The sequence below is a fragment of the Salarias fasciatus genome, chromosome 11 (assembly GCF_902148845.1).
Source record: "Salarias fasciatus chromosome 11, fSalaFa1.1, whole genome shotgun sequence".
Lineage (NCBI taxonomy): Eukaryota > Metazoa > Chordata > Actinopteri > Blenniiformes > Blenniidae > Salarias > Salarias fasciatus.
The window spans coordinates 11611089-11683177 of record NC_043755.1 but is presented as its reverse complement, the minus strand read 5'-3'; the positions used below and the strand labels follow the sequence as shown (position 1 = coordinate 11683177).

Here is a 72089-nt window from a genome sequence, read left to right as displayed (position 1 = left end):
ACATTGGATCTAAACTTTCTTAATGATCAAAAGAGATGTAAAATCCACTTTTGTGGAAAAATGGGTCTTTAGTTAATGCCTGAAGCCAGAATAAAACTGAACTCATGATATTCTTTAAAATCCACAAAGTCTGGTTATTTTTAACACGTTGTAGATACAGTGTGTGTCTTTGTCTGTGTCTATGTGTGCGTGCGTGCGTGCGTGCATGTGTGTGTGTACGTGTGTATGTGTGTGTGTGTGTGTGTGTGTGTGTGTGTGTGTGTGTGTACGTGTACGTGTACGTGCACGTGCGTGCCATGTTATGATCCCGATGAGTCATACAATTGACCAGTCCTCACACACACCTGTCAGTACTGCTGACGTCACCGTGGCACTCAAACACACTGACCTTAAGCTGGTGAAATCACAAACAGATGAGATGGCCAGTGTCAATCGTGTGTGCGTGTGCGTGTGCGTATGTAGACTTTAAACAGGAGCTATCAAGACATTTAAATTGTAAACCTGGGGTATCAAGACATTCCCAAGTGGCTGTTCATGGGTCACAGCTTTAGTGTGTAAGATGGCTATTTGGGAGCAATGTCTTTAACGTTTGAGGTATAAAAATCTAATTTTCATCATCTGGGCTATCATAAATACTGAAGGTTTAATATGTGTGTTTATGTGGGTCTCCTGGCTCCTTTCAGGTTATCAGATTACAAACTGTCAGGTTTTTACTGACATCAGTCTCAGATTGTGTGTGTGTGTGTGTGTGTGTGTGTGTGTGTGTGTGTGTGTGTGTGTGTGTGTGTGTGTGTGTGTGTGTGTGTGTGTGTGTGTGTGTCCTGCAGTTTTTCTATCCTCAATCATGTTTATTGTCATCACCGGAAAGTCAGAATGAGGCAATAGCCAGACATCAGGAGCTGCAGCGCCCCCTACCGACACACAGTTGGAAATGACGCCAAGGGCTTTAATCAGGATTTTGAATAACTCAAATGATAGAAATTAATCTGTGAGACAATGACTATATGGCTGCATCCTTTGTTTATTTGTTTCTTTGTTTTTTGAGCATAAAAACCACACAGTTAACTCTTAAGACACTACATCTAAACACTGAATCCAGCCCACAAAAACACGAAACTGCTGTTTTCAATTAATTTAAAAGGTACTGTAGTGCTTTAGCAAGAATTACACAGCAATAAGACCTGAGATGAGCATATTGAAATGTATTTTTTAACTTCAAAGTCTTAATCTGAGAGTGAATTAATGAAAACCTGCATGCTGCAAACTGCAAAAAGCTCAAAATGAGAGACAGATTTATATTATTCTCTGTTTTTTTGCACAGGGAAGCATTGTGGAAAAAAAGGCAACCGAAACTGTTTTTTCTTTAATAATTTCAGATTGTTCAGTTTTTGTGAAAAGATTTCACAGTAAATGCAAACTTTCTCATTAGGCATAGTTCCTTACACTCAAATAATTACAAACACTTGACATTGGACAAAATTTAGTTATTAATGGTTAATTTTCCAGTTTTACACCCCTGATCTACACTGTTAGTACTGAAAAAGGAAAGGAGAATAAATCATCTTTTACATGGATGATTACATCATTTCGATAAGAGAAGCATTTAAGTATTAAATTTTAAACAACACAAGATTACCATCTCCTTGCCGACTGTTTGTTGACTCCAGCTCGGTCAACAACACGGATAAGTTGATCTACAAGTTTCTTTCTCTGACCCCTGACAGGTCGCCTGTCTACCAGAGAGGAAACACACAGAGAAATACAACCACAACTGCCTAGTCACTGAAGAACTAACACAGATCGCTTCAAACATGGAAAGTTGGGGAAAAAAAAGTTTTTTTCAGACGTGGGTGTTTTATAAAGAATATCTCACACACACATAGTGGACTGACAATCCTTCCTTTCAAAACTGCAGTCGTAGACAAAAACAACAAAAACCATACAGATGTAAGATGACACATCCACACAGAGACATGAAAAAAAAAGTGGTTCCACTTGAGCACACCCACCCATACAGTGCGTATCCACACAGGCGTCACCTAAAGCCAGATGTTTGAAGAATCTGTGTGTGATGGGACGAGACAGACGGCTCACACAGACACACACTCATGTGATGCAGCCACATGGACACACATCACATATCCCACCCTTACACATATTTGTCACATCAGGCGTCGGAGCTACACGCATGGTCGCCTAACTGAGTGTGGATGAACCCCAATGTGACACGCTCAAGCAGAAGCAGCCCAATCCAAAAGAAATCTGTTAAATCAGCTGTGGGTCTGCTCCTGTATGACTGTTTTTATGTGGGATTATTGTTTATTAGCATGACATTTTTCTCCCAGAAGTTCATTATTCTGTTATTTTATTTTACAGTTTTCTATTGTCTGCAAAAAGCAGAGATGAAATCCTGTGGCTACCAAACCGGACCTCCTCCGGCCCCCGGCTGTGCCTAGAAATTCTGTCAATAAAAATGATGAACAGAACCGGTGACAAAGGGCAGCCCTGCCGGAGTCCAACATGCACAGGGAACAGGTCCGACTTACTTCCAGCAATGTGGTCTAGGCTCCTGCTTCGGTTATACAGAGACTGGTCGGCCCTTAACAAGGGGTCCCGGACTTCGTACTCCCAAAGGACCCCTCCCAAAAGATACCACAAAGGACGTGGTCGAATGCCTTCTCCAAATCCACAAAACACATGTGGACTGGTTGGGCGAACTCCCACGAGCCCTTGAGCATCCTATGGAGGGTATAGAGCTGGTCGAGTGCTCCACAACCAGGACAAAAACCGCATTGCTCCTCCTGGATCCGAGGTGCGACTATTTGTTGAATCCTCCTCTCCAGTACCCTGGAATAGACTTTCCAGGGGAGGTTGAGGAGTGTGATCTCCCTATAATTGGAGCACACCCTCCAGGCCCCCTTTTTAAAAAGGGGAACCACCACCCCGGTCTTCCAATCCAGAGGCACCGTCCTCAACTGCCACACGATGTTACAGAGACGTATTAACCAAGACAGGCCCTGTACAGTCAGAGACTTAAGGTACTCAGAGCAAATCTCGTCCACTCCCGGTGAATTGCCACTGAGGAACTTAACAACCACCTTGGTGACTTCAGCTTGGGTGATGGACAAGTCCACCTCTGTTACCTCAGCCTCTGCTTCCTCCATGAAAGACATGGCTACAGGATTGAAGAGGTCCTCGAAGTATTCCTTTCACCGTCCAATAATATCCCCAGTTAAGGTCAGCAGCTCACCATCTCGCTATAAACAGTGTTGGTGGAGACCTACTTTCCTCTCCTGAGGCACCAGATGGTTTGCCAGAATTTCTTCAAGGTTAACCAGCAATCCTCCTACATGGCCTCCCCGAACTCCTCTTAGACCTGAGATTTTGCCTCCACAACCACTCGGGCTGCAGTTCACTTGGCCTGTTGGTACCTGTCAGCTGCTTCGGGAGTCCCACAAACCAACAAAACTTGATAGGACTCTTTCCTCAGCTTGACAGCAGCCCTTACTTCCAGTGTCCAACACTGGGTTCGGGGGTTTGCCGCCACAGCAGGCACTGGACACCTTACAACCACAGCTCCGAGCAGCTGTTTCGACAATGGAGGTGGAGAACATGGTCCACTTGGCCTCAATGCCCCCTGCCTCCCTCGGGACATGAGAGAAGCTCTCCCGGAGGTGGGAGTTGAAAACCATGTTGACAGAAGGTTCTGCCAGACGTTCCCAGCAGAACCTCACAACATGTTTGGGTCTGCCAAGTCTGTCTGGTTTCCTCCTCCACCAGTGAATCCAACTCACCACTAGGTGGTGATCGGTCAACAGTTCTGCTCCTCTATTCACCTGAGTGTACAAGACACACGGCCAGAGGTCATATGACACGACAACAAAGTTGATTATCCACCTTCAACCTAGGGTGTCCTGATGCCAAGTGCACTTGTGGACACCACTGTGCTTGAACATGATGTTTGTTATGGACAAACTATGGCGAGCACAGAAGTCCAATAATAGAACCCACTCGGGAACACATCAGGGAGGCCGTGCGACTCAATCATCCCTCTTCAGGTATCACTGCCGTTACCCATGTGGGCATTGAAGTCCCTCAGTAGAAAAATTGAGTCCCCGGTCAAAGCACCATCCAGCACCCCTCCCAGGGACTCCAAGAAGGCTGGGTAGTCTGCTCGGCTGTTAGGCCCGTAACTCGAAACAACAGTGAGGCACCTGTCCCCGACCCGAAGGCGCAGGGATGCGACCCTCTCGTTCACTGTGGTGAACTCCAACACATGGCGGGTGAGCTGTAGGGCTATAAGCAAACCCACGCCAGCCCGTTGCCTCTCATCACGGGCAACGCCAGAGAAGTGAAGAGTCCAGGATTCCTTGAGAAGTTGGGTTCCAGAGCCCAGTGTTGTGTGGAGGTGAGCCCGACTACATCTAGCCGGCACCTCTCAACCTCCCTCACAAGCTCAGCCTCCTTCCACCCCACCGAGGAAATATTTCATGTCCCTTGAGCTAGTCTCTGTGTCCAGGGACTGAATTGCCGGGTACCCTGCCGTCTGCTGCCACCCAATCCACACTGTACCCAACCCCTATGGTTCGGCCCACGTCGCCCCTTTGGGCTGAGCCCGGCCGGACCTTGTGGGCAGAGGCCCGGCCACCAGGTGCTCGCATACGAGCCCCAACCGCAGGCCTGGCCCCAGGGTGGGGCCCCAGCTGTGCCATATCGGGCGACATAACGACCTTTGTTTTTCTGTATCTCATATGGGCTTTTGACTCAATTTACCCAATATAGTTAAACTGAATATATAGATTATATGGAGTGTAAACAATGCAAGCAACAAAGAAAGCAACTATATAACTCACTTTGGGAGGCTGGAATACAAGGAATAACTTTGAGGCATCTACTCAACCCATAAAAATATCATAGAAAGATTATGGAGCAAATAATAGCTTTCATTGCATCAACTGGATTGTTGAACTACTGGACTGAACTACCATAAAAGACCTGCGAGAGGCAGCAATGTACCGAAAGGCATCCAGACTGCCAGAAAAGGAAGAAGGATAAGACATTACTTAACCATTTCATTTCCTGAAAGAGAGGCAGACATGCTTGTCAGTACCCGTTGCTATCACTCTTAGTGTACTATCTTCACCCACTTGAAATCACCATGGAAGCTGTTTCGTTAGTTCATGTATGTAATGTTGAAGATGTTAAAAAACAGTCATATTTTAAAAATATATTTGATAAATGGATAAAAAGAGTGTATTTACAGTTATTCACAAGAAGAAACGTGGCAGTTGACAAGTGTGATTGCTAATAAATGTGTTTATTATCTAGTCAAACTACATGTAATTTACACTAGCTAACTGATACGGGGCTTAGGTAGCAACACTAATGTTGGGGTCACCATCACTGCATCGTGTCATGTTCAGTTCAGAAGCCTTGTACAAGAAGATGCTGCACATACAAAACCGAGACACTACTACAATAAACACTACTGTGCATTTTAACTGAGTCAAACGTACCACAAACCTCTAATTTTGCAGAGTATTATGATTTCAGGACTGATACATGGTGGAAGGAGGCCAGTGAGTAAGTCTATATTTCCAAATGTGGTTTCGACATTGTCAAAAATGTATGATTTTACATCAAAATGGTTCAAAATGACATAAGTCTTTCCGATAAGGTTCATTAGGCCTTTTTTTGTATTCATGTTTGAATTCGTATATACAGGCCAGAGGTTATTTTGCCTACCTTGACATGTTTCGGCTGCAAAGCTGCAGCCTTCCTCAGAAGTGTCACGTGATGTTGTCTGGTCGGCTGATTTATACAGGTCTTTGTGATTTGAATTGTGAAGTGTAGTATTTCTGTATATTTAATAGTGGCCATCTTGAAAAATAGTCACCAGAAATTTTCAGGTGGCTAATGGGTTTTATCAATAGAGCAGTCCCCAAGGAGTAGTGTGCCAATTCGAGTGCTTATTTCTGGAAATGAATGATTCTCCTGAAGTTTGCAGTTATCTGCTCGACTAAAACAAGGAAGCAATGTTGCATCCTTGTGTATGTTGGGTGTGTGTGTGAGAGAGAGAAAGCAATGTGGACATGTGCTGCTTTTGAATATAGGTAATTGCCTTTGTGACTATGTGTATGCGTGAATTGTTTGTATGCGTTCCCCTGGGGGAAAATTACAAAGTGCATGAATCTGAGCATAAAGGTGTGTGTTGGTGTGTCTGTATATGTGTGCTGAAATACCGTCACATGGAACCCTTCGTTACCCATCAGCCCCATCACACGGCCGACCCAGCGATGGTTACACAGCTGAGCGAGCGGCTCGGCCTTGTTCAGCGCTGCTTTTGAAGATGATGCAACACGATGGACGAGCCAGCTTTTGCTTTTAAAAGTAGTGAATTCTTACAAAAAAAAAAAGGATAAAAGACTCACAGCTCATCTTGTAGCGTGAAAATAAAACCCAGTCAAAAGAGACAGGATGTGGAGAAGAAGAGGGGAGAGATCAGGAACATGAAACAAGTCAGGAGATAAAATCACTTGAACTCAGGCTGAGTGACAGAACAGTGGCTCATCCCTGAGCTTCAATACAGGAGAGAGACTTTACAAACATATCACTACCTATTCTGCCATTTTAAAGGGTTCAAGTTCATTTGATACAGAAATATTAAGGATATTATTTTCAAATTTGATTGTTGTGAGGTGCCAAAAAGTAATGATGCCAGCAGCCCAGGAGGCCATCAAGCTGAAAAATGAGTACAACAAAGTCATTTCGAGACACTTTTACAGAGAAAACCAAACAGATCCACATGAGCAAACATAAGTGACTGTGGAAAGGAAAAACTCCCTTTTAAAAGGAAGAAACCTTTGCAGAACTAGGCTCAGAGGTGGTGGCTCAGAACCAGGACTCTTATAAGTCTTATGTATCAAATATTTGAAAGAAGGGCCCTGTCGTGTCTTTGAGTCAAAGGCATCGATAATTTAGTAAGATTAATTAGTTAAAACGTTTTGGTTGAAAAAGTTTATCAGAGATATCTTTATTTCATCTCTAAAATAAACTGCTGTGTTTAAATTATCTTGGAAGCCTGAGAACGGCACTGGCTGCTACAACCACAACTTCACAAAACACACCTAAAATTACCATGACTTGTCCAGTTCAATTAATGAGCGCTTATTGAAGAAGTATTTTCAATTCACACATCTAAGGACAGATCTGAACAGATTTAAAGCATGCAAGCACTATCAGCATGTGTGTGTGTACCTTTGGAGGGAGGTTGCGTGTGTGTGTTCCGAGCAACCGGACTTGGGAGGAGGACTCTCTGGGCCTGTGTGTGTTCGTGCACATGCGTACGGATGTGGGGATCCGGGATAGGGGCGCTTCTAAAAACCTAAAAGTTAGTCAAAGAGACAGAGGGGAATCCAGATGGATCCAGTCCAGTCTCGAACTGTGAGGTGTTCTGGAAGCCTGGTGTTGCTCCGTGGGGAAGATACATGAAACGTATCTCCTCATGACTTCCCAATACTGTTTAGGCCTTTTTTATTTACATCTGTAGATAACAAATATATCACAATGTTCACATTTATTGGTGTAAAGGATGTTGATTTGCTTTATTGCTGAAGCATGTTGTTCACATAAAGTTGTCTTGGATCACTACAGAAAGGCCCATCAGCTCACATCATTGTTTCAAGTAATTTAAATCCTCTTGTGCCTGCAGATTTCCATCTATTCAGAAGCTACTAGATGTTTTTAAAAGAGGTAAAACACCACAACTAAAAGAAACACTGATACATGATATTACTATTATGATCAAATTGAAGACAACATATGTGAGAGATCATTGTGAAATCAGAGATCGTAAGATGACTGTTAAAAGCGTGTATTAGTTCATGCACTTCATCCAGATCTCCAGCAGAGGTCAGACAAACTTTGGCTTTTTGTGCCTCCTCACACCATGGCAAGGCAGGTTTGTAAAGACAATGCATTAAGGGAGAAAAGATTCTTTGAGCAAAGTCATTAAGAAATGCATAAAAAAAGAGGATACATTAAGTTGATGTTCTATTAAAATTAAGACAATATTATCAATGAAATCAATCAAATATTAGTGTTTCCCCCTGTTTGACTTTGGGAACACTCAGTAAACCTCTTCCTGAGGACATCAGGGGTCTGGACGTTTTATATTCTACAGGTAAATCTGAGATGTATTTTAGATCCGAGACCATTCAAAGCTTTATAGACCAGAAGTAAGATTTTGAAGTTGATCCTCTGACACCCGGGGAGCCCGAGCAGTGGCTGAAGCTCATGTGGAATGTGATGTGATGTGTTCCATCCTCTGTGTTGCCGAGGATTCTGGCTGCAGCTGTCTAAAATACTTTTTACTGAGACCTGAATAATCCAGCCTGCTGAAGAAAAAAAAAATGCATGAAAAAGTTTCTCTGAGTTTTGCCAAAATCCTATGATTTTCTATTGTACCTCTTTGTGGTTTGTATGAAAATAGAAGATTGTGCACATGTTGGTACAGAGGAATAACACCTTTCAAAAATGTGAAGAAAATGTATAAATAAAGAATTTAAAAAAAGTGTGCTGAAGAAAATGGTAAGGAAGGGAAGCTGGACTATAACTCTTGCGTTCATGGGGATAATGTTGTTTAAAAAATAAACATTTTAAAAAAAAGTCCCTCCCCTTGTCTGCCTGTCTTGCACGGGCACGTGCGCGCCCATGTTTGTTGTTTACTTATGCTGGAGGTGTGGCCTGTAAGCGAGTTTGCGCCAAAAATGGGTAAGCAGAAGTCGGGAGCCCAAAAAAGAAAAGATTTAGAGCCCATTTTGAACCCAAACAACTTCAGCACAGAAGACGCAGCCACAAAAATCCGGGATCATTTAGCCAATTTCTATGCTGGAGACGTGTCCACAGCTGAGCGCTTCTTAAATGAATTTAACTCTTTCCTTGCTGTGTGCAGCGAAATTGATACTCGGCTGAAGACGACAGATGCTGTTCTGCCATTCCTGGTCAGCAGTGACATGGAAAGGACTTTCCCCAACGTCAGGATTTACCAAACTTTATCAGTCACCACCGCAAATGCTGAGCGAAGTTTCAGCAGGCTGAAACTGGACCGACTGGTGGCACTTATTGTTTGTTGTGGTTTTCTGCCCACTACTGGATGAAACCATCATTGGTAAGTTGTCATAATATATTTTATTTCTGATAACATTGTCATAATGCTGAATATATCACGACAATCTGGCTGCAGACCTCCACTCTCAGGACCCACACCTCCACTCTCAGGACCCTCCCTTGCAGACAGCTCACCTCCACTCTCAGGACCGGAAGTTGATACGAAGCATTAAAAAAATGGAAAAGTGAACACCGGAAGCACGTATTTCTCATTGTGTGGAGACGGAAAGGTGAGTAAATATCAAGCGACACCTTTTCGTTATACAAAAACAAAAATTGCCTTTATTCAGTAGAACGTGACGTTGCACACTGTACATTGCCCCGTGAACTTATAGAGTTTCCACTTTACCGTAATTTGTAGCGTAATGGTAGTTAGGCTAACGGTGGCTAGCGCTAACCACGGTAATTTTATTAGCCTCTGAAAGCACAAAAGCACTGTGTATATTATTTATATTTGTCTATGTGATTATCTTTACATCAGAAGGCTTTCACTGCCGTTTGCAAATAGCATTTGGATAGAAATGATTCTGTCCGGGGCATATTAATAACATGTCGAAGTTGTCTTGTGTACGTGGTAGTGCTCACTTAATCATGCAGTCGTCCTGCTAGAAAGCCAAGAAAACTGAGTCACCATATATTTTTATTAAATTTTGTTTTACTGATCACGACATAATTTCTCTTACAGATACATATTTCAGTTATCAGAGTGGACTCAGAAATCGAACGCTGCAGGACCTGCTGCAAGCAGTTTCACTCTCCACTGTGCCTCAAGTTCAAACCTGAAAGTATTCAAGTTGCAGAACCACATAGAATCACATAAAAAAGGTGGCATTTCATTTAAAGGTAAGCATACTATATTTTTCAGTGTGTTTGTACACACTGTTCACCTGCTTATTCAGAAAAGTAACCTAATTGATTGTTTGATTTATTTGGAATAATATTTCTGAATTTTTTTGTAGGCAAACAAGCGAACCCTGTGAAAATGGCGGCGTGTCATGCTCATGGAACACTTTGATCTTGGAAGGTAGGATGTCATAATTTGATATAACTGATATGATTGATGATTTGCACATTGAAATGTCGTCATCTGTCCTGTTGTCTTCCCATTCTCTTACTTATTGCCAGAATTGATTAATTTCAGGGCAGCATGTGTAATTTTAATTGTTTCACCTACTGTTGTAGCCATGGCAAGATGTTTGCTCATTTTACATTCAAGTTGAAATCTCTTCTGGCAGGTGAGGTGCCACCAGTTTTTCGCCTGAAGGGAAAATTGGATGATATGACAGAGGTCAGTCTGCATTCCTTTTGTCTCAATATGTATTTGTTGTTTTTAGTCAATGTTATGTCAGGTTTCCCATCCCTGGACATGATTCATTAACTGATTTTGTGAGCTATGCTTTTATTTAATGCAGTACAGCCTTTTAAGGCTGAAGAAAGGAAGAAAAGTTGTCAACAAACAGCTGCTCCAGTTGTGCAGGGGATGGAGACAACTGAAGAAGAGGTGGGCCTGACCTCCACTTCCATGTTGTTACATTTTGTGAATTGACCTTTAATGTCTTGACAAAAACTTGACGCTTCTAATTTTCTTTAGACCAGTGTGGTGGCCCGAGTTGTGGAGCACTGCAAGAAAGCAGCAGGATGGGTGGAGATGAACCCACAGCTGTCAGCAGCCAGGGTGGAGGTGCCTGACGGTCTGAGCATGGACGACACATCATGCACTGAGGAGGCTGTGCAACAGCTGGAAAACCTCTTTCACGCCACCCTGGATTTTGGTGAAGAGGAAAGAGAAGTGATTCTGGAGCTTTTTAAGTTTTTGTTATACAACATTGGAGATATGTGTGTCTTTTGTGAAGAGATCATGGACAAAGGAGGGTACATAGCATACTGCGAGCGCAAAGAAAAATAAAACAACTTGGAAGTTTGTTTTGTGTCTGTTTTCTCCTGAACAGTGATTATAGGCAATCTAGATCATGCAACTAGATATTCAGTAATCCAGTGAATTGAATACACAACTTAATCAGTCCTCACATCCTCCAGTGGCAAATCCATGTGGTCCAACAACACAAGGTAAGAACAGCACCAACAATATGGAGGACTTATTAGATGAATTATGAGGTATAAGAATTGTAAACACTATACACAATATATATATACGTATAAACATATGCCTATATGAAATTAGTTGAATTAAAACAATGTTAAAAGCTGCAACACTGCAGGAAACTGTACATTTACAGTAATGTTATTGAAGCAAAGACAACTCAAATAGGTTTCAGTGTAGAAGAGTTTTTTTCATTTACACAGATGTATTGTTTCAAAAAGTATGCAATGCAGTCTAACAGCTGTCCATATAGTCAATTACATCAAAATACTATCTGCAGTAAACTAATGCAGCAAAGAACAATACTGTTTTAAGGGGATCATGACAGTAGTCATGATCATAGTCATGCCTTTTCATATTTCAATTAACTTCCGGTCCTGAGAGTGGAGGGGAGATGTTTGCAGGGAAGGGTCCTGAGAATGGAGGTCTGCAACCAGACTGTGTTGGCACATTCTTTTTAAATCATACTTACATTACATACATAAAATTAAAGCCACCAAAAATAAACCGTAATCTCATGGGGAATGAAAAATACGCGATTCCGATAGTCTCGCTTTTTTTTTTCTTTTTTTTTTTTTTTGAAAGATTTTCTATCAACTTCCGGTCCTAAGAATGGAGGTGAGCTGTCTGCGGAGAAGGGTCCTGAGAGTGGAGGTCTGCAACCAGACTGTTAGTTTACTTGCTTTTAAATCATATTTACATTACAAACATAAAAATAAAACCACAAGAAATAAACCGTATTTTCATGGGGAAGTACGAATACACGATTCCGATAATCTCGCTTTTATTTTGAAAGGCTTCGCATCAACTTCCGGTCCTGAGAGTGGAGGTGAGCTGTCTGCAGGGAAGGGTCCTGAGAGTGGAGCTCAGGGTTCTGAGAGTGGAGGTCTGCAGCTGGACCCCTCTCGAATATATGGCCTTTTCTGTGTTGTTTGTTGCTGTTTGACCGCCGTGTCTGCTGTGTCATTGTGTTAACTACATGTTGTACATTTTAAACTGTCCCGCAGGATGAACGTGTGTGTCTGAATTGTGCTACTCGGCTGTATTGAATCCGACATCACTGGATGTCATTTGATTTTTATCTCTAGTTTGATACCTATTATTAGCCTGCATTAGGCTTATAATTAGGTTTGACATAATGACCGGTAAAATCCTTGGTGCTGTCCATGGTGCTGAAACCTTTTTTGAATCGTTCTGACCGCGCCTGCTGGCTGTGGTTGTGTAGGAGGGGCTGATCTGCGGCATTTTTTTTAAGCGATTATGTTTTAATGGGGATGTTGAAAGTCCAAAGAGAAACAAGCTCTCCTTAACTTTTGTTTTCACAATGTACATTTAATTAAAAACTTACTTGTCTGTATCATACTCTCAGAACAAGATTTGCAAGAAGCCCTACATGTTCATCAAGCAGCATACATTCAATTCACTTTTAAAAAATGAAATGACGAATATATTGTGATCACTTTATCTTTACTTTTTTTTTTTTTTTTTTTTTAAATCTTATTAAAACACCTGTCAGACTTGTTGGTATGATTCGCTTCAGGTCTGTTTTCTGCGCTGCTGCTTCAAGACCTTGTAAATTCACTGTCCTTGAGAAAGCACCAGACAGGAAGTTAAACCGGAACTTTCAAAATAAAACACAATGCATGACCTCTTGGACATAATTTTTTTCCTATATGTTATTATTACGCCACCTCGGGAGGTATGGACATCAGGTCAACAGGGTCCCAGACAGTAGCAAATGTGGAAATTACCAATTTTATATAGAATAAACCATACAAAATTAACTATTGGATAAAGAGAAGCACTCATTTGAGATCAAAACATAAATCATGTACTCACCCATGCTACAAGTACTATAAATCACAGAGCAATGTGGCTGGGACGAGCAGAGCGACCTTGGTAGAAGCGAAATGAGGTGTGGTTTATTTATTTTCTATTTACTGTATATCATGTGCTGTTGTCCTGTGATATTGCTATTCACACAAGAGCCTCTCTGAGGAGCAGCTCTCCCCCTCTGGACGGTGTACCTCTGCGCAGCACCTCCAGTGTGCTTTGGCTTTAGGAACAGGATGGCCGGGCTTCGCTCCGCTGTGCGGCGCTTTCGCGTTATGTGGAAATTGGAGGCAACTTTCACGCAGCTCTTCAACTCTGCGCTCATTTTGTTGCATAGCAGAACACGTACTTTTATTTCTGAAAGGGTGATTAATGTGGACCTTGATGAAAGAATGTTTTACTATTTTTTGCTAAGTAAGATAAACTCTAGTCACCACCTTTCAGTTCAATTTTATTTGTGCAGACTTTGGTTCACAGAGCAAAACTACATAGGAAAGCTTATTGGTGAAGTGAGTCTTCATTGTGGTTTAAACCGGCTTTGCTGCTCAAGAAAAGTTACATTAGAGGGCAAGAATAGTTCATTGGTCTTAACAATCCATAGGCCACTGAAAAATTAAAGACATTTTATTTCATTAACATCCAGTAACTTTTCAAATCCACCTTCAGTTTTAAAAACAAAAACCATAAAGACGCACAAAAGATGCAAAAACTACACCAGCAACTGCGAAAGATGGCTGCAGATTCATTTACATACAAAAATATGTACATAAAGTACAAGTCACATTCACAGTCTTACTCACATACTGAACAACATTCACAGATGGCTGTTTGTGCCCAAGGCTCTCTAATTCTTGGCAAGTATGAAAGAAAACCCAAATTTTCATCAGATCCCAGAATATCACGCTTGAACTTGACTAAAGACATTCCAAACACAATGGTCACACATCTCAAATTGATTTCCACAGCGAAACACAGGTGCCCACATTACCTTAAACCTTTGTCACATTATATGTGAGATGAAATATTTTTCCAGGGAGATACAGAAAAAAATTATCATTTTGGATGAAACACGATTTCCTATTTTCTGTTGAACTTCATATTGTCAAATTTTGCATTCTGTCGTTCTGTTCTGACCTCTTTATGCTTGAATCTTTCGATGCCTCCGTTTTTCTCCTCGAAGCGCATCTCCATCTTTCGCTCCTCCTGGACCAAATTCATCTTTCTGAAATCTTTTGTCAGGTCTGACAGGCCTTTTGGGGCCAAATCCTGTATTCTGTAATATTTCTGTGCCCGGTTTGGGAAGGGAGGCGGGAGCGGCCCGGCAAGAGGACTGTGTTTCACTGCTGGTCTTGGTGTGCGCTCAAAATTCAGTGGTGACGGAGATTTATTGATTGGCGGTGTGGGTCTGTTCATTGGTGGATCATCTCTTCTGAATGGGGATGGACCTCTTCCACCTCTTGCACCTCTGTACCCTGGTGATGGAGATCTGTTTCTGACATGAATGTTGGGTGAAGGGGGCTTTCGGTGGTCCTTTTGATCCGCACTACTTTTGCCTCCAGCCACTCGGATTTCATCTATGATCCCTCCCATGGAGGCCCTGAGGGTTGGGTCTGGGTGCACCATTCTGCATACAGCCCTGCAGTATGGCTGATCTTTCAGGGTCTCTTTAATCGTGGTGGGACAGACGCTGGGAGTGACGAGTCGAACTTGAGCAAAAATCTCAGCAATGATCTTGCCCATGGCCCAGACGTCAGATCGTTGGTCCCGCTGGACGCGCCTCTGCAGCACCTCCGGAGCTGCATACGCCTCGTTGCCCATGTCCCACGCAGAGTTCAGACCACGTCTGAAGAACTTGGCCAGTCCCAAGTCAATGATCACTGCTCTGTTTGTGCCGTGTTCCACCTGCAGGTCAAGCATTGCACATAGCGGATGATTGATCAAAATACAATGACCCTCATTTATCAAACGGTAGTACGACGGTATATGGGCGTACGCCCGTCGTACGTCCATATGAAAGACGGGTTGGTTATTTATCAATTTGGTCGTGATCGTTCGGAAAGATGAAATCTCACGACAGCTCTGACATCGTGTACGCAAGTTTCAGTCAGTGCGGACTTGCGGTGCAGTGCAGCAGAACCTGGCGGAGCGTGAAAATAACTATAAAGCACATCTCAAACACGCCATAAAGCAGGAGCAGCACACATTCAGTACAGATTAAAAAATAAATAAATAAAAAATAAAATTTTGCCCTTACGGAATATATAATGAAATTCTTCCTCGTGGGATTAATAAAGGATTTTTAACTTTCAATAAGTCCGCTTGTTCATTCTGCCACGGAGAGGAGCAGTTTTAACAGTGCGCAAAAACGCACGGCTGCTGCTGCGGAGCTGCTTCAGACGCTCAGATCCAGCGGGGGAAACGCTGCTTTTCCTGTTCATCCCCGAAAAGGTGTGTGACTTTATTTAGGTAGTGTACACAATATTGCACTGGCGATAGAGTTACTTTGATGCGCTTGCGCCACAAGAGGAGGTGGGAACCAGCAGAGCCGCACTGGGTCTGGACGGAGGAGACAGGACCTGAAGAACCGCGACTGAAATGCAAAATACACTCTAAAGTATAGAAAATTATTTATTTAATCAGTGATGTGATGCCAGCAGCCTGTAAAATAACATATGAACTAAAGGGAGATTAAATACAGACAGAGGACGTTTAGTCAAACATTTTATGAAAACTTCTATAAATTGTTTTTAATTTAAGCAGCACCAGCAGCGGGTAGCACGCGCCGCCCTCGGTGGACTGAGTCCCGGGTCCTGTTCGGTCCTGTGCTGTGTCCCGTTCGGTCCGAGGTGTGTCTCGGTGGGACCGTCCCCGCTGTGTGAAGGAGACCAGGCCGCGGTGCCGCGCTGTCTGACTCTGAGACATCAAAACAATAAAACTCTGAGCTGTACAACATGAGTCGGCTTCATTATTTGTAATATCAGGATTAAATTAACGGATCTATAATCTGCTCAGACCTCAGCCGGTGTCCGTTCGTCCAGGTGACGCTGCTCACCGCTGCCGTGAACAGCGTCCATCAGACAGCGTTTTTCTATTCTCCTTTAATTTCAGTTTTTATTCTTCCAAAGAGCTCCTCCTGATTTCTCTCCACCTCAGACCTGAGAGGATCCATTTCCAGCTCCCAAAAGTTTCTTTTTTCGCCAAAATCGCTCCTTTTCCGTGTTTGACCTCACTGGGCGCGGCTTCGGAACTATGAATATTTCAGGGCATAACATGTTAATGACGATCGTATTCAGCCGCCGCATTTATCAACACCCGATCACTCAAACGCTGAGATCGGCGAGGTACGGAAGTTTCTGTAATGCCGTGCGAGCCCCGTCGTACGATGAACTCACCGCTCAGATATACACCCGTTTGAAAGATGGATTGATAAATGAGGGCCAATGTGCTTATAATTTCCTAGAATTGATAATGAGGAACTCCATACTCTGTGAAAGCATTACTTTCCCTGTTGCATTATTTTCATAGCCTGCAAGTCACCGTGAAATGCTCCATCAGAAAGCAACTGAATGCCACTAGTTACTTGAGAAGGTAATTATTGAAGAGCTGCGTGTGGGTTAGTTAATGTATCAAAGTGTGATTTAGTACCTTTGAAAAAGTTTGTGTTGTTCATGTGAGATTTGAAAATGGGGTGAAAACCAACTCAGCCTTCTGTAGTTTAATGTGATCCAGACTTTTCTTCAGCTTCCTCGCCAAAACTTTTGTTGTCAGTACAAATTAGTATCTCAAAATTTGCCTTTAGGACCGATCATCTCCCATATTTAATTACTCTACGGTGACTGAAACAACCTAATATGAAAGCAATACTGTTTCTATTGCTCATTCTTGTGTAAACAAGGTCTAAAGTGCACAACCCTTACTTGAATACTTCTTTTTACAAGTGGTGTTAGCAATGGTGTTGCTCTTAATAACCGGTAAAACACCTGAAAGCAAAATCCATGTGCGTGATTGTGAAATTGATCACGCTTCATGCAGGATCTTAATAAATCACAGCCACAGAATGCAGCTGACAGCTCTGACAAAAGATGAACTAATATGTATTTAAAGCTGCATTGTGTGGATTCAGACTAATTGTACTGTCAGCTGGACAAAGGTTTTTTCACGTTTGAAGTTGCAAAACAATCAGCTAAAAATTCTGTGATAGTGCTTTTGTAATCAGTGAGTCTCTAACATGCCAATGATTGTGGCATTGCAGCTATTTTCTATTGCATGATTTCTGTAATCATGCTTTTATTGTGTGATTTTGTGGGCTGTCAGACTCTCCACTCACCATTATGTTATCAGGCTTGAGGTCTTGATGGACGATATCTTTAGAGTGGAGGTAAAGCAGCCCTTCACACATGCCAACGATGATGGTGCCTTGATTAGCTGGAGTCATCTGCAATGGCAGAGATGTGTCATCAAGTACAGCTCGAGTGAAGACGGTCATGCTTCTGTACAGTCAGCTGCACACACCTTTAGCTTCAGGCTAACAAGATGCAGCATGTGAAGTCAGAAGTGGGCGCGCCTCCATACGTCACACATCAAAATACTAACTTCCAGAGGTGTTAAGTTACAAAGAACAAACATTTTGATTCTGTAGATTTTTTGCAATGCACAACTTTGCCTCGCCTTGTTATGAAACAATGTGCATCCATCCAAATTTAGCCAATGCAACCTCCAATGTCGGTGTGTTACAAATACTGTCGGATATCAGATGATCAGCAACTGTTAAACGTGTGTGTGCGTTGTCATGTATGCTATAGACTGGTTGTGTTGGCTTGCACTCATAAAGTATTGTAATGTTACAGGTCTCACTGCATATTGAGAACATTGTGATGGTTGCTACACTACTTTAAGTACTTTTAAAGCCAGTACTTTTACTCTTCTACTCAAGCAAAAAGCTTGAGTTAATACTGTCACTTCTGCAGACGTGCAAAAGTGCCAGGAAGAGTTTTGTTCACTGTTATAATGATTGCAAAACATGATGGATTGCTTACTCTGACGGCCGCCAAAACTATATTTGATCCATGAGATTTAAATTTAGTGTTTTTTACAGATTTGCAGAATTTCATATTGAATACACCTGCTTCACTTTGGATTGCTGTTGTTTACATTCTTTCTAATGACCTTACATGTATTTTAGACCTTGAAGGATTGAAGATGGTTGTCTCCAAGTCCTCTCCAAAGACAAACTCCAGTGGGATGACCCATTTCCCATCTTCTCGAGTTATGTCGCCCAGCAGTCTCACTATGTTGGGATGTTTGGACTTGCTGTGGTGACAAGAGAGACAAAGTATTAGAGCACGACATGGAAAAAAAGAAAAGCATCAACTGAAGTGACTGTTTTGTTTCGTGAGAATACGTATAACTGTCACATTCAATCAGACTGATATTATGAATAAATACTTTCTTAAGCAGACTTGATGTCTTGATGCAGAGCTGCTGTAATACAACGTGCAAAACCTACTGTAGACTGTGTGTCTGCTGCAATATGAGGACAATGAGAGAATAATGCTTGACAGGTTTACACAAAGCACATTGATAGACCTGAACATAGTATGCTATTATATGTAGATTACTTCATCCCATTCTAATAAAAGCTCTGTCTGAGGTAACTTTATTATAATATTACTCAAAAAAAACGAGTTTGAGTTTGGATGATCAGGTATCCCAAGCATATATTAATGAATGTCGTCTAAAAGACATGTCTTCACATTTGGATGTAGTCCTGAACTGTCAGTCACTCACAAATGTTTGAGCTTCATGTGTCACCATTCATCACTGATGTAAAACATACAATCACTGTCATTCTCAGTCACTGGTTGGCATAAACATTTAATCTGAGACAATGTTCCTCCATCCAGGAGGAGGATGTCAACAGACTTTTCAAGAGACAGAATCCCTGCAAGGCCAGCAGACCAGACTCTGTTTCTCCATCCATCCTGAAGCCCTGTGCTGATCAGCTGTCTCCAGTGTTCACAGACATGCCATGTTCCCGCCTGCTTCAAGGCCTCCGCCAGCATCCCTGTCCCCAAGAAACCCAGCATAAAAGGACTCAGTGACTACAGACCCGTCGCCCTGACCTCAGTGGTGAAAAAGTTATTTGAGCGTCTCATGCTGTCACACACAAAGGACCTAACTGACCCTCACCTGGACCCCCTGCAGTTCGGCTACAGAGCCAACATGTCTGTAGACGACGCAATAAACATGGCTCTGCACTTCACCCTCCAGCACCTGGACTCTCCAGGATCCTACGCAAGGATCCTGTTTGTGGATTTCAGCTCTGCTTTCAACACCATCATCCCTGCTCTCCTGCAGGACGAGCTCCACCAGCTGACCGTGCCAGTCTCCACCTGCAGGTGGATTACAGACTTCCTGACAGACAGGAGGCAACATGTGAAGCTGGGTAAACTCACTTCTGACACCCAGACCATCAGCACTGGATCCTCTCAAGGCTGTGTTCTCTCTCTCTCCCCTGCTTTTCTCCCTGTACACCAACAGCTGCACCTCCAGTCACCAGTCTGTCAAACTCCTGAAGTTTGCAGACGACACCACCCTCATCAGACTCATCACTGATGGAGATGAGTCCGCCTACAGGAGGGAGATGGACCACCTGGTGTCCTGGTGCAGACTGAACAACCTGGAGCTCAACGCTCTAAAGACAGTGGAGATGATTGTGGATTTTAGGAGGAACACAGCCCCACCCAACCCCATCACCCTGAGAGACTCCCCAGTGGAAACTGTGGAGTCTTTCTGCTTCCTGGGCTCCATCATCACCCAGGACGTCAAGTGGGAGCTGAACATCAGCTCCCTCATCAAAAAAGCCCAGTAAAGGATGTACTTCCTGCGGCAGCTGAAGAAGTTCAGCCTGCCAACGAAGATGATGGTGCAGTTCTACTCCTGCATCATGGAGTCCATCCTCACCTCCTCCATCACCGTGTGGCTCGCTGCAGTCACAGCCAGAGACAAGGACGGACTGCAGAGAGTCATTCGCTCTGCAGGGACTGCAGTCTGCCCTCCCTCCATGACCTGTACACCTCCAGGACCCTGAGGCATGCAGGCAAGATGGTGGCCAACCCCTCCCACCCTGGTCACCCACTCATTCAAACTCTCCCATCTGGAAGAGTGGAACCGGAACCTCACGACACAAGAACAGTTTCTCCCCCTCTGCCACCGCTCTCATGAACAAGGCCCAAGTACACACCCCCCCCCCCCCCCCCCACACACACACACACACACACACACACACACACACACGCACACACACACACACACACACAGACCCACACATGTATGGTTACCGACTACGCACTACGGACAATCTTCAGCCCCTATAAATATCACTGTAAATACCTCTGACCTTTGTAATTTTGTAATTTTTGTAAATTATTTTCATTCTGTAAATCGTCACCATATTTATTGCTGCTGTTATTGCTCTTGTGTATTTGTTTGCGTCTTAATTCCTCATATTTACATTTTATACCTGTGCCTTTTTAAATCTGTCCCCTTCTTTGTCTATGTTTACACCTCCACCAAAACAAATTCCTCATATAAGCTACTGTGCGTGGCAAAAAACCTGTTTCTGATTCTGATGTTGGTAATATTAAAAAAAAAAAAAAACACAATAGGAAGAAAATCTCAAACTTTTTTTTACATCCTGGAAACTTTATTTTAACATGCAAGGCTCTAATTTGACGGCGCAACTTGGCGATGATCAGCGGCGGAGGCAGCGCATTCCTATTTTCGACAGGCGCAGAAGAGGGTTTCTGACCGGTCTGCTGCACTTGTGCCGAGATGGGCGTGGCGGCGCACCAGGGGGAGGGCTCGACAGAATCAGCTGGGCGCAGTGAGAGTTTATTGCGGAAGGTGTGAGCAGGCTGGGGAGGAGGATCTGATGATAATTTGTCTGAGAAAACCTCAGAGGCAGGGTTTCAGCTTGTCAGTGTCATGAAAGATACACACAATCACTCATGAACCACATAATTGTTTTTATTATCTTCTTTAGCACTAGAACATCCAAGACAATCTGACAGACCATTTGGGTTTTTAGAATTCAAATAAATCTGTTAAAAATAATTCCCCTGTCCTCTAATTCTTTGACTTTTCCTAAATATGTGTCTTGTATGTTTTTCTGAAGCAAATAAGGTCCTAACAATGACACACATAATATTACAAAGCATTTATACCTCCAGAGGCCAACAGTGGTCTGTGAGACTTATTATTTATTTATTTATTTATTTATTTATTATTATTATTATTATTATTATTAGACTGATTAAAAAGATGCACTTCACGGGGCTTTTTTTTCTTCTGTGATTGATTTGTTTTGGTTCATGCGCGCATCTGAACAGGGAGCTCGCTCTGACAGCAGACAATCAGACAGATGACCAAAAATATCAAGCAAATCCCAAAAGAAAGATAGTAAAAACAGGCATAAATAAGAGATATAAGGTGGAAGAAGCTTTAGCAATGATACAGGAGGTCAGTGAGGGGGAATCGGATGGCGGAGACGAGTCGGATATCAGCGATCTTGACTGGAGTGAAGAGGAGGAATGTTCTGAATCAGAGTCAGAACAGTCCCGGGCCAAACAGCGAAACAAATATAATGCTGCTGCCCCAAAAATACCCGACCGACCTCCAGCTGCTGTACAGTCCAGCGTAGAACCTGCAGTGGCGCATGGAAGCGCTCACGCGTCACCTCCAGGTAGAGAATTACTGTAGGCTGCCAGTTTACAACTAAATAATAATAACATAAAATGGTGTAAAATTATTATTATTATTATTATTATTTAAACTAATGTAATAAATCTGAGCACAACAGTGAACACGGTATTGACAGCAGGGGCACTGCAGCGTCTCCAGATGTGCCAGTTACAGATTCAGGTAAAATATTATATCCTCCATTAAAGTACAGCAAACCATGTATTTTTCGTTTCCAAAAATTAATTTTAGAACGAACATATTTTCTGAATAAATACCTTTGTCCTGTAGAGCCTGCAGTCCCAGAATAAAATGAGCAGGGTGAGGACGGGTCGGTGTGGGAAGGTGTCCGTCCTGGTGCGCAACCGGGGAGACTTATTTTACTAATTTTAATATGTTCTTGATTATTATTGACAGTTAATAATACAACTATTTTGTGTGTGTTGGCGTGTGTGTGCGTGTGTATCAGGGAAACGAGTGCGCGGAGTGTGAATGAGAGGTACGCTGCGCAAATGCGCACTGTAAAAAGTTCAATACATTTTAAAACCTGATTTTAGGCATTAATAAAGCAGATATGAGGCAGACGTTTTGCTGATCCACTTGATTTAATATTTTGTTTCTTTACCTTAATTTCTAATGCATTAGATTACAGAAAAGCAACCTGTTGGTGTGCTCCTGCGCAAAAACACTGCATATGACAGCCTGGCTGACCATAGCGGCCTTTGGAGGGGGGTAAGAATGCTGGCAACACGTGAAGCAGAGCGGAGGACGGAGCAGATAGCAGATGTCGCCACCATTCTCTCATAAATGATTATCCTTCGTCTGGGATGGCCGGAATGCCATGTGTGTGATAGGAATTACAGGGAATCATTTCAGAGGACATCGATCTGATGACAACTGAACCAGCAATCCTAAGTAGACTCACCCAGCTCCGCTGTGCAGCTGCGCTGAGTGATTGGCACCTGTAATTCTTTGTGCTTTCCCAAATGTATCTTTAAGAGTTATGATGCACACAAATAAAAACAGATTTTCCCTTTCCCTACAAAGTCTGTATGTAGCCGCTAAATGCAGGGTGTCTGCATTTTTATTTCATTTGTCTGGCTCCCCAAGCTCTACAAGAGATTATTTATTTCAAAATGCAGTCATATACATTGTTGCTTCACTATGGTTTAGTATTGAGGCCAGGAAATAAAATGTATTTCATCATGTTAATGTAGCAGTGTCCTTCTTTGAAAAAAAGGAGAGGTGTTCATTTGATTGGTCAAATTGCGCTCAGCTGGGTTAAACCCACTTTCTCTCCTCTCTCTTGCGCCACCTGCGCCGGTGGGCGGGATGGAGGCGTGACTGCGCCTGGTTCACGAAATTAGGACAATTTTCTGGACACGCCCCGTTGACTTTATCCGCCGACAGCGCACTTTGCGCTCCGCTGACAGCCGGCGGATTCGGCGCAGTCTACCAAGTTAGGGCCCGCAGACATCAAAGTCACCAGGAGCTCTTTGTAAATCTTTTTTTTTTCTTTCTCTAAAGTCAAGACTTACTTGTATACGGCACATTCTCTCTCCAGATCCTTCCTGTCGATGCGTTCGTAAGGGACTTTCTTTATCGCAGCCCACTTGCCGTTGTACCTCTGCTTGTAAACTTTCCCAAAACAGCCCTGTGCGAGAGTGCTGGTGGAATATGCCATCTTGGAGATGCTGCAAAGGCAGATTGAGGTAATTTATTCACTTCTCACTCATAATAAACTTTATTTGGAAATTAGTGAACAATTATTATGTAAAGAATGTGCTCATGAACATCCTCCTATTCATCCTCTGCATCATGTTATTCAGAGGATCAGGGAGTCGATGCCAGATCTCTATAAGTGAAAACAGTGAGCACAAAGTACCTGAAGAAAATCCACACGTGCAAAATGCAGCATGCAGACTCCACACAGACAAGTCCCAGATGGCAGGCTCAAGTGAGGGAAATTCTCACTGTGAGTTAAGAGTGCTTACCTTTACACCATGGTAACATGAGACAAATGAAGAAATGAAAATGAAAGGGTTAAATGCACTCACTGATTTGCGATGGACTGAATAAAATCAAGACATTTATCTGTAAAATACTCAAGTTCACATGGTGGAGTAGTGATCAGCACTCTGGCCTCAGTGAAAGGAGTGTGGGTTTGAGTCCAGGCCAGGCCTTTCTGTCGTCACAGAAAATGTTGTGTTGAAAAGTTTAGTAAAGAGGGAGTCTGAGCTCGTTCTAAAACAAAACAAAAAAAAATGTAATCTTTTATTAAAAGAAGGAAACTGGAAATCCCTGGAAATCATATTCCAGAGCTCGAGTGGCATAAATGACTGTTCAGTCTCAGACTGAGCAATGCAATTAGAAAATTTAGTGGAGACTGTTAAATCACCAATTTTTTTTGTGATCCTTTATAAAGAACCGTAACTTCATTCTGTATCATTTGTCATCATTTGCTCACCTCTCCTCAACATACATTTAACCTCATTCACATTCTTTTCATTGTCTTCCAACTGTAAAGATTTTCTCAAGAAACATTCCCCCCACCAGCCTCCTGAAACTATTTGTACACTCTTCTGGAAACAGCGCCTCAACAACAAAGGTGTATTTAGCAGCCGCAAACTCTATTTCCCTAATTAAAATGAAATGGAATAAAGGAACTACAGGCGACTTTGTCTGAACATCAGTGGATGTTAGTTGTTGAGTCAAATCAGCCATCTTCAATTTGTCACACTTCAATGCAAAGTATAAAGTACATTATGCCAATGTATTTTTTTTTTCTAAATTTATCCAGCTATCAACAATTGTTCTATTAAATATGGAAAATCACCTGCCATCCATGTTGACATGTTTTGGGCCCATCCTAAGCTGACTGCTTTCTGGAGAGATAGTTTTGATACTGTTAGTTAAGCATACAGCCAAACAATTCCTCGTAATGCCTTCTCAGCTATTTTTGGCATTCCTCCAGGTGAAAACGTACGTGGCTCCCTCAGACAGGCACTGGCCTTTACTTCCTCTTTCCCACCCCTACTCCCATGACCACTGGGTGAACGATGTGCTTTTTAATTTGAGGCTGAATAAACTTAGATTTTCATTGAAAGGTTCTATCACAAAAGAAAACAAGGTATTAATTTCTTTCACATCATTTTCATACCATTATTTTTGCTTCCTGATAAAGAGGTGGATTAGCTTATGTTAAACTGTTACTTTTTCCTTGATGTTTTCTCCTCATCTCCTTTAGATTTTCTCTCATCGTCAGTTTGAGTGTGTTTCTGTGTGCAGGAAGTGGATCTGGGCAGTGGCGTGTCTGGAAGTGGATGTGGGTTCGTTCAGGGGTGACAGAGTGGGGACACTGATGAGCTAATGCTCTGCAGAACCTGTGAAATCCCCAGTTTGTTTTATCTTGTAATCTTGTTTCAAACTGTAATCCTTCGACACTGCAAACTGGTTCTCCATAAACGAAACACACAGCTTTTCCTTTAAGCTACTGAATAAACATAAAGTGTAAAAACTGAGCATTTTTCAAAAATGTTCCTGTATTGTGTTTTAATATGAGCTCACATTTAACTGTCGTCTCTGTTAGCTACATATACTGAAAGGATAAAACAGACAGCTTTAAAATGAAAGTGAAGTTGCTCTGTTCTGTCAGAGACAATAATTTTTATTTTGTTCATAAATCCGACAGCACCATGTCAAGGCCTGATATATGTGGTAAATGGATTCACTTATATAGTGCACACACAACTACCACCTGCCAAAATATTAACAACTGTACAACATTTGAGAAGGAGAAATTACAAGACTGCAGTAACTTGACATTGGGGAAGTCGGTTAAAAAATAAAATACTTGCTTGGGCGTCTTGTGCCCCCGCGGGGGGCGGCTCCTGCCGGTTTTGGCTCCCTGGGGCCCGGGCCCCGTGGCCTCCGGGGGTCCCGGACGGGGCTTTCCTCTGCCCCCTTCTGGACCGGTGCGTGGACGTCTGCCTGGGGGAGTGGCTCAGATCTCGGCTCTGGGATGGCTGCTGGATGTCTGGGCCCTGAAGGTCTCTCTGGCCTAATAATAATAATAATAATAATAATAATAATAAAATATTAATAATAATAATAATAATAATAATAATAATAATAATAATAAAATATTAATATTAATAATAATAATAATAATAATAATAATAATAATAATAATAACAATAAAAAAAAATAAAATACTTTCATTGGAGGGTTTTTTTTAACAGGATTTCCACGGCACAAGTTAAATAAAATGTGTCCTTCTACCAGTGTTAGAATTCAACTGATCCCATTAGCACAAATGAATGACCTTGTAAGTTTGACCTATTGCTTTTTTTTTCTTTGAATGGTGATAAACATTCTTTGGGAGGGTGAGTCACCTTGCTTTAGTAAAATGGGGAAATTCACTTCTTGAAGTGAAAAAAAGTTGCACAACACCTACTTCTGTTTTATGGCAACAGAAAGATTTAAATGAATGTGGAAAATACATATGTTTAATGTATTATTAGAGACGGTTTGACACCAGGATGTCCTGAAGCCTGAAGTAGTCTATATAAACAAAACTATCATGAGAAAATGAGGCAATACTGATCCCATCAGTAACTCAACTACTCAACTCAACCATGCCTTTGAAATGACCCCTCCAAAAAAAGCCATAAAATGAAGAAAGCAGTCTGGTGCTGGAGCCCTTTTAACATGGACTTCAAGCTACAAGCTATATAAATAGAAGAGAGATATAAAGTTGACTTACAGGTAAATCAACAAAACAAGTTTCCTTTGAGTTTCCTGCTGAAGAAAGAAGCAACTCGTCAGGAGAGCACAAATTAACATACATATATCATACTGTGACAGTTAAAAATCACAAGTAAATCAGAGTTTTTCAGTGACACAGAATAATGTTTTAAAAAACTCATATTCAATGTTTTAGACAAATACCAGCATGCACATAAAAGAAGTTAACGTAAAAGAAGTTGAAGTACCTCTATATTCTTCACCTAAATGATCTCGCCCTAGTTTCATTTTTACATCGTCCAACAGTCTTGGCCCTGAAAGTGGAAGATAGTACTGTTTCAACCTTCATTTATAATCAAATCAACCTTTATTTAAGCACTTTTCAGACATAAAGGCACACACACACACACACACACACACACACACACACACACACACACACACACACACACACACACACACACACACACACACACACACACACACAACCGCACACCATCAAGAGCAGAGCAAATGACAAAATGGAAGTTTCGAGAGCACACTTCCTCAAACTTCATTATATCTCCGACCCTCAGACATTGAAGACAACCTAAATTCAGTCACTCCACACAAACTGTTTATTTTTGATGATTAGAACTGAAAACTAATTAAAAAAAAACAAAAAACAAATTCACTATCTCAGAAAATTAGAATATTCTGAAAAGGGTCAGTATTGAAGACACCTGGTGCCACACTTAATCAGCCTAATAACTCAAAACACCTGCAAAGGCCTGTAAATGGTCTCTCAGTCTAGTTCTGTCGGTGCCACAATCAATGGGAAGGCTGCTGACCTGACAGTTGTCCAAAAGTCCATCACTGACACCTAACACAAGGAGGGCAAGACACAAAAGGTAATTGCAAAAGAAGCTGGCTGTTCACAGAGCTCTGTGTCTAAACACATTCATCGAGAGGCAAAGGGAAGGAAAAGATGTGGTAGAAAAAAGTGTCAAGCACGAGGGCAGCTGCACCCTGGAGAGGATTGTGATACAAAACCCATTCAAAAATGTGGGGGAGATTCACAAAGAGTGGACTCCAGCTGGAATCAGAGCTTCAGGATCCACCACGTACAGACATATGCGAGACATGGGTTTCAGCTGTCGCATTCCTTGTGTCAAGCCACTCTTGACCAACAAACAGCGTCAGAAGCGTCTCGTTTGGGCAAAAGACAAGACGGACTTGACTGCTGCTGGCTGGTCCAAAATCATGTTGTCTGATGACAGCAAATTTTGCATTTCCTTTGGAAACCAGGGTCCCAAAGTCTGGAGGAAGCAAGGGGAGGAACAGAATCCACGTTGCTTGATGTCTCGTGTCAAATTTCCACAGTCAGTCATGGTTTGGGGTGCCACGTCATCTGCTGTTGTTGATCCTTTGTGTTTCCTGAAGTTCAAGGTCAATGCAGCCGTCTACCAGGAAGTTTGAGAGCACTTCATGCTTCCTGCTGCTGAGCAGTTTTATGGAGATGCAGATTTCATTTTCCAACAGGACTTGGCGCCTGCACACAGTGTCAAAGCTATCACTACCTGGTTTGAGGACCATGGTATTAATGTTCTTGACTGGCCAGAAAACTCACCTGACCTTAACCCCATAGAAAATCTATGAAGTATTGTGAAGAGAAAGATGCCATACGCCAGACCCAGCAATGCAGAAGAGCTGAAGGCCACTGTCAGAGCAACCTGGGTTCTCATAACACCTGAGCAGTGCCACACACTGATCGACTCCATGCCACGTCGCATTGCTGCAATCATTCAGGCAAAAGCAGCCCCAACTCAGTGCTGAGCGCCGTACATGTACATACAACAGCATTTCTAAAACTCCGTTTTTTGTATAGTCTTCAGTATTATTCTAATTTTCTGAGATAGTGAATTTGGTTTTATTATTAGTTTTCAGTTCTAATCATCAAAAATAAACACTTGAAATATATCAGTCTGTGTGGAATGAATTTATACATTAGACAAGTTTCACTTTTTGAATGGTATTACTGAAATAAATAAACTTTTTCATGATATTCTAATTTTTTGATGAGCTCCTGTATATATAAACACACAACACATGCACACGTACACACACTCACACAATCACAGGACATACATAGAGAGACATGGCATGGCACTATGGATGAAGGAAAACGCCACCATTGGGGCCATTCACACCGGGGGGAAGTCACAGGCCAGGATCACCGAGGGTACCGGAACCCCCGACACACAAAGGTCAGCATTCCGTAACTACCCGGGGCCAGAGAGACCCACGCAAACCAGAAGGTGTTCACAGTGTTCCCTCTAAGGAAACACTGGAGTTGAAAAACTAAAACTCTAAAATAAAGGATAGAAATGTAAAATTGAATAAATTGCTTAAAATAGGATACATAAAATGAATGTTGTAAGTAAAAAAAAAAAAAAAACCTACGTAATAAAATAATTAAGTGCATAAGAAAATGTAAGAGGTCAGTTAAAAGCCTGGTTAAAAAGGTGTGTTTTTAACCTCCCTTTAAAACTATCGACAGTGTATGCGGTCCTGAGGTTCTCCGGCAGGTTGTTCCACAGGCGGGGGCCGTAGCGGCTCAAGGCCGCCTCACTGTGGGTCTTGATTCTGGCTTTTGGAACGCACAGTAAGCCGCTGCCAGAGGACCTCAGGGCCCGCGAGGGTCGATATGGTAAAAACAGATGAGCTCGATAAGAAGGTGCAAGGTCGTTAGGACATTTAAAAACTAATAGGAGAACCTTAAAATAATTCTAAATCGGAGGGGGAGCCAACGTGGTGACTTTTGGACAGGTGTAATGTGGGCCTGCCCTCTGGTCCTCGTCAGCACGCTTGCGGCAGAATTTTATATTAATTGAAGATTTAAAATACTCTTTTTTGGAAGACGAGAGCAGGGCGTTACAGTAATCGAGCCGACAGGAGATAAAAGCATGCATTAGCACCTCTGTGCTGGCCTGAGAGAGAAACGGGCAGCTTCACAGAAACCTTCTCTTACCTTTCTGCTGTTGAGCCGCGTCAGGTCTGAACATAAGATGCCATGGCTGTGTTTCTTTTTTACCTTAACCACGCCTTCCAGTTTCTCCCGGCCTTCCCGGCATAACTGACCAGATGTAAGGTTGAATGTACTGAGTCCTCATAAACCTGTGACCTACTGACCTGAATTAGGGAAGAACTATGTAAAAATTGTATTAGAATTATATAAACATAATATAAGAATTAGGTCACATACACAGCAAAATCGAAAGTGTTTCAGCTCCCATAGTGTAAAAATTAACACCTTTTCTCACGGACTCCGAGTTAAATTTACACTGTTGAATGTGTTAACATTTTAACTCACTGATCTGAGAAAAATAAATGAAAGCGTAATTCCTTCAACTCCACTTGACCAGATGTTAATGCTATTTTAGCATCAGTACCTGCCAGAGCAAAACGGTACACAGTTGTGGATTTGTGATCAGCATATTACAGTATTCCTGTACACAGGAATACACAGGATTTGTTTAGTTTCACCTTCTGTGTCCAACAATGTCGTTTTACAAGATTAACGATGGGTTTTGTGGACAGTCCAACTGTCTACAGTGCAGCCGTGAGACAGCAGCTTTCAAAGTTGACATTACCTGGTGACTCGATTTGTTTGGCGTACAACGATGACATCATTATTGTCTCTGATACAGAAGAAACATGTCACATGGACTCACTGCAACTGCTGAAACACCTCGCTGAAGGGGGACACAGGGCTTCATTGACTCAGCTCCAATTCTGTCAGCAGTCTGTACACTATTTGGGATATGTGTTGGAAAATCCACTGATTGATTGAGGTAACCCGGACCCAGTGGGTGTAAGTGTTTACTTAACCCTGGGCTCCTACCATGTGGAACCGGCTCCCAGTTCTGCTCCTTCTCTCGTTTCAATGTAATTTCATTGTACTACTGTAATTTCATTGTATTGCTTCATGCCATTGATGATTGTTCCTCTTGTAGCCTATGTACCCTGTGTTTATGTATGAATTGTATGCAGATACAAGAAACTGTCTGTCCTATCTCATTCTCTTTCTGTCCCCTCACCCCAACCGGAATAGCAGAAAGCCGCCACCTCTGAGCCTGGTTTGAGCACAGGTTTCTTCCCGTTAAAAGGGAGTTTTTCCTTTCCACCGTCACTTATGCTTGCTCATGTGGATCTGTTGGGTTTCTCTGTAAAAGTGTCTAGAAACGACCATGTTGTAATTGGCACTTCATAAATAAAGCTGAATTGAATTGAATTGAATTGAAAATTACTGTCTATTTGCTGCCTGAAAGGGTACAGGCAATAAAAGACATACAACGACCAAAGACAAAGAAGGAGATGCTCTCGTTTCTGGGACTTGTGAACTATTGCAGAGCATGGCTTTCAGAATATGCTACATAGGACGCTATTCTGAGAGCAGCAACACAGAAGGACATGCCTGTAGCAATTACGTGCCGTGGACACAGGAGATGAAACATGCTTTCAGACATGTGAAATACATGTTATATTGTGCTCCAGGTCTTGGATTGCCGGATTACAAACTGCCTGTTCACCTGTTTGTGTGAGAGGATGGAAATGTTGCAGCAGGCGTGCTGGCACAGAGACATGCTGATAACCGGAGACCTGTTGTATATTTTTCCAAGATGTTACCGTTGATTGTTGAAGAGATGGTGGCTTTTTTGAGAGCTGTTGCAGCAGCTGCAATAATTGTGGAAAAATGTCAAAACATTGTTTTGGGCCACGGACTAACTCTGGATACATCACATGCAGCGAATTTGATCTTGTCAAACATTACAACTCAACACGTGATGAGATTAAAAATTGTGCACATTAAGGGCTCTTATTTCGTAGACTGCGCCCCGTCTATGCGCGGTCTAGGCGGGCTGGACCTGGGAGCCTGGAGTCAGCTGGGAGCTTGTCACTACCACATCAGAAACACACACACACACAATTAAAAGACAAAAAAAAAAAAAAAAACTTTTGAAGAGTCCGCGCCTTCAGAGTGGGCAGACTTTCCTAATCAAAGCAAAATGTAATTCTGGTCTAAACTATCTATCTAATCTGTGGACAAAAATAATGATTTAAGATATTAGCTTTTTTTCCACAGACTGTAACTTACTGCTCCACTCTGGTGTCAAAAGTAAAAAAAAAAAAAAAACGTGAATAAGCGGAATGATTATCAAATGCTAAAATTATAAATTATATGTTTCACTCTTCTGTACTGTACTACCATTTAAATTTTCTGACACTCCTCACAGTCTGTCATGTATCCAGAGACATCCTCCATAGTTATTACAAAAGATGATTTAAATAAGAAATATAGATATATGCTTCATGAGTGATTTTGTGTATCTTTCATGACACTGACAAGCTGAAAACCTGTCTGTGAGGTCCTCTCAGACAAATTATCATCTTTCCCTCCCCTGCCTGCACACTTTCTGCATAAAATTATCACTGTGCCCAGCTGATTCTGCCGACATTGCCCCCTGGTGCGCGGCCACGCCCATCTCGGCGCAAGCGCAGCGGACTGGTCAGACACCTGTTGACGAAAATACGAATCCGCCTCCTCCGGTTTCCCGTTCTCTGCATTGCGCCGTGAAAATATGGCCCTAAGTGCAATGACGGAAAACAAAACATGGAACCTATTGTGGATTGAGTTTAAAATGGTCTTGGAAGTTGCCTCTGCCAGTCGTCTTGAAGCAAAATTGAATTAGCTGTAATTTTTCATTGATCAGTAAGTACATTGATAGATTGCTTTAATTTACATTGTTCACCACTTCCAGCGAACATTTTGGTAAATAGTGTTCATGTAGCTGGTTTCATGCTTTTCATTCTCTTCTTATTTTGTATTTTAGTAACTTACATAGACCAGTCAAAAAAAACAAATCATATTTCAAGTTGCTCAAAGTGGTTTGAGCAAGTGGCAACATATGAAAGTTCACAGGATTTTACTGTCTGGCTGTAACTGAATAAGCATGCTCAAGGTAAGGTTACACATTAATGTTTAATCTCTTTGACCTCTTTGAGGACATAACGTTTTATTTTGAAGGATCCATGCACTGTTATGTCAGGCTGAAATGTTTCAAATTTGCTACACTTGTAAGAACAATTTTGATAAAAAAAAAAAAGATATTGTTTTAAAAAGGTACGGGTGGTTTATATTCTTCTAATGGACTCTATGCACAGCTCAACCACTTCCCGAACTTCAGGAGGCTCCTTGTTTCCTGTCTTTCATGATAGGATGAACTGATTAATGCAGGTGTGTCTGTTGCTGTTACAGAGGTCAGGGACACCTGGATTAATGAGCTCGTCCTATCATGAAAAACAGGAAACAAGGAGCCTCCTGAAGTTCAGGAAGTGGTGACGTTGTGCATAGAGTCCATTTGATAGAGCAGATGTAGGTTTGCAAAGGGGCGGACATTTGTCGGCGAATTTCCAGAAACTATCCATGGGAAGTTAAGCTGGGAAATTTTGGAAATATTCCAAATTAGAAACTTTCTATGAGAATTATATTTTTTGTCATAAGCAGACGTCCATGCAAAATAATATAAAACATGACATTTCAACAGATTTATTTCAGTAGAACTTTAGTTTTTAGTCTTGTATCAATAACAATTATTTTGTAACAATTATTTTAATGAACAACCAAAACATGAACGTTGAGTAAATACTCACCCCCTCCCCCACCCAATCTACAGAAGAAACAGCATCAAATTTGAGGTAGCTACCACCATAATTACGTAACTAGCCCCTTAAATGGTCAATGAAATGAAAAAAATAGCTTTGATTTAGCACCTAACTTACCAGCTGGCTACTGCAGCTGTATTAATACATTTTTATTTAAAGGGCCTGTATCATGCTTTTTTAGCTCGTCCAAACCCTATGATTAGCATTAACATGGTAATAGTTTATTTTTGGCGCTAAGGAAAAGTCATTTTGTGTTAAATAAAGGATTTTCGGAGGTTAATTCTGAAACCCGGAAAATGCTCAGTTTCACTGAAAATCCCGCCTCTCCCCCTGTGGACTTTGACTGACAGCGTACTTCAACCAATCGGAGCTATGTTAGCGTCTCTAACAGCTAGCTTTAGCTCTTTAGCTTTAGCTTCTCTACACGCAAAGACCCGCGAAAACATCTTTTCCTGTTAGAAACTCACCAAGCCCAGACCCTTCAGACTCTTGCTCTTGCTTGATTGTTGCTTTCAGACGATGATAAAAGTTTATATCCGTAATCGGAGATACCAAAAGCAGCAACGCTGATTGGTGAGGGCCTGCGGGGGGGGGGGAGGGGGGGGGGGGGCTGTTTCCTCAGTGGAAAATGCGAATCAGCTGCGTGCTGGTCAGAGGAGAGTTGCCGTGTTGTCTGGGCGGGGGTGGGGTGGGAGAAGAGTGGTGGGGAGGAGTTCAACTTTGTGACATACTTAGGTTTGAAGAGTTTCAAACAAGCTGTTTTCTACCCGAAGGGAGGGGCTGCTGTAGAGAGCAGCAGACTGAAAGAGATTACTCAGACATGCGTCGATGAAGGCAAATAACCTTTCGGGGGTGGTTTTTAAGGGAATTCAACTTTGGGGCATGCTAAAAACCTTAAAAAAGTGGATTTTGCATGATATAGGTCCTTTAATATTTTCAAGTTAACAGGGCTTGGGTAACTATATTTATCCCATGATATTATCAAAACTTACTTGACTTTATATAGTCCGTGGGCTCAAATGTGTGGCTTCAATAGTCTTGTGCTTTGAGCTCAGAAGTGTGGCCTCCAGGCTTCAAGAAATCACCTGTGAATGTGATTTAGGAATGCACAGTGGATGTAGGGGGCGTGGCCTCAGTAGCCCTGCAGTAAGCAGTGTGCTGTGTGCATGTGATTGAGAAGTGTACTTGCATTAAATCTGGTTGTTTTAGCCAAGACTATATGCTACAACATATTCACCCCCAAGTATATTTAAGTTCCCTACTAAGGGCCAATCTACAGTTTTGTAAATGTCTTATTTATTCCCGTTCATTCCCATATATTCCTCTTAATTCCCATGGAAAGTTTCCACGATTGAAAATTTCTGAAATTTTGCAACCCCAAGCAGATGTTTTTTTTTTTTTTTTTTAATTGTTTTTAGAGTCATCTATTGTAACATTCACCTCTTGTGAAGTGTTTTTTGAAGAGGGTCAATGTACTGTATGTGCAATGTGAAGTCATTTCTTTCTTTTCTTCTCTGTGGTCTGACATTTTGCTCGTGCGTGTGAATATGTTCATGACTTTACTATGACTTTCATTCACGGATCCACTGATGTTGTATTGTCATCCATTTCAACAAAAGACAACACTGGTTGAAATAAGGAATGGTTAAATTTATCAAGTTCTGAACTGCTGAAAACTTCAATAAAACATTGTTAGGTGTTTCATCATTTTTTGGTAACAATTTGTTTGAACATTTAAATTAAGAAACATAGCTGTAAAATGAAAATAGGACCGTTTCAGGTTACACTGATAAATGTCTCAACATGTATATCCCATATACAGCAGAGTTTTATAAAAACAGAAGAAAACAGCAACCATAAATTAAAACACAATATGCCTAATGCTATACTGCCATAAAGATTGGCAGTGACTTTTTAATTGTTCTTTGCATTACACAACTGCAGTGAGTAAATTTATGTGCACCTTTTCTACTAATGTGAAAATACTTTTTTGTCTTTGTCAAATCACAAAATCGCTTTAGAGTTTTCTTTTTTTTTTTTTTTTTTTTTTTTTTTTGTTCTGGGGCTATGCTTTCAGGATTGCCTTTTCAGGAAATGCATAAGGTTGCAAAATCAATCTATACCATAATTTCCATCATCTTCAAAAGGATCAAAAGTCTGTTGAAGTGTTTTCCTTGTTGTGTCACTCATGTTAATAATTGATAGACCTACAACAACATTGTTTGTCTATAACTCTGAGAGTGGTATGTTGCCGTTAATGCCAACATCACTATCTACCTCACAGTGCCATTCATTGTTGGGTTGTGCAATCCTGTAATGTTGGGCATGCCCCTTTGCCACGTCTGAAGAGGAGTTTGCCCCCGTTGTGTTGAAAGACCATGGTTATTACACTGGTTCTGAAATGCAGTAATAGCCCTTTGAACTCGAGCTAGATAGATATGATGAAGAGAAAATAAATGGAGCTCATTAAGTGGCTCTAATCCACCATGCTCCTCCATAAAGTTGAAAAGATTAACAAAATGAAAGGACACAACTCGATTCAGCTCTGCCCGTAATCTCTCGATTCTTTGATTATGCACTGACCTGCCAGTAATAACACTACATCTGTTTATTCCCCTCCTGTAAAGCATGAAACAGAAAACACCAGTGTTTTCCAGTCCATGATCGCATCTCCCCCTGGACGGTAATCCAAAGTTCTGAACACCAGCAGTGAAAAGTGACAAAACACTAGAGGCTCTGTTGTTGTCGAGACAGGCGAGGAAGATGATTGTTCGACTGAAACCATCAACACAGCCGTGGAACACCATCCTCCATCTCACAAGCTTCTGGTTTCCATCTATGTGCCTAAGAGAAATTGAAATCAGAGTAAATTATGAGAGGGAAGAATGTCAACAATAGGTTTTGCAACAATAAGGTATCACACACACACACACACACACACACACACACACACACACACACACACACACACACACAAAGAAATCTCAATATTGAGCTCTTTAGCTTTTATGTTTACATGATTTTGCTCCTTATTTAAATTTGTGAATTCTGAATTATACTTGAAATAAAGTGTTTGTCTTTATTACTCTTATCTTGAGTCCTTTTTGAGTTCTACCATTTTTCACCACATCCAAGTAGCCCATGTGGAAAAGATATCACCAAATTTTATGAAGTTTAAATATGTTTATTATGGAACCTATAAGAAAAGTGTCTGACAGCCAAAACACATATGAGATCCTTAAAAAAATTTGCACAAAACAGTGTAGATTTTTGAACTTTAATGAAAAATATATGACAGTATTCCACAGAGTCCTTAAGAAATATATCTAATATGAAACTTATATGAGTGAGATCACCATCAGTGAAGCTGAAATGTTGCAAATGTTATAAAAGACACTTAAAAGACTTCCATGCAGTGGCATCTATTACATACAAATATGATACAACATAACCTTTCAACAAAATCATAAAATCATATGTAAATCCACAGGAGATGACATACATTTTTTTCACCATAACAGCAGAATGTGAGAAGTTTGCGGTTTGCATTTTCTCCAAATCAGGTAACTAATTTTCTCTCACACCAAACCTCTTTAAATTCATGAACAAAATATGTGGTTTTTATGCTGCTATTGTAAATTTTGTCGGCTGACGTAAACCACAGCATACAAAAGAACTTTATGTAATGGTATATGACCCATGTATGTTTTAGGCAATTTTAATCACATGACATAACACAACTTACAAAAAGCATTAAAAAAAAAAAAAAAAAAATCTTAATAAGCCTGCAAATTATTTACACTTTAAATGCAGAAAATTAATTAGTAGGACTGCATGGTGGCACAGTGATTAGTGCGCTTGCCTCATCCATAAAGTCCTGGGATCAACTCACAACTGGGGCCTGGGGATATTCTGTGCTCCTGTTTCTGTTTGTGTGGAGTTGCATTTTTTGTTTTTTTCTATATGGGAGACTACAACAGACCAACTCAGAACATGTTCTGCTGGGAGTTTACTAACCATAATTGATTTGGGTTTGCAGCACTGTAAATGCGTCGGCGAAATGCATTCTTCTTCTGAGGGACTGTCCAGTAGGGTCGATTTCATGTGGACTCTGTCTAACACGCTGTCTTTGAATACCGAGTCCACGTGACCTCAAGCTCCCATGCACATATCGTTCACCTGCATGTTTTGGTAGACTGAAGAATTTCACCCACAACTCTGGGTTGTCATTCGATAGCGCTGCACATGTCAGCAGCTGAATGCCGAGCCGCTGTCTGTGCCTGTAGAGAGTGCGACAGCTCACTCCCCAGCATGTTGCAATGCTTTGTCAGTTCATTCCAAACGAACACTAAATGAGAGATTTGCTCTCTTGAAATGCTGTATCGAGGTCTGCCTTGATGTCTACTCAGGAAAGATGGGGGCAAAAGGACATAACTGTTCTCAGACCTGGTTTGTTGTCTGGTTTCAGAAGCAGTCAGCAAAAAATTAAGACATCCATGCATGCTTCTCTATTTCTTGAATCTTCCACAAATCTTGGGATGCGATCACGAAGTTCACCATGCAGCCTCTCATGAACATAAGAATCTGTAGCTTCTCTTTGCAATCGTTCAACGCGTTGTTAAAAAAAAAACAAAAAAAAACATCCTATGTCATTTTCATTGCTACTCACTCCCAAAATGAAGAACTGGCAAAAAAAAAAGGATGACTTTGAATAGCATCATTGTGTAGATTTGTTGTTTGATAATAAGGATAAGCCAAGCAAGCAGATGTATTTGCAGGTTTGAGACTCACTTCCTGCTTAAGAGGGACTTCCTTCCTATCGAGGGACTTCCTGTGTCCCGGGAAAATGACTACATGTGAGAGTGTGAAAATATATGTATGTGAAAGGAGAATATTGGTGTCAGGATTCTGTTCAGGCAGGCAGCGGGCAGTCTCAGCCTTCCTGGGTCCATCTGCTGGCTGATTGCCTTCACCTGGGACTGCCACTCTGCCTGCCTATATAAGCCTCCCCCTGCCACCTGCTCCTCACCGGATCGTTATCTTCTCCAGGCTGCTGTGCTGCTGCTGAAGGACTTCCCTGCTCTGCCAAACTCTGAGGCAGTGGTGGCTGGTGACAATTTTTTGTTTTTTTTTGGGGGGGGGGCGCAAATTACCTTAGAGTGGGGGTCGGCAACCCGTGGCTCCGGAGCCGCATGCGGCTCTTTGGCGCTCCCCAAATGGCTCCCTGGAGCCTCTTCAAAAATGTATGAAAATGGAAAAATATGGGGGGATATATTTTTTTGTTTTAATATGGTTTCTGTAGGAGGACAAACATGAAAAACATTATTAGCGTTTTACAATGCTGTAAAGGCGTGCGTAATAAATATTAAATTTCAACATTTCTGTCAACGAAGATTTACGTCCCAGCCTGCGACATCGCTGCAGCGCGGCGCGGTGCAGGCAGGTGGCTGCTGTAAACAAACCGGCGGGTCTGTCATGGCCATGGATCCCAAAGGTAAAAAGAGAAAGAGATATTCAAGTAAGAATGGACTGAATCATATGCTTTCATTGCCAATGCGGAAATATTGCCTGCATGTTTGTTTTGTAACGAGAAGTTATAAAGACATTTTCAGGGAAGGCATGCTAAATTAACCCAGTTCACAGTGAGAGAAAAAGTGTTTCTGAAGAAATTAGAGGAGCGCAAAGATCGATTTCGGAAGTGGATTGCATCTCCAAACTCCACTACTGCTGCAAGTTTTGTTGCAACCCGAGAGATAATAACGCGAGGAAAACCGCCTCTCTCCGCAAAGACGGTGAGAGAAAATGCAGGCGCAAATACCACCCCGCCTCACAGAGGAGAGCTGCAGTGTGAAGATTGAAGTTTTTACATTCCCGATGTTGAGAAGCTGTCCAGTGATGTCCGAAAACAGAAGTCACATTAAACGGGTGAGAACACAATTCTGTCATTGGCACATATTTATCATCAAAGTGCCTGTTTTTGAAAAGAGATTTCCGATTTTTGTCAGTATTTGGAATGACACGCAGGGATATTATTGTGTTTTATTGCTCAGGTCCGAGGATTGCTGCGCTGGTGTTGTGCTGTCTGTTGCTGAAAGAGGAGGAGGAAAAGAGAAGAGGATGCTGCCTTATCTTAACTTAATGATTTACATTTTCAGAAAGCTATTCTACTGTGTTTTACTTTTTTAAGCAAGCTGCCTTTTAATTGCAGGCTGTTTTATTACTCGTTTGCAAATTGTGACCTTTTCATTTGTGTCTGTTGCTGCCATCAGTGGGAAAATAGAAAAGGATGGTTCTGCATTTTATTCATTTGCACTGACTTAGGCTACCTAACTTTGCATTTGCAGAATGCACAGAAACACACTGAAATCAAAATTGAACAGCTTATTTTCATTTTATATAACCTATTTACCTTTTCAAAAGGCTGCTGTTCTATTTGTATAGTTGCAGATTGTGTTTTAACTGCAGGTGTTTTATTGCACTGTTACTGTTTTTTTTTTGGGGGGGGGGGGGTGCAAATTACCTTGAAGTTGATGCTGTAATGTACTTATTTTTTAAAGCAGAACTTTGCAACTTTTTTACCTCAATAAATGTGTTTCAGAATCCCTGTGGGGGTAAGCAAAGACTTGTCACGGTGATTCGCCTGTCCCTCCACTCCCCCCGGGGTCTGTGTCCTGAAAACAGCGCTTGCAATTTCAGAGGAGCGAACCCGACTACATCTCGCGAGAGCAAACCTGCTTTACGGCACTCATACGGGGTTACAAGTATAAAAGCTGTTCGAGTGCGATATCTGTCACTGTGTTGCAATAGACGATCTTTGCATGATGTGTTGATTGGTTGTAATTTCCGTTTGGTAACTGAAAAATAAAGAGGAGTGGCACCTCCTCTAGTCGACGTGAGCGCCAGTAAATTCGCTGCGCTGAGCAGAAAGCAGCATATCTCCGAGTGTGTTTGTTTTCCAGTAAGTTTGAGTGTGCGAGGCAGGCATTTCTACAACAGAGGGAGCAACCGGAAGAAGTTCCCGGGCAGCACGACGAACTGCCGCTGCAGAAGATTTAACAAAAACAAGCCCCCCCCCCCCCCCCCCCCCCCCACATATAAACACAGCAGAGCAGCGGTAGCGGCATGGCTCCTAGTTAGCGAGTGTCACGAGTGAACTAAACATGTCGGTGGTGGCCGACAGCGAGACGCTCTATCCTAACCCGAAAAAAGTGTGTTTAGCAACACTGACTGCACGTTGATGCAAGCCGGGTAGTAGTGAGGCCCCATTAGGTAGGTTCCAGACGTGTCATTGTAATGTGTCCGGGGGGGTTTCAAGTTGTTTGGCTGATATCCGCCGTCTTCTCCGCCAGCCCCCTTCTACCAACTAACCGGTGAGTACTCGGAAAAGGGCCCCATGCGGGGGATTTTCGACACGTTGTCGTTGCAGCGTTTAGTGTAGGGCCTTAGATTTGTCATTGAAATTGACTGATATCAGCCGTTCCTCGGGACCCCCTTCAGCTCGGGGCCCTAGCCAGTAGCGGCGCCTCTGGCCGGAGAGAAGCAGCTGCAGTGCTCATTCAGCCTCGGATTTAAACAAACAAACAAACAAACATCCTCGGCAGTGTGGTGGTGGTACAGGATTTCACTCCAACAGGGCCCGTGGGTTTTCATAACCGACCAACCCTACGTAAATTACGCCCCTGCCGTGGATCCTCTGTTAATCAGTTCATCAGATTTTAATTAGTTGAGTGTAACTACACTTCTGGTATGCAGTTGTACAGTGACTGTTCTCATATTGTTTCAACACCTAATTTGACAGGTATTCTGAATGTAATTCATCTGGGAAAAGAACGAAAATAAACAAAAATAAAATTAACACACCGACTGCCGTTGCCGTATATTTACGTCAGCAGCCAATAGCTACGCTCCCCGCCGAAGACGCATATTTACGTCTTGGTCGTTTTTTGCGGGGGGTGGTGGATCAAAGTCCGGTCCATCTCGGGTGTGAATTTCAGACCTCTAGGCAATGTATTTCTCTCCCACAAGGGGGCAACAGTTGCACTGTTCTCCAAAAAAGCAACCGCAGATCGGCCCATGTGAAGAAGACGGAGAGCGGTGATGATGGCGGAACGAGCAGAGAAGAGATACAAGCAGCTTACGCTGGCACAGTATTGGACTGGCAGCGTAACTGCAAAACTTTGTGACGAGCTAACTGAGGGTGACATCGGCGATTGTCCTGGACAGGCACCGGTCGGCGTTGTCGCTGCACCACTGCACGACCCACAGAGCAGGCTTGATGGGCGGATTGGGAGGCACCAGCTGGTGCCCATCGCGGCCACAAGCAGAAAGGAACGATCAGCAAGCAGGTGCAGGGTCTGTGCACGACGGGGCTACAGGAGTGAAACAAGACTCGTATGCAAATCCTGCTTGGTCCCGCTGCACGCTGGGGAGTGCTACGGCATACCACTCCAAAAAGACATATTGACCATGCACACGCACACACACACACACACACCTGTAAATAGCTCACACACACACACCTGCAAATAGTTCAAACACATGAACACATCTGTAAACAGATTGAGTGCGTTATGTTTTAAATCTGATTAAATGTAGTTTTGTCATCACCTGTCATGACCTTGATCACCGTTCTGCTTGAATTTGCTTCTCTGCAGAAAAAGCTCGTTTTCTCCATTTTTTGGTCAAAATCAAGTGTTTTTGCTGAAAACACCCTCTCTTCTATGGCCGATATCTCAAGAACTGAATAAGCTAGAAACAAACTTTCATTTTCTGATGAAAGAAGAGACTCTAACGTTTCTTTTGCTGGGTTCAATGTTTATGTCGTCCTAAAACTCAATACTCTGTGGGTCCTGAAAGTTGAGTGAAAATTACGAAAAAATTCTGGCACTGGACTGGACACATTTTTGCACATCATCTGGCAGTGAATGAGTTAAAGATGAATCTGAATGTTTGTACCATGATTAGTTAAATTTTTGCTGATATCATGATAATATCGTTATCGTGATATTTTTTGCCCATGATAATCGTGAAGAGAAAACTCGATATTGTGACACCGTCGTGAGACAGTTTAGTTTTGTTGCAATAGTAATGCAATATATATTGGGTTGGTGCTGAGGTGTGGGGAGCGGCGCGGTACTCACATGCAGCGTCGGAGCATGGAGTGTCGGGGCGGGGTGCCCCTTGTACAGCCACGGCGCCCTCCGCCGTACACTGCGCCCTAGGCGGCCGCCGAGTTCGCCTATTCCCATTCAAACCGCGGTGCACAAACGACGCCATGTCTGCATTTGCACTTCATGCCACTAGGTGCGCTGTTTGCATGTTCAACCTTATTTTACACAGACACCACAGAGGAAGAAGGGCGCTGCAGCCGCTGCAGGCTCTCTCTGCATGTTGTTAGGAAAAGAGTGTGAGCCGGCAGGACGTGGTAAAATGTTCATCGATGCGATGCACCATTTTTTCAATAAAAGAGAAGAACTGAACGATTGTTTCCGCACGTTTTATTTACGTCGTATCAATTAAACTGTATCACAAGTAGTTTGTGTACTCAAAAGACCAAGATTCCTTGCGGATAGAACATGCGCAGAACAGTATTTCATGTCCCTTTCGACCGGGTTTTTAAATATGAATATGAGCATATTCAGGGTTTTGCATGTGTTTATATGGCTGTGCGCCATGTAATGTATTATTCCGTCAATATTCCAGTTAATAAAGAGTTTTTGCCTTTAGATAAACATACTCAATCTCGCAGCATTCGATCTCGCGAGATCTCGCCCCATCCCTAATATGTGTGTGTATATATATATATATATATATATATATATATACACACACACACATATATATATATATATATATATATATATATATATATATATATATATTATAATATGCCTCAGAATTAAAAAAAGGCTACTTTTTGTCAGTAATTTGTTTTAATAAAATGGATGTGGCACTTTTTTGGTTCTGTGTTGGTGTTTTGACATTATGGGAAATTGACTGCGGTTCCGCTGCTTTTCGGCAAAAATAGACCTGGTCCAAAGTTGTGTGGAGTGCGGTCCACAGGACGACGGCGCTCAACGCAGGCCTTGCATATGGGTGGCCGGGCTGTGGGCGTGCTCTGCCTGCGACTTCAGTGGGTGCGTAATAGAGATGCGCGGATGGCTTATTTTTCCATCTGCAATCGCTTCTTAAAATCTCCATCCACGAATGGTCATGATGCTTGGGTTTGTTGCCTCCACCGCCGCTGCTGATATCCTTGCTGTTGCTATTCATTGGTTTTTGCTTTGCAAATTCACTTGTTGATTTAATTTTTGCATTTTTATTTATTTTTGTATTTTCTGTTTTGTTTCCTTGGTGGCAGAGCTCTGTTGCTGTTATTATTGTTGTTTTGATTATTGGCTGTTGTTTTCCTTACAATTGTTTGTATATGTATTTATTTCTCTGTATTGTGCACATGTGTGAATGTATGTATGTATGCAGTTATGAATATGTATGTATATCTTTATGTATATTTATATGTGAAAAAAAGGGGTGGATCGTATATGTTTTTCAAGTTATATGCACACACACACACACACACACACACACACACACACACACACACACACACATATACACACCAAACAGCTTACTCCTTAGTTGTTTAGTTTTTTGGTTTTATGATTTTATTTTACTTCCTCTCTGTTTTCTGTTATGTAACTTGTTGTGTTACATGTGTCTGTCTGTCTGTATCGTTTGTTAATTTTTGGAAAAGAAAAAAAAAATCTCCATCCGCCCGCTATCCGCCTGCACAAACGATTTTTTTTTTAATCAATTTTCAAAACCGAACCCGCCTGCCATCCGCAGAATAGTTTTTAGGTCGATTGAAGATGCCTCGGCTATTTGTATTGGCCGGGTCACAGAGCGCAGCACTGCATGGAGAAACATGGAGGAAGTGTGCACCGGCCTGGCACGCCGGGGAAGGGGGCTCGAGGTGACAGCAAATGAGAGTCTGTCACCGATGAGGAGTCATCTGGGAAAGGGGAGAGTCCGACGAGGCCCCAACGTCCACCAGCCAGACAGGGACCCACAGCATCACCTCAAACCTCCACACAGTGGCAGATCGACTGTGACAAGATTATGGGAAGAAAAAAAAAATCATCCTTTAGACAATCACCGTGTTTAACAACGCCAAACCTGCAGACTGCAGACAAAAAGTAAACCATGCCGTTCTTGACCGACATGACGACATGAAGTTGCCTGCAAGATTCTGAAAAAATTTAGCCATTTGCGCATCAAAATTAATTTTTTTATTTATATGGGGGGTAGTAAGGCATGAAAATTAGGCCACTTTCACTGCTGAACTTTATTGATATCAGGTGCCAAATCTATCAACCAACTGAGTGCTTCAACTGCAACCCACCCGAATGTAATTAAAATCTTAATTTTCGTCATCTGCCCGATCCGCGGTTATCCGCGGGCTCTGCGGTGCAACTGCAATCAGTGCATCTCTAGTGTGTAAGTACTGCGTGAGTGCTGCGACCTGTGCGGCGCAGCGCAGCCGTTTTGCAGTATGTGGCCTCTGGCCGTAACGCGAAATCATCCTTGAATCGTACTGTGCAGCACTGAGAACCCATTCTCTTCTATCAGACAAGTTCCACTGTACGCGAAAGCGCCGCGATGTGCCAGCCCATGCCACGTTGCCGGAGATTCGCTTCAGGTCTATTTTCTGCGCCGCCTGCTTCAAGGCCTCGTAAATTCTCTGTCGTTGAGAAAGCACAAGACAGGATGTTAAAGCGACACTAAGGAACTTTTCAACCTTAATAAAACATTTTAATATCTTTTGTGATGATACATCGACTTACAACGGGTTGAATGACCCCTCTGTCACGTGCTGAGGGCGTGAGTATTGCTTTCACTTGGACTAAGAAACTGTGAGGAGGGTGGTAGGAACCCAGCACACGGCATGCGTCACATTATGATATAATATTGTTTAGCCACCATTAGATTCATTACCTCGTCGCTATGCGTCCTTCACACAGCCACTGGAAACAAATGTAGGCGAGTTCAGTCTGACAGCATGCCACCGGGAGCAGCATTTTACGACGTCACGCACTAGTCCTCATGGGAACTGTAGTATTCCTTTAGGCAAAACACTACCGCTTTTGTCCACTGGCGCTGCCAAAATCAACGGAAACTGAAAGTTCCTTAGTGTTACTTTAAACCGGAACTTTCAAAATAAAACACAATGCATGACCTCTTAGACAGATATTTTTTCATATATGTTGTTATTACTCCACCTAAGGAGGCACGACCATCAGGTCAACAGGGTCCCAGACAGTAGCAAATGTGGAAATTACCATTTTTATATAGAATAAACCATACAAAATTAACTATTGGATAAAGAGAAGCACTCATTTGAGATCAAAACATAAACCATGTACTCACCCATGCCAGAAGTACTATAAATCACAGAGCAATGTGGCTGGGACGAGCAGAGCGACCTTGGTAGAAGCGAAATGAGGTGTGGTTTATTTATTTTCTATTTACTGTATATCATGTGCTGTTGTCCTGTGATATTGCTATTCACACGAGAGCCTCTCTGAGGAGCAGCTCTCCCCCTCTGGACGGTGTACCTCTGCGCAGCACCTCCAGTGTGCTTTGGCTTTAGGAACAGGATGGCCGGGCTTCGCTCCGCTGCGCGACGCTCTCGCATTATGTGGAAATTGGACGCAATCTTCACGCAGCTCTTCAACTCTGCGCTCATTTTGTTGCACAGGAGAACACATACTTTTATTTCTGAAAGGGTGATTAATGTGGACCTTGATGAAAGAATGTTTTACTATTTTTTGCCATGTAAGATAAATATAGTCACCACCTTTCAGTTCAGTTTTATTTGTGCAGACTTTGGTTCACAGAGCAAAACTACATAGGAAAGATTTTGATTTGATTTATTTGGATCCCCATTAGCATGGCAGTGCCAAAGCTATTCTTCCTGGGGTCCATACAACATCTTCACAATGTGTCAAAGCAGCCGCATTATCTACAAAACAATCCATATACAAATTCCAAAAACAAAAACACAAACAAATACATAACATAACAACAAACAAACAATACAAGACCGCTCCCAGGTCAGCAGAGATACACAACATTCACATATCATATCTATGTAGATCCACACATATTAGCACATTGGTCACACAAAAACTCAAATCTCTTTTGCCCTTCCATCTTACACCTAACCACCCTTGAAGCAAAAACCCTGATGTAACAATTAAAATTCAAATCAGATTTGACAGTCACCCATTCATTTACTGTTTATGCCAGGAACCATTTCTGTTGCAAAGGTGCAATTTTAAGTAATATTTGTAATTCCAGTTGACCGATATTAAGTCTCTATTATACACAGATGTTTTTTGACCAACTTCTTGAAAATTATTTTGCTGTTTTCTTGTGCAATATTTTCTGGTAGTTTATTCCATTCTTGCATAGCTCTATACATAACCATTCGTTTAACTGTATTTGTTTTTGATTTAGGTAATGTAAAATTTCCTCTGGTAGCATGTCTGGTTGCATAGCTATGTCTAGCTGAACTAAAATATACATTTTTATACAAGATTGATGGTTTTTTTGTGATTAAAATGTTTCTAAAGAAAACCAGTAACGAATACAATAATCTTTCCTTTACCAATAACCAGTCCAAACACTCGTGCATAGCTGTGATATTTGTTCTGTAACCACAATGCAAAGCTATTCTTGCTGCTCTATTTTGTACAATTTGCAACTTTTTTATATTTTCTTGTGACGTACTAGACCAAATTACTGGACAGTAGTCCAGAACTGATAATACTAGAGATTGCAAGACTAGTTTAATTACACTTAGTGACATGAAAGCTGCACACCTTTTCACAACAGAAACAGCACTTCCCATCTTGGATACCATCTTATCAATATGTCTCGTCCATGATAATCTATTATCTAACACAACACCAAGTAAGTTTGTTTCTTGTACTTGTTTTACAGGCACATTATTTATAAAAAGATTCAATTCAGGCTGTTCTTGTAAAGTATATGTTGTACCAAATATAATACTGTTTGTCTTCAATACATTAAGTATCAACTTATTTTTCCTGATCCATTCCACCACAGATTGCACTTCCTGCTGTAGGGACGTATTTAGCTCTGAGCATTTAGGTGCCGACAACCAAATTGTAGAGTCATCTGCATACATGGATACAGTAGCCTTATCTAGTACTAGTGGTAAATCATTTGTATAGATTGTATATAATAACGGCCCCAAACAGCTCCCTTGAGGCACTCCACAGCTGACCTCCCTCTCATCAGAGTAACTGCCATTGAAAAAAACCTGTTGTTTTCTATTTGTTAAATAACTTTCCAACCATAATATTGATGACTGTGAAAACCCATAACATTCTAACTTAGCTTATTGGTGAAGTGAGTCTTCATTGTGGTTTAAACCGGCTTTGCTGCTCAAGAAAAGTTAGATTAGAGGGCAAGAATAGTTCATTGGTCTTAACAATCCACAGGCCACTGAAAAATTAAAGATATTTTATTTCATTAACATCCAGTAACTTTTCAAATCCACCTTCGGATTTAAAAACAAAAACCATAAAGACGCACAAAAGATGCAAAAACTACACCAGCAACTGCAAAAGATGGCTGCAGATTAATTTCTATACAAAAATATGTACATAAAGTACAAGTCACATTCACAGTCTTACTAACATACTGAACAACATTCACAGATGGCTGTTTGTGCCCAAGGCTCTCTTATTCTTGGCAAGTATGAAAGAAAACCCATATTTTCATCAGATCCCAGAATATCACGCTTGAACTTGACTAAACGCATTCCAAACACAATGGTCACACATCTCAAATCGATTTCCACAGCGAAACACAGGTGCCCACATTACCTTAAACCTTTGTCACACCATATGTGAGATGAAATATTTTTCCAGGGAGATACAGAAAATAATTATCATTTTGGATGATTAAAACATAATTTCCTATTTTCTGTTGAACTTCGTATTGTCAAATTTTACAGCCTGTCGTTCTTTTCTGATCTCTTTAAGCTTGACTCTTTCGATGTCTCCGTTTTTCTCCTCGAAGCGCATCTCCATCTTCCACTCCTCCTGGACTAAGGTCACCTTCATGAAGTCTTTGGTGAGATCTGACAGGCCTTTCGGGGCCAAATGCTGTCTTTTGTCGTTGTTCTGTGCCCGGTTTGGGGGGGGAGGCGGGAGCGGCCCAGCAAGAGGACGGTGTCTCGCTGCTGGTCTTGGTGCACGCTCAAAATTAAGTGGTGACGGCGGTGAATGTCTTTTCATTGGTGAATGGTCCCTTCTGACTGGGGTTGGATCTCTTCCACCTCTTGCACCTCTGTACCCTGGTGATGGAGATCTGTTTCTGACATGAATGTTGGGTGAAGGGATCTTTAGGTGGTCCTTTTGATCCGCATTACTTTTGCCTCCAGCCACTCGGATTTCATCTATGATCCCTGCCATGGAGGCCCTGAGGGTTGGGTCTGGGTGCACCATTCTGCATACAGCCTGGCAGTATGGCTGATCTTTCAGGGTCTCTTTAATCGTGGTGGGACAGACGCTGGGAGTGACGAGTCGAACTCGAGCAAAAATCTCAGCAATGATCTTGCCCATGGCCCAGACGTCAGATCGTTGGTCCCGCTGGACGCGCCTCTGCAGCACCTCAGGAGCTGCATACGCCTCGTTGCCGATGTCCGCTGCAGAGTTCAGACCATATTTGAAGAACTTGGCCAGTCCCAAGTCAATGATCACTGCTCTGTTTGTGTAGTGTTCCACCTGCAGGTCAAGCATTGCACATAGCGGATGATTGATCAGAATACAATATGCTTGTAATTTTCTAGAATTGATCATGAGAAACTCCATACTCTGTGAAAACATTACTTAACCTGTTGCATTATTTTCATAGCCTGCAAGTCACCGTGAAATGCAGCAGTTACTCCTTCAGAAAGCAACTGAATGCCATTAGTTACTTGAGAAAGCAATTAAATGAAGAGCTGCATGTGGGTTAGTTAAAGTATCAAAGTGTGATTTAATACCTTTGAAAAAGTTTGTGTTGTTCATGTAAGATTTGAAAATGGGGTGAAAACCAACTCAGCCTTCTGTAGTTTAATGTGATCCAGACTTTTCTTCAGCTTCCTCACCATAACTTTTGTTGTCAGTACAAATTAGTATCTCAAAATTTGCCTTTAGGACCGATCATCTCCCATATTATTCTACGGTGACTGAAACAACCTAATATGAAAGCAATACTGTTTCTATTGCTCATTCTTGTGTAAACAAGGTCTAAAGTGCACAACCCTTACTTGAATACTCATGTTTACAAGTGGTGTTAGCGATGGTGTTGCTCTTAATAACCGGTAAAAGCAAAATCCATGTGCGTGATTGTGAAACCAATCACATTTCATGCAGGATCTTAATAAATAACAGCCACAGAATGCAGCTGACATCTCTGACAAAAGATTAACTAATATGTATTTAAAGCTGCATTGTGTGGATTCAGAGTAATTGTTCTGTCAGTTGGATAAAAGTTTGTTCATGTTTGAGGTCGCAAAACAGTCAGCTAAAAATTCCATGAACTTTTGTAATCACTATGTCTCTAACATGTCAATGATTGTGGCATTGCAGCTATTTTCTATTGCATGATTTATGTAATCATGCTTTGATTTTGTGTGATTTTGTGGGCTGTCAGACTCTCCACTCACCATTATGTTATCAGGCTTGAGGTCTTGATGGACGATATCTTTAGAGTGGAGGTAAAGCAGCCCTTCACACATGCCAACGATGATGGTGCCTTGATTAGCTGGAGTCATCTGCAATGGCAGAGATGTGTCATCAAGTACAGCTCGAGTGAAGACGGTCATGCTTCTGTACAGTCAGCTGCACACACCTTTAGCTTCAGGCTAACAAGATGCAGCATGTGAAGTCAGAAGTGGGCGCGCCTCCATACGTCACACATCAAAATACTAACTTCCAGAGGTGTCAAGTTATGAAGAACAAACATTTTGATTCTGTTGATTTTTTTGCAATGCACAACTTTGCCTCGCCTTGTTATGAAACAATGTGCATCCATCCAAATTTAGCCAAAGCAACCTCCAATGTCACTGTGTTACAAATACTGTAGGATATCAGATGATCAACAACTGTTAAATGTGTGTGTGCGTTGTCATGTACGCTACAGACTGGTTGTGTTGGCTTGCACTCATTAAGTATTGTAATGTTACAGGTCTCACTGCATATTGAGGAGCTAACTTTATGAGCAGTAAACAAAGTGAAACTCGTGCGGCTGCCAGCTGGAGGCAGCGTGGAGTGATATGAAGGGAGAGAAAATAGTGCCAAGCGTTTACGAGGTCTGACTTTTTCGTGATGAACGGTTTTGTGATGCAAATATATCACTCTTTCGAACACATATTGGTTTGGTTTGGCTACATATTGGTTTGAGAAGAAAAACGCTTCATTTTCATGGCCCCAGCAAACTTGCCGGACTACTTTCGTCTGGACCAAAACCGGACAGGATCTCTGCTCACTGGACGTTGTAAGTCTGTGTGAATGCACAACACTGCTGACGGAGATGCCATACAGATTAATGTCAAAAGTCCCGAACTTTCCCTTTAATGCTTTCACTTCTACAGACGTGCCAGGAAGAGTTTTGTTCACTGTTATAATGATTACAAAACATGATGGATTTCTTACTGTGACGGCCGCCAAAACTATATTTGATCCATGAGAGTGTTTATTTTACTGATTTGCAGAATTTCATATTGAATACACCTGCTTCACTTTGGATTGCTGTTTTTTGCATTCAACACGTTTGAATACCTTACCTGTATTTTAGACCTTGAAACCTTGAAGATGGTTGTCTCCAAGTCCTCTCCAAAGACAAACTCCAGTGGGATGACCCATTTCCCATCTTCTCGAGTTATGTCGCCCAGCAGTCTCACTATGTTGGGATGTTTGGACTTGCTGTGGTGACAAGAGAGACAAAGTATTAGAGCACGATAAGGAAAAAAAGAAAAGCATCAACTGAAGTGACTGTTTTGCTTAGTGAGAATACGTATAACTGTCACATTCAATCAAACTGATTTTATGAATACTTTCTCAAGCAGACTTGATGTCTTGATGCAGAGCTGCTGTAATACAACATGCAAAACCTACTGCAGACTGTGTGTGTGCTCCAATATGAGGACAACAATGAGAGAATAATGGTTTTCACAAAGCACATTGATAGACCTAAACATAGTATGTTATTATATGTACATTACTTCATCCCATTCTAATAAAACCTCTATCTGAGGTAATTTTATTACAATATTACTCATTAAAAAAAAAAAAAAAAAATTGTTCGGTTTGGATGATCAAAGCATATATTGATGAATGAAATCTTGAAGACATGTCTTCACATTTGGATGTAATCCTGAACTGTCAGTCACTCACAAATGTTTGAGGTTCATCTGTCACCATTCATCACTGATGTAAAACATACACTCACTGTCATTCTCAGTCACTGGTTGGCATAAACATTTAATCTGAGACAATGTTCCTCCATCCAGGAGGAGGATGTCAACAGACTTTTCAAGAGACAGAATCTCAGCAAGGCCAGCAGACCAGACTCTATCCATCCTGAAGCCCTGTGCTGATCAGCTGTCTCCAGTGTTCACAGACATCTTCAAAACCTCACTGGAGACATGTCATGTTCCCGCCTGCTTCAAGGCCTCCACCAGCATCCCTGTCCCCAAACCCAGCATAACAGGACTCAATGATTACAGACCCGTCACCCTGACCTCAGTGGTGAAGAAGTCATTTGAGCACCTCATGCTGTCACACATAAAGGACTTTATTGACCCTCACCTGGACCCCCTGCAGTTCGGCTACAGAGCCAACATGTCTGTAGACGACTCAATAAACATGGCTCTGCACTTCACCCTCCAGCACCTGGACTCTCCAGGATCCTATGCCAGGATCCTGTTTGTGGATTTCAGCTCCACTTTCAACACCATCATCCCTGCTCTCCTGCAGGACGAGCTCCACCAGCTGACCGTGCCAGTCTCCACCTGCAGGTGGATTACAGACTTCCTGACAGACAGGAGGCAGCACTTGACGTGAAGCTGGGTAAACTCACTTCCGACACCCGGACCATCAGCATTGGATCCCCTCAGGTCTGTGTTCTCTCTCTCTACCCTGCTCTTCTCCCTGTACACCAACAGCTGCACCTCCAGTCACCAGTCTGTCAAACTCCTGAAGTTTGCAGACGACACCACCCTCATCAGACTCATCACTGATGGAGATGAGTCCGCCTACAGGAGGGAGATAGACCACCTGGTGTCCTGGTGCAGACTGAACAACCTGGAGCTCAACGCTCTAAAGACAGTGGAGATGATTGTGGACTTTAGGAGGACCACAGCCCCACCCAACCCCATCACCCTGAGAGACTCCCCAGTGGAAACTGTGGAGTCTTTCTGCTTCCTGGACTCCATCATCACCCAGGACGTCAAGTAGGCACTGAACATCAGCTTCCTCATCAAAAAAGTCCAGCAAAGGATGTACTTCCTGCGGCAGCTGAAGAAGTTCAGCCTGCCAACGAAGATGATGGTGCAGTTCTACTCCTGCATCATGGAGTCCATCCTCACCTCCTCCATCACCGTGTGGCTCGCTGCAGTCACAGCCAGAGACAAGGACGGACTGCAGAGAGTCATCTGCTCTGCAGAGAAGATCATTGGCTGCAGTCTGCCTTCCCTAAATGACCTGTACACCTCCAGGATCCTGAGGCGTGCAGGCAAGATGGTGTACGACCCCTCCCACCCCGGTCTCCCCTCTGGAAGAGTGGACCGGAACCTCACGACACAAGAACAGTTTATTCCCCTCTGCCACTGTTGTCATGAACAATGCCTCAGTCCCTCACGGACAACCCCCCCCCCCCCCCCCCCCCCCCACACACACACACACACACACACACACACACACACACACACACACACAGATACACACACACACGCACGCAAACACACACACACACACACACAGACCCACATATGTACAGTAACCGACTACGCACTACAGACAATCTTCAGCCCCCATAAACATCACTGTAAGTACCTTTGACCTTTGTAATTTCGTAATTTTTGTAAATTATGTTAATTCTGTAAATTGCTCTTGTGTATTTGTTTGCGTCTGAATTCCTCCTATTTCTATTTTATATCTGTGCCTGTTTAAACTTGTCCCTTTCTTTGTCGATGTTTGCACCTCCACCAAAACAAATTCCTCGTACAGGCAACTGTACTTGGCAAAACACTTGATTCTGATTCTGATGTTGGGAATATATATATATATATAAAAAACACACAATTGGAAGAAAATCCCAGTCTTTTTTTACATCTTGGAAACTTTATTTTAACATTCAGACAACAAAGTCACCAGGAGCTCTTTGTCAATCCCCTCGTCTTTTTTTTTTTTTGTCAAAAGTTGAGACTTACTTGTACACGGCACATTCTCTCTCCAGATCCTTCCTGTCGATGCGTTCGTAAGGGACTTTCTTTATTGCAGCCCACTTGCCTTTGTACCTCTGCTTGTAAACTTTCCCAAAACAGCCCTGTGCGAGAGTGCTGGTGGAATACGCCATCTTGGAGATGCTGCAAGGGCTGCAAAGGCAGATTGAGGTCATTTATTCACTCCTCACTCATAAGAAACTTTATTTGGAAATTATTGAACAATTATCATGTAAAGAATGTGCTCATGAACATCCTCCTATTAATCCTCTGCATCACATTATTCAGAGCAGGATCAGAGAGTCGATCATAGATCTCTATAAGTGAAAACAGTGAGTACAAAGTACCTGAAGAAAATCCACACGTGCAAAATGCAGCATGCAGACTCCACACAGAGAAGTCCCCGAGGCCAGACTCAAACAAGCAAAATTCTCACTGTGAGGTAGGAGTGCTTACCATTACACCATGGTAACATGAGACAAATGAAGAAGTGAAAATGAATGGATTAAATGCACTCACTGATGGACTGAATAAAATCAAGACATTTATCTGTAAAATACTCAAGTTCACATGGTGGAGTGTTGATCAGCACTCTGGCCTCAGTGAGAGGAGTGTGGGTTTGAGTCCAGGCCAGGCCTTTGTGTCGTGACAGAAAATGTTGTGTTGAAAAGTTTAGTAAAGAGGGAGTCTGAGCTGGTTCTAAAACAAAACAAACAAAAAAATTGCATTTGTCACTCAGAGAGCGCAGACTCCGCCACAGCTCAAATCAGTCACCAACAACAATAAGAACACCATATATAATAAAAAAACATATTTCTAACACACACACACACACACACACACACACACACACACACACACACACACACACACACACATACTACCAGAGGCATGGGAGCTTGAGGGTTCTGCCCAGGATCTTAGCTCCTAGGATTGTGCTCTTTTGAACAGAGCTCTCAGATGTTGTTCCTGGTATCTGCTGAAGCCATCCTCCCAGCTTGGGGTTTACTGCTCCCAGTGTCCCGATCACTACTGGTATCACTGTTGCCTTCACGCTCCACACTCTCTCTATCTCTTCCCTCAACCCTTGGTATTTCTCCAACTTCTCCTGCTCCTTTTTCCTGATGTTGCCATCGCTTGGGATTGCTACATCTATCACCACAGCTGTCTTCTGCTGTTTATCCACCACCACTATGTTAGGTTGAATGGCCATCACCTGCTTGTCATTCTGGATCTGGAAGTCCCACAGGATCTTGGCTCGATTGTTCTCGACCACCTTTGGAGGTGTCTCCCATCTTGACCCTGGGACCTCCAGTCCTTACTCGGTACATATGTTCCTGTACACGATGCCTGCTACCTGGCTGTGCCGTTCCATGTATGCCTTGCCTGCCAGAATCTTACACCCTGCTGTGATGTGCTGTACTGTCTCTGGGGCTTCTGTGCTCAGTCTGCACCTGGGGTTTTGTTTGGTTTGGTAGATCCTGGCCTCTATTGATCTTGTGTTAAGGGCCTGTTCTTTTGCAGCTATGATTAGTGCCTCTGTGCTGTCCTTCAGTCCAACTTTTTCCAGCCACTGGTACATTTTTCCAATGTCAGCCACTTCTTCAGATTGTCGGTGGTACATGCCATGCAGGGCTTTGTCTGTCCATGATAGCTCCTCTGGCTCCTCCTTCCTGGGCTTTTGATGTCTGAGGCATTCACTTAGCAGATCATCACTGGGGTCATCTTCTTGGTATACTCATGGAGGCTCTTGGTTTCCTCCTGGATAGTGGCTCTGACACTCACTAGTCCTCGGCCTCCCTCCTTTCTCTTGGTGTATAGCCTCAGTATGCTGGACTTAGGGTGGAACCCTCCGTGCATTGTAAGGAGCTTTCTTGTCTTGATATCAGTGGCTTGCATTTCTTCCAGTGGCCAGGATATTATGCCAGCAGGGTATCTGATTACTGGTAGGGTGTAGGTGTTTACGGCCTGCATCTTATTTTTGCCATTCAGCTGACTCTTCAGGACTTGTCTTACTCTCTGTCGGTATTTGGCTGTGGCTGACTTTCGAGCTGCCTCCTCATGGTTACCATTTACCTGTGGGATCCCCAGGTACTTGTAACTGTCCTGCACATCCGTTATGTTCCCTTCAGATAATTCAACTCCTTCAATTGTGATCACCTTTCCTCTTCTAGATACCATTCGTCCACACTTATCTAGTCCGAATGACATCCCAATGTCATTGCTGTATATCCTGGTGAGGTGAATCAGGGAGTCGATGTCACGCTCATTCATGGCATACAGTTTGATGTCATCCATGTAGAGGAGGTGGCTGACAGTTGTTCCGCTCTTGAACTGGTATCCAAAGCCACTCTTGGAAATGATCTGGCTGTTACATATTTTAAAATAATAATTTTGCAATTCATCAAGTATGATTTAGATTAACTTAAAATACCAAGTCTTTCCACGATTGCCCCCCAACACACACACACACACACACACACACACACACACACACACACACACACACACACACACACACACACGCACACACACACACACACACACATACACACGTACACACACACACACACACACACACACACACACACACACACACACACCACCAAGAGCAAAGCAAATGAAAAATGGAAGTTATGAGAGCACACTTCCTCAAACTTCATTATATCTCCGACCCTCAGACATTGAAGACAACCTAAATTCAGGCACTCCACACAAACTGTTTATTTGTTTTTGATGATTAGAACTGAAAACGAATTTTAAAAAAAACAACAAAAAAACCCAAATTCACCATCTCAGAAAATTAGAATATTCTGAAAAGGGTCAGTATTGAAGACACCTGGTGCCACACTTAATCAGCCCAATAACTCAAAACACCTGCAAAGCACAAATGGTCTCCCAGTCTAGTTCTGTAGGTGCCACAATCATGGGGAAGGCTGCTGACCTGACAGTTGTCCAAAAGACCATCACTGACACCTTACACAAGGAGGGCAAGACACAAAAGGTAATTGCAAAAGAAGCTGGCTGTTCACAGAGCTCTGTGTCTAAACACATTCATCGAGAGGCAAAGGGAAAGAAAAGATGTGGTAGAAAAAAGTGTCAAGCACCAGGGCAGCTGCACCCAGGAGAGGATTGTGATACAAAACCCATTCAAAAATGTGGGGGAGATTCACAAAGAGTGGACTCCAGCTGGAATCAGAGCTTCAGGATCCACCACTTACAGACATATGCGAGACATGGGTTTCAGCTGTCGCATTCCTTGTGTCAAGCCACTCTTGACCAACAAACAGCGTCAGAAGCGTCTCGTTTGGGCGAAAGACAAGACGGACTTGACTGCTGCTGGCTGGTCCAAAATCATGTTGTCTGATGACAGCAAATTTTGCATTTCCTTTGGAAACCAGGGTCCCAGAGCCTAGAGGAAGCAAGGGGAGGAACAGAATCCACGTTGCTTGAGGTCTCGTGTCAAATTTCCACAGTCAGTCATGGTTTGGGGTGCCACGTCATCTGCTGTTGTTGATCTTTTGTGTTTCCTGAAGTCCAAGGTCAATGCAGCCGTCTACCAGGAAGTTTTAGAGCACGTCATGCTTCCTGCTGCTGAGCAGTTTTATGGAGATGCAGATTTCATTTTCCAACAGGACTTGGCGCCTGCACACAGTGTCAATGCTATCACTACCTGGTTTGAGGACCATGGTATTAATGTTCTTGACTGGCCAGAAAACTCACCTGACCTTAACCCCATAGAAAATCTATGAAGTATTGTGAAGAGAAAAATGCGATACGCCAGACCCAGCAATGCAGAAGAGCTGAAGGCCACTGTCAGAGCAACCTGGGTTCTCATTACACCTGAGCAGTGCCACACACTGATTGACTCCATGCCACGTCGCATTGCTGCAGTCATTCAGGCAAAAGGAGCCCCAACTAAGTGCTGAGTGCTGTACATGTACATACAACAGCATTTCTAAAACTCCTTTTTTTTGTATAGTCTTAAGTATTATTCTAATTTTATGAGATAGTGAATTTGGGTTTATTATTAGTTTTCAGTTCTAATCATCAAAAATGAAATATATCAGTCTGTGTGGAATGAATTTATACATTAGACAAGTTTCACTTTTTGAATGGTATTACTGAAATAAATAAACTTTTTCATGATATTCAAATTTTTTGACGAGCTCCTGTATATATAAACACACTACACATGCACACGTACGCACACTCACACAATCACAGGACATACATAGGGAGACATGGCATGGCACTATGGATGAAGGAAAACGCCACCATTGGGGCCATTCACACCGGGGGGAAGTCACAGGCTAGGACCACTGAGGGTACCGGAACCCCCGACACACAAAGGTCAGCATTCCGTAACTACCCGGGGCCAGAGAGACCCACGCAAACCAGAAGCTGTTCACAGTGTTCCCTCTAAGGAAACACTGGAGTTGAAAAACTAAAACTCTAAAATAAAGGATAGAAATGTAAAATTGAATAAATTCCTTAAAATAGGATTATTAAAATTAATGTTGTAAGTTAAAAAAAAACCTACATAATAAAGTAAATAAGTACATAAGAAAATGTAAGAGGTCAGTTAAAAGCCTGGTTAAAAAGGTGTGTTTTAACCTTCCTTTAAAACTATCGACAGTCTCTGCGGTCCTGAGGTTCTCCGGCAGGCTGTTCCAGAGGCTAAAGGCCGCCTCACCGTGGGTCTTGATTCTGGCTTTTGGGACGTACAGTAAGCTGCTGCCAGAGGACCTTGGGGCCCGCGAGGGTCGATACGGTAAAAACAGATGAGCTCGATGAGAAGGCGCAAGGTCGTTAGGACATTTAAAAACTAATAGAACCTTACGATCAATCTTAAATCGGAGAGGGAGCCAACGTGGTGGCTTTTGGACAGGTGTAATATGGGCCCGCCCTGTGGTCCTCGTCAGCACGCATGCAGAATTTTATATTAATTGAAGATTTAAAATACTCTTTTTGGGAAGATCAGAGAGCAGGGCGTTACAGTAATCTAGCCGACAGGAGATAAAAGCATGCATTAGCACCTCTGTGCTGGCCTGAGAGAGAAACGGGCAGCTTCACAGAAACCTTCTCTTACCTTTCTGCTGTTGAGCCACGTCAGATCTGAACATGAGACACCTTGGCTGTGTTTCTTTGTATCTGACCCCGCCTTCCAGTATCTCCCGGCCTTCCAGGCATAACTGACCAGATGTAAGGTTGAATGTACTAAGTCCTCATAAACCTTTTACCTGCTGACCTGAAGTAGGGCAGCATTATGTAAAAATTGTATTAGAATTATATACGGATACGGAAGAAAACATGTCGCATGGACTCACTGCAACTGCTGAAACACCTCGCTGAAGGGGGACACAGGGCTTCGTTGGCTAAGCTCCAATTCTGTCAGCAGTCTGTACACTATTTGGGATATGTGTTGGAAAATGTCTGTCGATATCTGCCGCCTGAAAGGGTGCAGGCTATAAAAGACATACAACGACCAAAGAAAAAGAAGGAGATTCTCTCATTTCTGGGACTTGTGAACTATTGCAGAGCATGGCCTCCAGAATATGCTACATGGGACGCTATTCTGAGAGCAGCAACACTGAAGGACACGCCTGTAATAATTACATGAACAGAGGAGATGAAACATGCTTTCAGACATGTGAAATACATGTTATGTCGTGCTCCAGCTCTTGGATTGCTGGATTACAAACTGCCTGTTCACCTGTTTGTGTGAGAGGATGGACATGTTGCAGCAGGCGTGCTGGCACAGAGACATGCTGATAACTTGAGACCTGTTGTATATTTTTGCAAGATGTTGCCGTTGATTGTTGAAGAGATGGTGGCTTTTTTGAGAGCTGTTGCAGCAGCTGCAATGATTGTGGAAAAATGTCAAAACATTGTTTTGGGCCACGCACTAACTCTGGATACATCACATGCAGCAAATTTGATCTTGTCAAACATTACAACTCAACATGTGACGAGATTAAAAATTGTGCACATTAGGTGCAATGACGGAAAACAAAACATGCAGGAACCTAGTGTGGATTGAGTTTAAAATGGTCTTGGAAGTTGCCTCTGTATTTATATATGTGTGTGTTTGTGTGTGTGTGTACATATATGTATATATACATATATATATATATATATATATACTGTATGTATATATGTGTGTGTGTGTGTGTGTGTGTGTGTGTATATATATATATATATATATATATATATATATATATATATATATATATATATATATATGTATATATATAAATAAATCCAGGATATCAGGTTGCCAGCCATCTTGAAGCAAAATTGAATTAGCTGTAATTTTTCATTGATCAAGAAGTACATTGATATATTGCTTTAATTTACATAGTATTATTCACCACTTCCAGCTAACATTTTGGTAAATAGTGTTCATGTAGCTGGTTTCATGCTTTTCATTCTCTTCTTATTTTGTATTTTAGTAACTTACAGAGACCAGTCAAAAAAACAAAACATATTTCAAGTTGCTCAAAGTGGTTTGAGCAAGTGGCAACATATGGAAGTTCACAGGATTTTACTGTCTGGCTGTAACTGAATAAGCATGCTCAAGGTGAGGTTACACATTAATGTTTAATCTGTTTGACCTCTTTGAGGACATAACGTTTTATTTTGAAGAATCCATGCAGTGTTATGTCAGGCTGAAATGTTTCAACTTTGCTACACTTGTAAGAACAATTTTGATGAAAAAAGACATTGTTTTAAAAAGGTTTGGGTGATTTATATTCTTCTGATTTGATAGAGCAGATGTTGGGTTGCAAAGGGGCGGAAATTTTTCGGCAAATTTCCAGAAACTTTCCATGGGAAGTTAAGCTGGGAAAGTTTGGAAATATTCCAAATTAGAAACTTTCTATGAGAATTATTGGAATGTATGGGAATTCATGGGAATTAACTGGAAATTGGGGGTAATTTAAACAACCTGTCTCACTTTCAAACATAAATGTAATTTTTTTTTTGTCATAAGCAGACGTCCGTGCAAAATAATACAAAACATGACATTTCAGCAGATTTATTTCAGTAGAACTTTAGTTTTTAGTCTTGTATGAACAATTATTTTAATGAACAACCAAAACATGAATGTTGAGTAAATACTCACCCCCTCCCCCACCCAATCTACAGAAGAAACAGCATCAAATTTGAGGTAGCTACCACCATAATTACGTAACTAGCCCCTTAAATGGTCAATGAAATGAAAAAATAGCTTTCATTGAGCACCTAACTTACCAGCTGGCTACTGCAGCTGTATTAATACATCTTTATTTAATATTTTCAAGTTAACAGGGCTTGGGTAAATATATTTACCCCATGATATAATCAAAACTTACTTGACTTTATATAGTCCGTGGGCTCAAACGTGTGGCTTCAATAGTCTTGTGCTTTGAGCTCAGAAGTGTGGCCTCCAGGCTTCAAGAAATCACCTGTGAATGTGATTTAGGAATGCACAGTGCATGTAGGGGGCGTGGCCTCAGTAGCCCTGCAGTAAGCAGTGTGCTGTGTGCATGTGATTGAGGAGTGTACTTGCATTAAATCTGGTTGTTTTAGCCAAGACTATATGCTACAACATATTCGCCCCCAAATATATTTAAGTTCCCTACTAAGGGCCAACCTACAATTTTCGTAAATTTCTTATTTATTCTCGTTTATTCCCATATATTCCCGTTAATTCCCATGGAAAGTTTCCAACGATTGAAAATTTCTGGAATTTGCAACCCTAAGCAGATGTCTTTATTTTATTGTTTTTAGAGTCATCCATTGTAACATTAACCTCTTGTGAAGTGTTTTATGAAGAGGGTCAATGTACTGTATGTGCAATGTGAAGTTATTTCTTTCTTTTCTGCTCTGTGGTCTGACATTTTGCTCTTGCGTGTGAATATGTTCATGACTTTACTATGACTTTCATTCACGGATCCACTGATGTTGTATTGTCTTCCATTTCAACAAAAGACAACACTGGTTGAAATAAGGAATGGTTAAATTTATCAAGTTCTGAACTGCTGAAAACTTCAATAAAACATTGTTATGTGTTTCATCGTTTTTCAAGAAACATAGCTGTAAAATGAAAATAGGACCGTTTCAGGTTACACTGATAAATGTCTCAACATATATATCCCATATACAGCAGAGTTTTATAAAAACAGAAGGAAACAGCAACCATAAATTAAAACACAATATGCCTAATGCTTTACTGCCATAAAGATTGGCAGTGACTTTTTAATTGTTATTTGCATTACACAACTGCGAGTAAATTTATGTGAAATGTAATGTGAAAATACTTTGTTGTCTTTGTCAAATCACAAAATCGCTTTAGAGTTTTCTTCTTTTTTTTGTTGTTTTTGTTTTGTTCTGGGGCTATGCTTTCAGGATTGCCTCTCCAGGAAATGCATAAGGTTGTAAAATCAATCTATACCATAAATTCCATCATCTTCAAAAGGATCAAAAGTCTGTTGAAGTGTTTTCCTTGTTGTGTCACTCATGTTAATAATTGATAGACCTACAACAACATTGTTTGTCTATAACTCTGAGAGTGGTATGTTGCTGTTAATGCCAACGTCACTATCAACGTCACAGTGCCATTCATTGTTGGGTTGTGCAATCCTGTAATGTTGGGCATGCCCCTTTGCCACGTCTGAAGAGGAGTTTGCCCCCGTTGTGTTGAAAGACCGTGGTTATTTCATTGGTTCTGAAATGCAGTAATAGCCCTTTTAATTCATGCTAGATAGATATGATGAAGAGAAAATAAATGGAGCTCATTAAGTGACTCTAATCCACCATGCTCCTCCATGAAGGTGAAAAGATTAACAAAATGAAAGGACACAACTCGATTCAGCTCTGCCCGTAAGCTCTCGATTCTTTGATTATGCACTGACCTGCCAGTAATAACACTACATCTGTTTATTCCCCTCCTGTAAAGCATGAAACAGGAAACACCGGTGTTTTCCAGTCCATGATCATCTCACCCTGGACGCTAATCCAAAGTTCTGAACACCAGCATTGAAAAGTGACAAAACACTAGAGGCTCTGTTGTTGTCGAGACAGGCGAGGAAGATGATTGTTCGACTGAAACCATCAACACAGCCGAGGAACACCATCCTCCATCTCACAAGCTTTTCCATCTATGTGCCAAAGAGAAATTGAAATCAAAGCAAATTATGAGTGGGAAGAATGTCAACAATAGGTTTTGCAACAATAAGGTATCACACACACACACACACACACACAAAGAAATGTCAATACTGAGCTCTTTAGCTTTTATGTTTACATGATTTTGCTCCTTATTTAAATTTGTGAATTCTGGATTATACTTGAAATGAAGTGTTTGTCCTCATTACTCTTATCTTGAGTCCTTTTTGAGTTCTACCATTTTTCACCACATCCAAGTAGCCCATGTAGAAAAGATATCACCAAATTTTAGAAAGTTTATATATGTTTATTATGGAACCCATAAGAAAAGTGTCTGACAGCCAAAACACATATGAGATCCTTAAAACATTTGCACACAACAGTGTAGATTTTTGAACTTTAATGAAAAATATATGACAGTATTCCACATGGAGTCCTTAAGAAATATATCTAATATGAAACTTATATGAGTGAGATCACCATCAGTGAAGCTGAAATGTTGCAAATGTTATAAAAGACACTTAAAAGACTTTCAATCAGTGGCATCCGATACATACAAATATGATACAACATAACCTTTCAACAAAATCATATGTAAATCCACAGGAGATGACATAATTTTTTTTTTTTTAACCATAACAGCAGAATGTGAGAAGTTTGCGGTTTGTATTTTCTCCAAATCAGGTAACTAATTTTCTCTCACACCAAACCTCTTTAAATTCATGAACAAAATATGTGGTTTTTATGCTGCTATTGTAAATTTTGTCGGCTGACATAAACCCCAGCATACAAAATAACTTTATGTAATGTTAAATGACCCATGTATGTTTTAGGTCATTTTAATCACATGACAAAGGACAACTTACAAAAAGCATTAAAAAAAACCTTAAGCAGCCTGCAAATTATTTACACTTTAAATGCAAAAAATGTATTAATAGGTCTGCATGGTGGCACAGTGATAAGTGCGCTTGCCTAACATCAACATCAATAAAGTCCTGGAATCAACTCACAACTGGGGCCTGGGGATTTTCTGTGCTCCTGTTTCTGTTTGTGTGGGGTTGCATTTTTTGTTTTTTTTTTTTCCATATGGGAGAGGATAACAGACCAACTCAGAACATGATCTGCTAGGAGCAGGCCCGCCAACAGGGGGGGACAAACAGGTGTGTTGTCTCCGGCCCAGGGTGCGTGTGTGTGTGTGTGTGTGTGTGTGTGTGTGTGTGTGTGTGTGTGTGTGTGTGTGTGTGTGTGTGTGTGTGTGTGTGTAGGGGGGGGGGGGGGGGGGGGCAGAAGTAAAGGTGGGGGGGCCCATCCAGCACCTCAACCCCGGCTCCCAACACAGCATGCAGGCACCACACCGCTCTGCGCGGCTCTGTAAACATGCAGGCGCTCCACGGACCGCTCCACGCCGCTCTTATCTCTCCCGGTCCAACACCATGCCGGCACTGCTCCTCCGCTCACTCACCACTGACACCCCCCCCCCCGGGTCCGAAAGTTCGGACTGGGCCCATCTGACATTATGTTGTTGTCCCGGGCCCAGGCAAAGCTGTCTGCTAGCCTGGCTGGGAGTTTACTCACCATAATTGATTTGAGTTTGCAGCACTGTAAATTCATTGACGAAATGCATTCTTCTTCTGAGGGACCGTCCAGTAGGGTCGATTTCATGTAGACTCTGTCTAACACGCTGTCTTTGAATACCGAGTCCACGTGACCTCAAACTCCCATGCACATATCGTTCACCTGCATTTTTTGGTAGACTGAAGAATTTCACCCACAACTCTGTGTTGTCATTCGATAGCGCTGCACATGTCAGCGGCTGAATGCCGAACCGCTGTCTATGCCTGTAGAGAGTGCGACAGCTCACTCCCCAGCATGTTGCAATGCTTCGCCAGTTCTTTCCAAAGGAACACTAAATGAGAGATTTGCTCTCTTGAAATGCTGTATCGAGGCCTTGATGTCTACTCAGGAAAGATGGGGGCAAAAGGACATAACTGTTCTCAGACCTGGTTTGTTGTCTGGTTTCAGAAGCAGTCAGCAAAAAATTAAGACATCCATGCATGCTTCTCTATATCTTGAATCTTCCACAAATCTTGGGATGCATTAACGAAGTTCACCATGCAGCCTCTCATGAACATAAGAATCTGTAGCTTCTCCTTGCAATCGTTCAACACATTGTAAGACATTGTTAAAAAAACAAAAAAAAAAAATCCTCTGTCATTTTCATTGCTACTCACTCCCAAAATGAAGAACTGGCAAAAAAAGGATGACTTTGAATATCATCATTGTGTAGATTTGTTGTTTGATAATAAGGATAAGCCAAGCAAGCAGATGTATTTGCAGGTTTGAGACTCGCTTCCTGCTTAAGAGGGACTTCCTTCCTATCGAGGGACTTCCTGTGTCCCAGGAAAATGACTACATGTGAGAGTGTGAAAATATATGTATGCGAAAGGAGAATCTATGTGTGTAAAACTGACAATATATGTATGTGAAGGGAGAATATTGGTGTCAGGATTCTGTTCAGGCAGGCAGCGGGCAGTCTCAGCCTTCCTGGGTCCATCTGCTGGCTGATTGCCTTCACCTGGGACTGCCACTCTGCCTGCCTATATAAGCCTCCCCCTGCCACCTGCTCCTCACTGGATCGTTATCTTCTCCAGGCTGTTGTGCTGCTGCAGAAGGACTTCCCTGCTCTGCCAAACTCTGAAGCAGTGGCGGCTGGTGACAATTTTTTTTTGAGGGGGGGCGAAAATTCCCTTGGAGGCAAGTTGATGCTGCAAACCTAGCCACTTTAATGTCCGTGCAGTTACAGAGTTAGGAGGAAAGAAAAACTGAGTATATGTATATAATCAAACATTGTCATCTGTTTTATTTTGAAGAAATGGTATGTCTGCCACATCCACAGGTCCATTGTTCACTGTATTGGTCTTTGCAACAATTACACGTTGATTATAGAACCAGATAAACAGAAAAAAATAACTTTGTTTTTCCCCTTGGGGAAGTCCAGTTGCCTGGTAACCAGCTTATTTACACATACAGCAATATCAACATTTTCTGTGCAGTTAATTGTCTCAGAAATTATTGCAATAAGAGATAACATTGCACTAAACAACAATGTTATTTTGACACCATTTTCAACTAAACATGGCATAATAATGCAAGAACATCCCATCAAAATCAATAAACTTTCCCTTTTAAAGAACATTTTATCCTGGAACTGGAATAAAATTTAAACCACTAAACAAAAATAATTAACAGAATGGATTCTCAGTCTCATTAACAATGAATGAAGACCAAACACAACCAATAAATATGACAGATCATGAAGTCTCTGGAAACAAAGCTGCCTTCAGAAATGATTAAACATGGAGCTCTGACTGAAAAATCAGGAAAATTACCAGTTCGTACCTCATATGATCATATAAAATATCTGTTCCTTCTGTCTGGGAGAACAAACAAATGAAGCTTATTGCAGCCATCACTGATTACACTCATTTATTCTTGCCGTGCGCTCGGAGAGACTTTACAGAATTCATTTTCATTGTTCCAGTTCCACTTTCACATACCATCTATCTCAACAGTATGATTTACACTACTCTGCCACTGTGGACGTTCGTTAGAGCCGAAAATGCACAAATGCAGATAACTGACAACAGCAGTGTCCAAACTATGAAACAACAGAAATAAAACGATTCTAATTGGTTGATAATAAAAAGTGGGAGTGTGTGTGGTGCACAGAGCTGCGCCACAAACCCGATTTGTAAGGAACCAATTAAGATGCACATTGAAGTCACGTTTTAGTAAAAAGTTTGAGGCTCTCCAGGGATCCATTTGTCCAGCGCCCCAATTCCTCTAATTCTTTGGAGTAATGGCGGGTGGCGACCAACAACTTAGGTGCATACCGCCACCTCCTGTATCTCTTGGTGAATGTGTCCCGGCGCCCTCAAAACCAGGAAGTGTTATTCATACAGAAATATCATGAAAAAGTATTAAAAAGAAACAATGTCTGGTAATGCCTTTTATATGCACAACAAGGCTGAAAATACAATATTTTACACGTATATTATACATAGGGCTGGACAATATGGCCCAAAATTTTATCATGATATAGGTCATAATTTCGATGGATACGATATAATTCCGATATCGATATAAATAATACAAAAGCCTCAGAAAAACTGTTAAGAATCATGCATATAATGCACTACCTGTAAAACTAGAAAATATTTATCCAGGAAGCTGCTCCAGTATAAAATTTTAGAAATAAAACCTAAAATTAAGAGTGTAATGGTATTTGTATTCGTCCCATACTGTCACGGTACGGGGGTCACGGGTCGGTACACACAATCACACGATGAATACACGAGTGAGTGAAAAAAAAAAAAAAAGCGAGTCTTGATTCCAACCTCAGGTGGCGGTAATGAGCACAAAAGCTGCCAGCGACCACCATTACAACAGAAGAAGAACAAGCAGGTCCAAACATGAACAAACGAAGAAGAAAGTATATGTGGAGTGGGAGGTGCGGCGTGTGGAGTTGGAAGACCCGCCAGTCTCGTATAAATCTGTTGTGTGGGAAAGCTTGGGAAAGATGTTCTGGTACATTTGTGAGCTTTTGTTACTTTTTCCCCACTGTACCGAAAAACGTACCGAACCGTGACCCTACACCAAGGTATGTACCGTACCGTGGCTTTTGTGCACCGTTAGACTCATAACTGAAATAAATTAAATGTTTATCTTTTATTTATCCATCCATCCATTTTCTTTGCCGCTTCTCCCTTTCGGGGTCGCGGGTGGCTGGAGCCAATCCCAGCTGCTGCGGGCGAGGGCAGGGTACACCCTGGACAGTTCGCCAGTCTGTCGCAGGGCTGACATACACAGACAGACAACCATGCACACTCACATTCACACCTAGGGGGAATTTAGGGTGATCAATTAACCTGACATGCATGTTTTTGGACCGTGGGAGGAAGCCGGAGTACCCGGAGGGAACCCACGCGCACACGGGGAGAACATGCAAACTCCACACAGAAAGGCCGGTATTTGAACCCAGGACCTCTTGCTGTGAGGCAAGAGCGCTAACCACCGCGCAGCCCATCTTTTATTTAAGAAATATGAAATCACCGTCAAATAAACGCAAGTTTCATCTTTTTCAATATAAATAGCTTTAACTTTACACTTAAATACAGTTATGTTATTGTGATAGATTCAAACAAAGGTGCTTCAACCACAAAGAAAAATAAAAGTGCTCAGAATTACTGCAATAAACAGAAAAAAGAATGAGCAACAACAAAAATAAATATTACTGGGACAGGGAATTGAAATAACTGCCATACACTCACCTTTTCAATATTAATAGCCTTTAACTTTTAAACTACAACATAGTTTTTCTTATAGATTTAAACAAAGGTGTTTCAACCAGGAAGAAAAATAAAAGTGCTCAGAATTACTAAGGTTAAGTACAGAACTACTTAAGGTTGTAGTGAGTATGGTGACACTGCAGCCAATCCCTTTACTGTTTTTTTTTTTTTTTTTTTTTTTTTTTTTTTGTGGTATTTGTCTTCACTGTTGCAGCGTCTTGTAAATTGTAGACGGTCCCTTAACCCCGCTGCACTACCGGCTGCTGATTGAAATCAATATTGTTTCTGCTGCTTGACAGACAGATACTTTTAATAAAAATGAGCTTGTAGCGTATAGTCCACCTCAAAACGGATGGAGGAGCCCTTTGTATGTTACTGATGCTTTGTTGAAGAGTTATTGAGACCAAAAGTCCGCATCTGTCAATCTGCTGCCAACTTCACTGGACTGTTTGATATAATTCGTGGCCACGAATTAGTATTTCGTGCGCACGATTTATTATTTTGTGGCCACAAATTAGCTTGTGGAAGCATATTCAGTCACGTTTACATCACGAATTCTCATTTTGGAGCTCAAACTTCCCGCAGTGGAGCTTAGCTTGTAGCAAGAGCTGAGGACAGCCAGCTGTGGTGTGCGTGCCGATACAGATCACTCTCTTGCGGCGCTTTCTGTTTGGCTTGAATAGGCGGTGCCGTGAACAGCAATTAGTCATTGTGAAACGCATAATGTAATGCACTATATCGAAAATTTGTTTAAAACTCATAACACCGTTATTGAATAAAAATATACCGCAGTATATATTGCTATCAAAATTTTGTCCAGCCCTAATTATACATAGAAATTATACACTCAAAGTTTTATATTTTCTGAAAACTGTGTACTGATTGACTATAGACTGATGAGGGCAGAGCCCCAGCCCTGGCTACACATCTCAAATCGATTTCCACAGCGATACACAGGTGCCTACATTACCTTAAACCTTTGTCACACTATATGTCAGATGAACTGTCTTTCCAAGGAGCCACAAAAAATAATTATCATAATTTTTAGGGATTAAAGGATAATTTCCTATTTGCTACTGAACTAAAAATCTGTTGTTCTGTTCTGACTTCTTTCTGCTCCCGTCTTTTGATGTCTCCATTTTTCTCCTCGATGTTCATCTCCATCTTACACTTCTCGTCAAAAAAGTCCGTCTGTGAAGTCTTCTCTGAGGTCTGACATGCTTTTCCGGGCCAAATCCTGCATTTTCTTGTTGATCTGTTCCAGGTTTGGGGAGGGGGGCGGGAGCAGCCCGGCAAGAAGACTGTGTTCGTCAAATTTTAGAATGTGTTGTTCTGCTTTGAACTCTTTCTGCTCCGATCTTTCGATGTTTCCACTTGTCTCCTCGAGGTGCGTCTCCATCTGACGCTTCTCCTCAAAAAAGGCCATCTTTGTGAAGCTTTCTGTGAGGTGTGACCCACCCTCCGGGGCCAAATGCTGCATTTTGTTGTCGTTCTGTGCCCAGTTTGAGGAGGAAGACCAGTGCAGCCCGTCAAGAGGAGTGTGTTCGTCAAATTTTTGAACTTGTTGTTCTGCTTTGAAGTCTTTATGCTCCCATCTTTCAACGTCTCCAATTTTCTCCTCGATGTGCATCTCCATCTTATGCTTCTCCTCAAAAAAGGTCATCTTTCTGACGTCTTTTCTGAGGTCTGAAAAGTCTATCAGGGCAAAATCCTGAATGTTGTCGCTGATCTCTTCCAGGTTTGGGGAGAGGGGCGAGAGCAGCCCGACAAAACGGCTGTTGATTGGCGGTGAGGGTATGTTTATTGGTGGATAATCTCTTCTGAATGAGGATGTACCTCTGTACTCTGGTGATGGAGATCTGTTTCTGACGTCAATGTTGGGTGAAGGGATCTTTAGGTGGTCCTTTTGAACCGCACTACTTTTGCCTCCGGCCACTCGGATTTCGTCTATGATCCCTCCCATGGAGGCCCTGAGGGTTGGGTCTGGGTGCACCATTCTGCATACAGCCTGGCAGTATGGCTGATCTTTCAGGGTCTCTTTAATCTTGGTGGGACAGACACTGGGAGTGACGAGTCGAATTTGAGCACAAAACTCAGCAATGATCTTGCCCATGGCCCAGACGTCAGATCGTTGGTCCCGCTGGACGCGCCTCTGCAGCACCTCAGGAGCTGCATACGCCTCGTTGCCGATGTCCGCTGCAGAGTTCAGACCATATTTGAAGAACTTGGCCAGTCCCAAGTCAATGATCACTGCTCTGTTTGTGTAGTGTTCCACCTGCAGGTCAAGCATTGCACATAGCGGATGATTGATCAAAACACAATATGCTTATAATTTTATAGAATTGATAATGAGGAACTCCACACTCTGTGAAAGCGTTACTTTCCCTGTTGCATTATTTTCATAGCCTGCAAGTCACCGTGAAATGCAGCAGTTACTCCTTCAGAAAGCAACTGAATGCCACTAGTTACTTGAGAAAGACATTAATTGAAGTGGGTTAGTTAATGAATCAAAGTGTGATTTAATACCTTTGAAAAAGTTTGTGTTGGACATTATCGTGTGAGATTTGAAAATGGGATGAGAACCAGCTCAGCCTTGAGCAGTTAATGTGATTCCAGACTTTTCTTCAGCTTCCTCACCATAACTTTTGTTGTCAGTACAAATTAGTACAAAATTTGCCTTTAGGAACGATCATCTCCCATATTTAATTACTCTACGGTGACTGAAATAAGCTAATATGAAAGCAATACTGTTTCTATAGCTCATTCTTGTGTAAACAAGGTCTGAAGTGCACAACCCTTACTTGAATACTCCTTTTTACAAGTGGTGTTAGTGATGGTGTTGCTCTTAATAACTAGTAAAACACCTGAAAGCAAAATCCATGAGCGTGATTGTGAAATTGATCACGCTTCATGCAGGATCTTAATAAATCACAGCCACAGAATGCAGCTGACATCTCTGACAAAAGATTTTTTTAAAGCTGCATTGTGTGGATTCAGACTAACTGTACTGTCAGCTGGACAAAAGTTCGTTCACGTTTGAAGCAAAACAATCAGCTAAAAATTCTGTGAATGTACTTTTGTAATCAGTGAGTCTCTAACATGCCAATGATTGTGGCATTACAGCTATTTTCTACTGCATGGTTTCTGTAATCATGCTTTTATTGTGTGATTTTGTGGGCTGTCAGACTCTCCACTCACCATTATGTTGTCAGGCTTGAGGTCTTGATGGACGATATCTTTAGAGTGGAGGTAAAGCAGCCCTTCACACATGCCAACGATGATGGTGCCTTTATTAGCTGGAGTCATCTGCAATGGCAGAGATGTGTCATCAAGTACAGCTCGAGTGAAGACAGTCATGCTTCTGTACAGTCAGCTGCACACACCTTTAGCTTCAGGCTAACAAGATGCAGCATGTGAAGTCAGAAGTGGGCGCGCCTCCATACGTCATCAAAATACTAACTTCCAGAGGTGTCAAGTTATGAAGAACAAACATTTTGATTCTGTTGATTTTTTTGCACTGCACAAATTTGCCTTGCCTTGTTATGAAACAATGTGCATCCATCCAAATTTAGCCAATGCAACCCCCAATGTCAGTGTGTTACAAATACTGTAGGATATCAGATGATCAACAACTGTTAAATGTGTGTGTGCGTTGTCATGTATGCTATAGACTGGTTGTGTTGGCTTGCACTCATGAAGTATTGTAATGTTACAGGTCTCACTGCATATTGGGAACATTGTGATGGTTGCTACACTACTTTAAGTACTTTTAAAATCA

At 42.0% G+C, this 72089-nt stretch overlaps 1 protein-coding gene across 1 annotated transcript; it reads right to left on the bottom strand.

The window, feature by feature from the left end:
• Window positions 1–41479: 41479 nt before the first annotated feature.
• On the bottom strand, window positions 41480–58922 carry LOC115396482 (spindle assembly checkpoint kinase-like). The gene is made up of 8 exons (XM_030102367.1): window positions 58906–58922; window positions 53802–53957; window positions 51156–51294; window positions 50037–50144; window positions 48706–49110; window positions 48337–48507; window positions 44937–45032; window positions 41480–41590 (listed from the first exon to the last, which is right to left on the bottom strand). The coding sequence occupies exons 2-8, from the start codon at window positions 53945–53947 to the stop codon at window positions 41480–41482; spliced, it is 1176 nt and encodes a 391-aa protein (XP_029958227.1). The 5' UTR covers window positions 53948–53957; window positions 58906–58922.
• Between the last annotated feature and the right edge of the window lie 13167 nt (window positions 58923–72089).

Excerpts from the sequence above, each read along its gene's own strand:
- LOC115396482 (XM_030102367.1), bottom strand. The coding sequence starts at position 53,947 with ATGGCGTATTCCACCAGCACTCTCGCACAGGGCTGTTTTGGGAAAGTT. Across the intron at positions 49,111-50,036 it reads TCAAGCCTGATAACATAATG|GTGGAACACTACACAAACAG; the intron begins GTGAGTGGAGAG and ends CTTGACCTGCAG. Across the intron at positions 41,591-44,936 it reads GCACATCGCGGCGCTTTCGC|CTGGTGCCTCCCAATCCGCC; the intron begins GTACAGTGGAAC and ends GATGGGCACCAG.